The sequence below is a fragment of the Pristiophorus japonicus genome, chromosome 6, assembly GCF_044704955.1.
Source record: "Pristiophorus japonicus isolate sPriJap1 chromosome 6, sPriJap1.hap1, whole genome shotgun sequence".
NCBI classification, from domain to species: domain Eukaryota; kingdom Metazoa; phylum Chordata; class Chondrichthyes; family Pristiophoridae; genus Pristiophorus; species Pristiophorus japonicus.
This window is the reverse complement of record NC_091982.1, coordinates 247,727,038-247,799,126: the sequence shown is the minus strand read 5'-3', so window position 1 is coordinate 247,799,126 and position 72,089 is coordinate 247,727,038. Positions and strand designations below refer to the sequence as shown.

General features: G+C 43.9%; 2 protein-coding genes across 5 annotated transcripts; one reads left to right on the top strand and one right to left on the bottom strand.

The window, feature by feature from the left end:
• Positions 1-21,787: 21,787 nt before the first annotated feature.
• Positions 21,788-30,613, bottom strand: LOC139265442 (extracellular calcium-sensing receptor-like). The gene is made up of 5 exons (XM_070882450.1): positions 30,356-30,613; positions 29,014-29,847; positions 27,613-27,840; positions 22,780-22,903; positions 21,788-22,695 (listed from the first exon to the last, which is right to left on the bottom strand). Exons 1-5 carry the CDS (start codon positions 30,611-30,613, stop codon positions 21,788-21,790), a joined length of 2,352 nt encoding a protein of 783 aa, XP_070738551.1.
• A 19,002-nt stretch (positions 30,614-49,615) lies between these two features.
• LOC139266028 (membrane-spanning 4-domains subfamily A member 15-like) lies at positions 49,616-61,440 on the top strand. 4 transcript variants are annotated; one of them, XM_070883806.1, is made up of 7 exons: positions 49,616-49,874; positions 52,564-52,729; positions 55,471-55,578; positions 57,438-57,494; positions 57,662-57,769; positions 58,643-58,765; positions 61,207-61,440. In XM_070883806.1, exons 2-7 carry the CDS (start codon positions 52,571-52,573, stop codon positions 61,324-61,326), a joined length of 675 nt encoding a protein of 224 aa, XP_070739907.1. In that variant the 5' UTR covers positions 49,616-49,874; positions 52,564-52,570; the 3' UTR covers positions 61,327-61,440. The 4 variants fall into 4 exon arrangements, with proteins under 4 accessions (XP_070739907.1, XP_070739904.1, XP_070739906.1 ...); XM_070883803.1 differs by lacking the exon at positions 49,616-49,874 and adding an exon at positions 50,574-50,720; XM_070883805.1 differs by lacking the exons at positions 49,616-49,874; positions 55,471-55,578 and adding an exon at positions 50,574-50,720.
• Positions 61,441-72,089: the final 10,649 nt, after the last annotated feature.

Genomic DNA, 72,089 nt, shown 5'->3' with positions numbered 1-72,089 from the left:
ATTTTGATGTCCCAGCACTGATCCCTATGGCAGCCCAGAAGTTACAGTCTGCCAACCTGGAAATGACCCATTTATCCCGACTCTCTGTTTTCTGTTAGTTAGCCAATCTTCTACTGATGCTAATATATTACCCCTAACACCATGAGCTCTTGTGCAATAACCTTTTATGTGGCAACTTATCGAATGCCTTTTTTGAAATACAAATACACTACTCTACTGGTTCCCCTTTATCCACCCTGTTCATTACATCCTCAATGAACTCTAATAAATATGTCAAACATGATTTCCCTTTCATAAAACCATGTTAACTCTGCTTGATTGTATTATGATTTTCTAAATGCACTGCTAATACTTATTTAATAATGGATTCCAGCATTTTCCCAATGACGGATGTTAGGCTAACTGGCATATAATTTCCTGCTTTCTGCCCCCCTCCTTTCTTGAATAGTGGCGTTACATTTGCGGTTTTCCAATCTGCTGGGATCTTTACAGAGACTAGGAAATTTTGGTAGATTACAACCAATGCATCCCATCATCATAGGCAGTCCCTCGAAATCAAGGAAGGTATGCTTCCACTCTAAAAATGAGCTTAGTGCAATATAGGAATTACAGTCTCTGTCACAGGTGGGACAGATGGTGGTTGAAGGAAAGGGTGGGTGGGGAGTCTGGTTTGCCGCATGCTCCTTCCGCTGTCTGCGTTTGGTTTCTGCATGCTCTCAGCGACGAGACTCAAGGTGCTCAGTGTCCTCCCGGATGCTCTTCCTCCACTTAGTGCGGTCTTGTGCCAAGGATTCCCAGGTGCCGGTGGGGATGTTGCACATTATCAAGGAGATTTTGAGGGTGTCCTTGAAATGTTTTCTCTGCCCACCTGAGCCTCACTTGCATCCGCTATCTCTGCAGCCACTTCTTTTAAGATCCTACGATGCAGGGGATCAGGTCCAGGGCACTTGTCAGCCTTTAGTCCCAATAATTTGCCTAGTACTTTTTCTCTAGTGATAATGGTTTTTAATTTCCTCAATCCCTTTTGCCACTGATTTTCTAGTATTATTGGGATGCTTTCAGTGTCTTCTACCGTGAAGACAGATACAAATTATTTGTTCAAAGTCGCTCCCATTTCCTTGTTTCCCATTATTAATTGCCCAGTCTCATCCTTTAAGGGACTAACATTCACTTTAGCTACTCTATTCCTTTTTATATACTTGTAAAAGCATCTAGAGCAGATTGCAGCATATTTTCCTTATCTAGTGTCCTAACACTAGCTCATCGTACTATACCTGAACTTGTCGGCAATGCCTGGAAAAGCTCCATCTACATTATTATTAATATGGATCATGAAGAGCAGCTGCTTGAACAGAGATATCTTCACTGCTTTCCTCCCTCAGCCTTTACACTGAACAAATATACATCCTCGGTGATAAAAATCGGTGATTTCAAACTCCGTCCAAGCTCATCACGCTCTCTCTCCTCTGTATTCACTGCCTTCCTATCCTCCCTTAATCTCTCCCTCCTGTAAACTGGGCAACCATATTCACGGCCACCCCTCGACCTTGCCATCTCAAATGGCCTCGCTATTCTCCATGTGTCAATCACTGATTATGGCCATCTTTGATCACATGCTTGCATCCTTTTTCAGCCACATCCCCCATACCACTCTCAACCCCACCCTTTATTCTTTCTCATCCTAGTAGTTCCTCCTGGTGTGGCCCTTACCTCCATTCCCTTAAGTCCAACGGATGCAGAAGTTAACATTTATAGTGGATAACAGAGTTAGCCATTCACCGCCAGATCTGACTTGGACACTTGAAGCACTAACGGATCGTGTTCGCTTCTACCAAAACTGTTTATTATTACAGGATAAGTTGGATTCAAAGATAACCCCAGAATCTTTTCTCCACTATAAGTGATATTCTTAAACACCTCTCTTCTGCCTCCTCCACCTTCAACTCCAACAACAACTGTGAGGAGCTCTAAGACATCTTTGTTATTAAGATTGACGCCAAATGTTCACCAACGTCTGCCACTTCCATGCCTCACCAACCATCTGCTAAACCTCCCCCTGCCCTAGCCCTCGCCTTTTACACTAGCTTCTCTCCTATTTGCCCTCATGGGCACTGTAAGCTCATCTTGCCCAAGAGACTCACATCCAGCTCCCTCGACCCAATTCCCACCAAACTGCTAAGCACACAACTATCCTTCCTGGCCCCCATGTTAGCTGACATTGTTAACGGTTCTCTATCCTCAGGTACGGTCCCCTCTCGCTCAAGTCTGCCATCATCATGCCTCTCCTCAAAAAAACAAATCTTCACCCCCTCCATCCTTGCACAATATTGACCCATATCCAACCTCCCTTTCTTCTCCAAATCCCTTGAACGTACTGTCACCTCCAAAATCTATGCCCATCTTTCCCGCAACTCCATGTTTGAATCCCTCCAATCAGGTTTCCACCCCTGCCACAGTACTGAAGCCACCTTTATGAAATTCACAAACAACATGCTACGTGAATGTGACTGTGGTAAACTATCCCTCCTCATCCTTCTCAACCTATCTGCAGCCTCTGACACAGTAGACCACTCCATCCTCTTCCAACGCCTCTCCACCATCCTACAGCTGGGTGGGACCGCACTTGCCTGGTTCTATTCTTATCCATCCAGTTGTAGCAAGAGAATCAGCTGCCATGGTTTCTCTTCCCACCCCGTGCCATTACCTCTGGAGTCCCCCAGGACTCTATCCTTGGATCCCTCCTCTTTCTCATCTACATGCTGCCCCTTGGTGACATTATCTGAAAACATCAGGTTCCACATGTAGGCCGATGACACCCAGCTTTACCTCACTACCACTTCTCTTGACCACTCCAATGTCTCTAATTTGTCACATTGCTTGTCCGCTATCCAGTTCTGAAAGAGCAGAAATTTTCTCTAACTAAATATTGAAAACACCAAAGCCATTTTCCGCAGTCCAGCTCATAAGCTCCATTCCCTATCCAAAGACTCCGCTCTCTCCATGGCAACTGTATTTGGCTGAACATGACTGTTCGCAATCTTGGTGCATTACTTGACCCCGAGATGAGCTTCTGAGCTCATATTTGCACCGTTACCAAGATTGCCTACTTTCACCTCTGTAACACCGTTCATCTCCGGACATGCTTCAGCTCATGTGCTGCTGAAACCCTCATTTGTTACCTTTGTTACCTCTAGACTTGACAATTCCGGTGCACTCTGATGGACCTCTAATCTTCCACCCTGCATAAAGTTAAACTCATCCAAAATTCTGCTGCCCGTGGTCCTAACTCACACCAAGTCCCGTTCATCAATCACCCCTATACTCGCTGACCTACATTGGCTCTCGGTTAAGCAATGCCTCGATTTTAAAATTCTCATTATTCTTTTCAGATCCCTCCATAGCCTTGCCCCTCCCTATCTCTGTAACCTCCTCCAGCCCCACACCCCTCCCTATCACTGTAACGTCCTCCAGCCCCACAACCCTCTCTATCTCTGTAATCTCCTCCAGCCCCACACCCCTCCCTATCTCTGTAACGTCCTCCAGCCCCACAACCCTCTCTATCTCTGTAATCTCCTCCAGCCCTACACCCTTCCCTATCTCTGTAACCTCCTCCAGCCCCACAATCCTCCCTATCTCTGTAATCTCCTCCAGCCCTACAACCCTCCCTATCACTGTAACCTCCTCCAGCCCCACAACCCTCAGAGACATTTTCTCTTCACCAATTCTTGCCCCTTGAGTATTCCTGATAATAATTGCTCCAACATTGGTGGCCATGCCTTCAGTTGTCTGGGCTTAAGCTTTGGAATTCCCTTCCGAAACCTCTCTACCTCACTTTCCTCCTTTAAGACACTCCTTAAAACCTACCCCTTGGATCAAGTTTTTGGTCAATTGAATTAACATATGCTTATGTGGCTTGGTGTCAATTTTGTTCGATAATGCTCCTGTAAAGTGCCTTGTGACGTTTTACTACATTGAAGGCGCTATATTATTGCAAGTTGTTGTTGTTGTTGTTTGCTTGACTCACTCCCAATGATTTGAGCATCATGGGCTGAATGCAATTAGATACAGCAGCCTTATCAGATTTGAGACCGTTATTCTTTCCCGAATTTTATCTGCATCCACTTGGATGGACTCAACATTCATTATGGAATCATATCAGAAGGCCATTCGGCCCATCATGTTGTAAGGGGTTCTGGGGAGTGTTGTGCCTTGCGTGTCTCTCTCTGGGCTTCTGCCCTCACAGCTTATGCCTGGCCTGTGAGGTACCCTGAGTGCTGCAAGAGCACTCCTGGAGGGACTGTGTCCACAGCTTATAAAGGGGTTTTGAGACACGTGCATTCCCACAGCTTATGACTAGCCTGTGAGACACCTGTTGAGTGTCAAACACACCTAACCCCTTTCCTCCCCAGCCTGTGGCACACAGTTGAGCGTTTTCTAGGCGCTCCTGGCTTCCCTTACACTGTTCTGACACAAGACTCACAATCAGGAGATGTAATACAACAGAACTGAGACGAGGCAATTCCAAGAGGAACTTTCAGCTTCCAATTCATTTGACAAGGTGTATCTCAACAAACAGCAATATATCATCAAAACAATCCCACTAAACGGACACAACGAAAATGATTACACAAGTTTAACAGCAGTGCAATGCCCAACCTCCAACCTTCTTGACCTAACTGAGTTGGGAGTTCTGGGGACCAGAGATTATACTCACCACAGCCTTTACAGTCTTTCCAGGTCAAAATGCGGTTTTGGGGTTCTGTTTTTGCTATCTTCAGGATCTTGAAGTTACCTTTTCGGTTGTGATTTTCTTGGAAACTTAGTTGTTGTTGCGTCTTGTTGTTGCTGTGGATCTACCTGAGTCCAGCTCTCAGGAGAAGATCCTTGTGGGAAAAAAAAGGTTCAGTCTCCAGTAGCGAAAGGAGGCTGAACTGATGCCATCTCGGGATGGTGATTTGCTTCTTCGATCTTCGGTGTCTTCGGACACTGATCTTCCTTCTGTGTTGAAAGGCTGACTGCTTGCTGGAACATGAGAACGGAACAACTTGTCGGGGCAGAAACCCCTTCTTATATCCAGTTATCCAGCCAGACTTTCGTGCCGAAATAAATCCTTCCCATTGGTGGGCTTGTGATTTTTGAAAAATGCAGCAGTGTTGGATTTCGAGGGGGTTTTCCACTGGCCATCCCTGATGTTAACCTAATCAAGGGTTGAGTAGGTGTTAATTGGCTTGGCAGGGTGTGGGCCTCCTGTAGCCATTGTGTAGGCCCTCGGATTGTTTTGGGTTCCCTAGTTTTTTTTAAGGCCTGCATAATATCCCTCCATAGTGTAAACGTGGGGGAGACAATAGCCCGGTATCGGTGTTGAGTCAGTCCCGGGTTTTCGAGCAAGGGCACTCCCATTGGCTTGGAGTCCCTTGCTTCGGGCTGACTCTGTCCCACCATTGGCCCTCCGGTCTCCTCCCCCGTCCAATCACTGCCCTGCCGATGCCACACTGTCTTGGTTTCAATCCACATCTGGTTCTGGGTTCCCTGTTCCTTCCAGGACATTGGCCTGCTGTATTATTGCAGCACAGACAGATCCCACAGCTCTTTTCCTTCTGGGTAAAATGAGAGGTTTTCGTCCTCCCCTACATAATCCCCCATCTGACACAGTCAGACACCACTCGAGTGTGTCAAAGTTCAGGGTGGTGAGAAAACCCCTGGTCTCCCAAATTGCCCAACTTTCCCCAGTTTAACTCTAAACTTGTCCCAGTCCATATACATCGTAATCCCTGTTTAACACAGTACAGAACTCAGAATCCAACAGGTTACAATATTTACAACAGCAATATATACATGTGCCTACGATTACAGCAGTATTTGTCCATTGAGTCTCATTCTGGCTGCCCCAGACATTGTCATTTCAGTCTTAACCGCAAAACAAACAAACCTGCCTTGTAAACTCCCCAGGGGCCATGTATGGAAACACGGTAATCCCTTGGAATAAGAAGCAGCCTGAGTGTTGCGGTCAAGCTTTGTTTACACGCCTTGAGTGTTTCGCAACGGCTCTCCTCGCTGTGTAGTAGCCTTAGGAACTGATTTCTTTTCCTTTTTCTCCTGAGCTTACAGCTTGTAGCTAGCAGATATGCTACAATCAGGAATTGGCCGATCACCAAGGCGTGCGATCCCACCCGGATCCACGCAGGTTTGCCTGCCCGTACCCCCAAATCCCACCAGGCTGGGGGTTTAATCTGGGCAATCTCCCCTGCTAGAATTTCAGTTTTCTGCTCCATGGTGTAAAAATGTTTTTGAGACAAATCCACTGCCCGGAGGAGGGCTGTAAGTTTCTCAGATAGCGGAGCAATGGGATAGCCAAGGTGGGCGACATAGTGCTGTAGGTGGCTGAGGTTGTTTTGTACCGTGAGGTGAATCGTGGAAGGTTCTGGGATGGGTGTGATTCTGGTTTGTGCCACTTGAACCTCTGCCCTGGGTTTAAAGCAAAAGCTGCTGTACGGTATTGGACACCACTTTCCCGGTCCGTGTTCATACTATTGGGCACTTGTAGTGACACAATATGTTCCACCGCCTACATATACAAACTGTGGAGGCATGTGGTTAGGGGCCATTACCTCCATTGTGCAATTGATAGGCTCTGCCCCAGCAGTGCTGAATCCACAATGTGGCCTTGCAAAAGCGTTCAAGTGCTGGGGGCACAGGATTACCTGTGCTCCCCTGTTCCGACAACCCGAGAGGTCTGTACCTGTCACAGTGTGCTCCCACATTGTGACATAAGGTGGGACCTCTTGGAATCGAACATGCACCCCTCCACGAATGACTCCCACATTCTCCACTCGGTACCGGAGTGCTGGTCATGGGGACGCCCCCATCACGGGCATCCTGACCACCACACCCATGATGGTATGATTTGACTTTCCACAGTCCACCGATACCGGGTAGGCTTCCGACGCTACACGAAGTTGGCAAGGACTCAAAACATTATCATAAGGGTGCAGTGCTGCTAAGTGCTAGTTGTTGATCCAGGAGGGGACCTGTCCCTGTGTCAGATCCTCAAGGTTACTCCGTTCTTCTCCCAGCAACCAGGCCCCATAGAGCATGCACACCTCATTTTGGGTGGCTTGATCGGAGGCGTTTCTATCCTCCTAAATCAAAGCGTTTACAGCCCTGGCCTGTGCCTCCAATTGATAAATAATCTCCTTTAAATGAACCGTCATTGCCACTTCTTCGTGGAGCGCAGATCCCACTACGGTATTCTCGTCCCCCAGGATTTTGTGCAGCTGGTTCTTCAACCCATTCATCTGGAGGGCCAGCTGTATGTAATCCAAACTGTTTATGGTGGACGCCCTGGTGTTAAACCCCGTGGAAATGTCATTTAAAGTGCCACGCCTCTGCCTGCCCGGTTCGGCCCTATCCCACTGTTTATATAGGTCTGCCACACTGACATCCCCGAAATCCAATTCGTAGAACTTCTGGAACATCTCCTGCAGCAGAGCCTGGTACAACAGCTCGGTTTCCCTGGGACACCACATAGGTAGGCGGATTTCTGTCAGATTTAGCACCACTGATGCCACCGCGTAGTGTACCCACTGATAAAGTAGTTTCTTGGTGGGGACCAACAATAAACCATTCCCCGGCCCCCTGGTTCTTGTCGGGCACCCGTGTGGGATGGTGGGCTTGGCCATGGGTGGGGGCTTTCTTTCCTGAACTACTAGTTCGGTGGCATTTACTGGTACCCGGGGATTGGGGTCACACACGCCTCCCCGCTGTGATCACATTCCACTCCATCCCCGACATCCTGCCACCACCTATAGAAAGATACGGAGACCCCCGCCGAACACACGCGAGTGAATCCCCACATACACAAATAAATCCCTTGGTTGTATGCCCACCATTTCTCCCAGCACACAGTGACCCCGCCAGATGATCCCGTGATGGTTCGGTGGGTATCATTATCCAGACGTTCCCAGTCCGAGTGTCGGTCTCCCACGTCCCTCTTGAGTTTTCTGAGCCACCACCACTTGACAAGTATGTCCCCTTGGCAAGTTAGGCACACCTTCCTGCCTTCTGTCACTCTCACTCTGGAAGTGGCCGCAGTGATCTCCGGGCAGGGGATGGACGCCTCTCTGTAGGTGAAGCCCTCTTCGTTGGAGCACTTGGTGGAATTCGATCCAAACGACCCAGGCTATCTTCCCTCGTGGGAGTAGGTGACCCGGCCATCCACCGCCGGAGTCCTTTCTCCTGTGGTCACTGTCAGCGTTCTGCCCCCGGAGCATCCGAAAACCAGGGAGTCCTCGGTGTCCCCTCGGTGCCCGGTGCAGATCCTTAGCGATACCAGCATCACTAATGTCCAGTAGGGAGGTGTTGACATCTGAAAGGAAAGAAGAACATGGTCTTGCCTTGAGAGACCTCTCCAGGCCCAGCCTGTGTAACGTGCTCCAAACACAAAAATGCTGTACCCAACAGTCACTGCCTTACCTAAACACATATGCACACAACACAAAGTAACAAAACAGGGTGGGAAAATATATACACCGCCACCCGTCCCCGGGTGGCCAGGCTACAACCTGTCACTGTACAGGCATCATTGACCACTCGGCTGACCGTACCCTGGGGACCAGGATGCCCTCCGCTGAGGGGCTCGTATAGTCCCCCTTAATGGGTCTGGTGCTGCGCTCCAAGGCCCTCCTGAGCCCCAGATAATCGGTGGGAGACCCTTGCTGCCGCAACAGAGTATCCTTCCTATTGTCTTTCGCTTTCTCAGTCTGGGGCAAGGAGCTAAGTAAACAGGGGACCATGGCGCCCTGGGCCGTGGCACTCTAGCACTCCTTCTTACAGTCATTGCAGAGTCCCACGTTATGGGCTGCAATGCTATCTCCTCCACCTCTTGGGCTAACCCCAGCTAATCCACCATGGGAGATTCAGCTTCCCTTTGGACCTTGCTAGTGGTAGAGCCTTTCTCCCCAGTTCTGTTAGTGGGCTGGGAACCCCTAGCCAGTGGTGGGATAGCCTTACTGGAGCAGTGAACCATCCCTGGCTGTGGAGCTTCGGGGCCCACTGCCTCCTCTGGAGCCTCCACATCCACCGGGGCCTGTTCTTCCTGCAGTGCCTGGTTCCCTTCCCTTGCTCATCCCCTCTGGTTGTTACCCCTTTTGGGGTCAAACAACTTACACTGGTTAATGTGATACCACTTCACTCGGCGAGGCAATTGAACAGCATAGACCATAGAGTTAGCCTTGTCGACTATGCTGTATGGTCCCATATACAGTGGTTCAAATACCCCGACCCAGGCGAAGCTTCTCACCATCACCTGGTCGCCCACCTCCCAATCATGGTGAATACAGGGTTCCAGCAGCAGCCGATTGGCACAGTGCTGTTTACCCATGTTGTTGGCTGCCTACCAGTGAATCTGTTGAAGCTGTTCGAACAGATTCCTGATGAAGCGGTCCTGGTTCACCTCTCGAAGCTGCCCTTCGGTGAGAACCGGCGCCAAACATGCACTGGGGTTCTCATGATCCGGCCCGTCATCAGCTCATGGGATGAGTACCCTCTGCTCTTTGACTGACTGGCCCGGATTCCCATGAGGACCAACGGTAAGATCTCCACCCACTTGTTAGGTGAGTCTCCCGTCTCTTTGCACAGCCTTTCCTTTATGGTCCAGTTCAGGCGTTCTACGGGGCCTGAGGACTGAGGTTTGTAGGCAACATGCCATTTGGCATTTATCCCCAGCACCTTTAGGGTGGCCTGCATCACCTGGCCGGTGAAGTGGCTTCGCTGGTCGGACTCCACGATTTGAGGTAGACCCCACCGAGAGAACACCTCCCTCACCAGGATTTTTGCATTCCCCACTGCAGTAGCTGTTCGGCAAGGGAAGGCTTCCACCCACTTGGAAAACACATCTACCAGGACGAGGCAGCATTTATAACCTCGCTGGGCGGCCGGTAGGGGTCCGATGTAGTCGATCTGGAACTACTGCCATGGTCCCTCTACCCGCCTGATGTGTCCCATGGACACCTTCCTTTTCTGGGGGTCCGGGTTGTTTGCAGCGCAAACCCGACAGCCCGCACAGAAGTCGCGGACATCTTCCCGGAGGCCTGGCCACCACCCTGTCTTTTCTACCCGTTGCCAGGTAAACTCCGGCCTGGGATGTCCCTCAACTGGACCCTCATGGGCCAGCTGAAGGAATTCCCTCCGGTGTTGTGGCAGCACTACCCATTTGTCCCCTTTAAACAACATGCCTTCCCGCACAGCAATATCTGCAGCACTGTATGGGTCCTCCGCCTTTTCCCCCTTTTTGATAGCAGCCAAGGCAGCCTTCAGGATCGGATCCTGCATCTGTACTACTTTAAGGTCCGGGGCCGCAGCCGCCCCTACGCTCCCTTGTGTCCCTGGCTTGCTTCTTGCTGCTGCTATCTTGCCTGCCTCGTATGGGTCCCATAGGCGACTTGTACGAGCACCTTCCATTGCCAGCAGGTCTGCCTGCTGGTTACCTTCCCCCCGTGGCTCAGTTTTGGAGTGGGCCTTCACCTTACAGATATACACATCACCGGTTTCTCCCACTGCAGCCACGATCTTTTCGAGCAGGGGTCTGGTCACAAGGGCTTCCCATCCACAGAGGTGTACCCCCGGCGTGACCAAATCGCCAGATATTCTGTACATGAATTGCAAGTGAACATGTTGTCCGAGCAAATCGTGTATGGGGTAGGGAATTCCTCGGGGTGTGTGACCACATACATCACCGCCGAGAGTTCCGCCTGCTGGGCGTTCAAGGTGCATGGGAGTTTAAGAGCCAAAGCAATCCCTGCCTTGGGATCCCAAACTCCGCAGCCCGTAAGTCTTGTACCCACGGACACTGAACTGGAGCCATCAACGTAGATCTCGCGGCCTGTGGGGTGTATCCTTGCCCGAAATCCAAAGTTAATGTCCCATACCCACTCCACAAAGCATCTATGCGGCTGCCCTGGATAGATTAGATTTGCTGCAAGCCTGGGCTCGCAGAGGCCCTTGACTTTTAATGCCATTTGGGAGAGGAGGAGGTTCCAGCGAGTGGTCCTAGCACTGCTCACTGTCCCGTCCTTAATCCTCCCGCCCAACAGCATCTGCTTCGGGATATGATGGGTGAGGAGTGTAATGGGGGATACTCCAATAAAGATCTGAGCTCTCTTTACTGCCCAGTGAGTGGCAAGCAAGTGCCTCTCACAATTGGAGTATCCCTTTTCTACCTCCGTGAGGACCCTGGAGGAGTACACCACTGGTCTCAGCTGACCGTTTCGCCCCTGGAGCAACACTGCACTTAAGCTGTCGCCACTGGCTGCCACCTCCAGGAAGAGTTCCTCTCCCCTATCAATTGCCCCTAGGGCCGGTGCTACCTGCAAACCTCTCTTCAGACAGACAAATGCTGCCTCACAGTCCTCGTCCCACTCCCACTCGACCCCCTTGTGAGCAGAGGGGCGCCAGTGGCTGCATAGTCTTCGATGAAGCCCTTACAGTAGCCAGTGATTCCCAGGAAAGACCTGACCCCCGACACATTCGTAGGGGCAGGGAATTCCTGCACTACCTTTCTTCTAGCCTCATCAATGGCCCTTTCTCCTGCCCTTATCGTCAGGCTCAGGAATTTTACTTCCCCTAGACCTATCTGAGCTTTCTTGGGGTTAACTTTAAAACCCCCTTCCTTCAGTAAGACCAGCAGTTCGGCCAGCAGTGGACCGTGTTCCTCACTGCTGTCTGTGAACAGCAGCAGGTCGTCCATATACTGGACCAGCTGGTGTGGTTGGCTGAAGCCTTTTAAGCAGTTCGCCATGCATTGGTGAAAGATGCTGGGATTGTTATGAAAGCCCTATGGGAGGCAGCTCCATGTATACTGCTCTTCCCGGAGGGTGAAGGCAAACTTCCCTCCGTACAGGGATAGACCAGAACCCATTGGATATGTCCAACACTGTGAACATGGTTGCGGATGCAGGGATTTCACCTATCAGATTCCCAACCACCGCTACCATGGGAGCACAAGCTGGGATGTTTTTATTGAGCACCCTATAATCCACAGTAGCCCTCCAAGAATTGTCCGGTTTCCAAACCGGCCAAAGCGGGGAGTTGACATGGGTGGCTATGGGTCTCAAAACACCCTGCTCGACAAGCAAGCTTAAAGTTGTCTCCAAGTCTGCTTCTGCCTCTCGGGGAAAGCCATACTGCTTTTGCGGGCGGGACATGGGATCCCCGTCTATTCTAACCTCCACTCCTGTGACTCTCCCACAATCGTGTTTATGGGTGGTAAATGCTGCAAGATTTGCTTGCACATAGGCCCGGTACTCTGCCAGGGTGTTACCAACCAGAACCTCCAGGTCGTAACCCCCTTTTGGCTTCACGGTACACAGAGTCCCTTTTCCCTGCTTCTTATCAATAACCATGACTTCTCCCTCTGCTCTCGTGTCCACTGTGCCACATAGACAGTGATTCCTCAAGTCTACTAGGATCTGGCGAGCGATGATGAAATCAGCCCCCAAGATCCCTTTTCGCACCTGCTCCCAGTTCTTCAGGACGCACTTCCATTGTGTTTCGAGTGCTCCTAAACAAACTGCAAGCGGGACTGAGAAAAACCCAGCCTTCTCATTTCCTGTGAACCCCGTTTGATAGAGGTGAGGTTGCGGGGTCCTCCGAATGGACTATGGTGCTGGAAGCACCGGTGTCCAGAAGGTAAGTACCCAGTACACCCTCAACCTCCATCTTGACCCAGGGTCGTCCCCAGGGGTCGTATTCTAGTGGGCACAGGTATGCAGGCTGTGTCTGGGCTAGTCACGGCCTCTGTACTGGCAGGGTTGCTGGTGCTTCCCTGCCTATTGCCGTGGCTACCTTCCCAGTCCCCTCCAGCACTGTCCTCACTGCAGCTACTATCTCGTCAAGAGATGGTGAGGAGCTCCCTCCACCTCCCCCACTCTGCGCGGCTCCTGAAGGTGTTCCCCCCCCCCTCCCCATATCTCTTTGCTGGGCTCCTGCAATCCCTTTTAAAATGCCCAGCTTTCCCGCAACCGTAGCACACTCCCTCCTTATCAGAGGAGCGGCCACCCTCCTGGTGCCATTCCTTTTTGGGAATCGAGTTGGGTTTTACTTCATTTACCCGACCTTTGGAGGTTTTCTCCTCCTCCCCTCCTCCATTCCGTTGGATCAGTGCCAGTTGCCTGACCGCTGCTTCCTCGGTGAGGTTGGGGTCCCGGGAATCGAACCACAGCTCTGCCCTGGCCTTGAGCCGGGGCAAGCAGTTCGCCACCACCATCCTCAGCCAGCGGCCGGTCTGCACCGTGGAAAGATTGGCCCAGTCGAGGAGCTCTCCACAAGCTGCGTGGTATACCACCCACAGCCTGTCTGCAAACGTCCGCGGGGTTTCCCCTGCAGGCTGCCTTGTCCTTTCGACCCGTTCGAAAGGACTGCCGTCATCGAAGCCCGTAACCTCAAGGATGGCCCTCTGGACCTCAGAAAATGTGTGCTGCCCCCTCCGGCATTCTGCCGGGAGGGCCTGGTACAATTTGCTATCCAGAGAGAAGAGCAGCAGCTTGGCTGTCTCTTCCTCATCGCACCCATTAATTTCCCCTGCCTGCACCACCTCTATGAAGTGGATAGACGGGTCCCTGGTGCGAGTGAGTTTGGCCAAATGGGCCACCATGGCCCTGAGTGATTGAACTCCATGGGGAATAATAAAGTCGCTCGCCAGCGCTCCCCGACCTTGGCCACCTGCCTGTGGATGTCCGTACCTACGCTGCCTGACCGGGCACATCTGCGCTGGTCCCTCCACCTCCGGCTGTCCCACCATACCTGGTGCAGCAGACAGAGCCTGGTCGCCTGATCCCGCCCTTAACTGACCCTCGGTGGCACCCTACATCCCTGCTGCTGAACGGATTACATTGGCCCTGCCCCCAGCCCTGGGTATGCTACTACCTGCGTGCCCCGCTCCTCCTGGTACCCCACCGGACAAACCACCGGTGCCTCAGCAGGTGGTCGGGCGTCCCTTGCCTTTGGATTCTCCTCTACCCCCTCCTTTGTCCCCTGTGGACCCTCCAGGTCCTATCAGGTCGACCATCCCCTTTGGCTGGGATAGAGAGTGGGTGAGAGTTTTAATCCTCTCCTGGCATGGACCGTGATCTGCCTTTTGAAACTCACTGCTACTGGTCACCTTATAAGCTGCCTGCACGTCTTTTAATTTATTCTCCAGTTCCCTAATTTTCTGGAAGTACCGAGAGTTCCATTCCCAGAGGGACCCCTCACTACCCTTGGCCTCTGTGTCCTGACACTGAAGATAGTCCTGGCTATTTTGGAAGGTCTCCGCCAACTGCCTCTTCCTTTGCTGCTCCTCAGCTAATTCGGCCAGCAGGTTGTCCCCAACCGCAGCCCGGATAGCAGAGAGCTCCTTTGATTTCTGAAGACTCTGTTCCAAGTCCTGCACCCGCTGGCAAGCTTTCGGATGAGGCAGTTAAGCCAAATGGCCTTTTCCACCCTGCGATTGTGGTCCTTCCCTGCTGTCCACTGAGCAACAGCATCCACTGGGTGCTCTGCCCGTGTGAGGGCTTGCAGCCAAGGTTTGGTGAGGTTCACCTTGCCAAAAATATATGAGGAAATTCTCTCCTCCATTTTAGTTTCCTCTCTTATCACCTCATCTGTTATATTAACATCTCCTGTTTGCTTGTGTCCTGCCATGGTCACCATGCTCTGTAAGGGGTTCTGGGGAGTTATTGTGCCTTGGGTGTCTCTCTCTGGGCTTCTGCCCTCACAGCTTATGCCTGGCCTGTGAGGTACCCTGAATGCTGCAAGAGCACTCCTGGAGAGACTGTGTCCACAGCTTATGAAGGGGGTTTTGAGATTCGTGCATCCCCACAGCTTATGACTAGCCTGTGAGGCATCTGTGAGTGTCAAACACTCCTAACCCCTTCTTCCCTAGCCTGTGGCGCACATATAAGTGTTTTCGAGGCGCTTCTTGCTTCCCTTACACTGTTCTGATACAAGACTCACGATCAGGAGATGTAATACAACAGAACTGAGATGAGGCGATTCCAAGAGGAACTTTAAGTTTCCAATTCATTTGACAAGGTGTATCTCAACAAACAGCAATATGCCAACAAAACAATCCCCCTAAATCCCACTAAACGGACACAACGAAAATGATTACACAAGTTTAACAGCAGTGCAATGCCCAACTTCCCAGCTTCCTGACCTAACTGAGTTGGGAGTTCTGAGGACCAGAGATTATACTCACCACAGCCTTTACAGTCTTTCCAGGTCAAAATGTGGTTTTGGGGTTCTCTTTTTGCTATCTTCAGGATCTTGAAGTTACCTTTTCGTTTGTGATTTTCTTGGAAACTTGGTTGTTGTTGCGTCTTGTTGTTGCTGTGGATCTACCTGAGTCCAGCTCTCAGGGGAAGATCCTTGTGGAAAAAAAAAGGTTCAGTCTCCAGTAGCAAAAGGAGGCTGAACTGATGCCATCTCGGGATGGTGGTTTGCTTCTTCTGCCTTCGGTGTCTTCGGACACTGATCTTCCTTCTGTGTCGAAAGGCTGACTGCTTGCTGGAACATGAGAATGGAACAACTTGTCGGGGCAGAAACCCCTTCTTATATCCAGTTATCCAGCCAGACTTTCATGCTGAAATAAATCCTTCCCATTGGTGGGCTTGTGATTTTTGAAAAATGCAGCAGTGTTGGATTTCGCGGGGGTTTTCCACTGGCCATTCCTGATGTTAACCTAATCAAGGGTTGAGTAGATGTTAATTGGGTTGGCAGGGTGTGGGCCTCCTGTAGCCATTGTGTAGGCCCTCAGTTTGTTTTGGGTTCCCTAGTTTTTTTTAAGGCCTACATAATATCCCTCCATAGTGTAAACGTGGGGGAGACAATAGCCTCGTATCGGTGATGAGTCAGTCCCGAATTTTCGAGCAAGGGCACTCCCATTGGCTTGGAGTCCCATGCTTCGGGCTGACTCTGTCCCACCATTGGCCCTCCGGTGTCCTCCCCCGTCCAATCACTCCCCTGCCAATGCCACACCATCTTGGTTTCAATCCACATCTGGTTCTGGGTTCCCTGTTCCTTCCAGGACATTGGCCTGCTGTATTATTGCAGCACAGACAGATTCCATAGCTCTTTTCCTTCTGGGTAAAGTGAGGGGTTTTCGTCCTCCCCTACAATGTGATTGAAACTTGGCATAAGCTGTGGCAGAGGTGATAGGTGAACAGAAGTAAAGATAGGATGTGAGTAACTTGAGGAATAGGAGCAGGTCATTCCTTCTCCCCTGAAAAGGCCTGTACATGAACATTGTAAAAATGCAGCATTGTATGGGTGTTTGTTGATCCCCATAGTTAAGAAACAGGAGGAGGCCATTCAGCCCTTCGAGCCTGTTTCAACATTCAATTAGATCATGGCTGATCTGTGACCTAACTCTGTTTAACTGCCTTTGCTCCATATTCCTTGATACCCTTACCTAACCAAAATCTACCAACCTTGGTATTGGAAGTTTCAATTATCCCAGCATCCACAACCTTTTAGGGATCAGAATTACAAATTCCCACTACACCTTGTGGCCAGAATCTTCCTAGCCCTGCGAGTGCTGGTTTGGAGGTGGGCCCGCTGTCAAAATAGCTCTGATTGACAGCAGGTCGGGATCCCACTCTAAACCCGCCTCCGGGTGAGTTTCTCAGTTGTCAGGTCAGCATGGCGATCGCAAACCACGACACCAAGCCAGTTCAGTAACATCCTTAACAGATAGTTTAGTGGCATTTAAGAGGATTAAAAACAAGCACTTACAATTTTACCACCTTTTTTTTGGGTTTCCCATCCCTCTTGGAAATTACCAGGTATGTGGAGTCGGGTTCTCGGTGACTCTATTGCTTTGTCACGTTGACAGCTGCAGAAGTAGTATAAAAACTACCATTTCACAGCTGTTAATTTTCCAATGTCAGAAGCTGAAGCCTTCAGGATTTAGAAGGAAATGTTTTAGTTGTTTACAGATTGGAAGCATTTGCAGTGAACTGTCTATTCACTGTCACCTCCTTGGATCAACCTCTCTCACCATTGACAGATCGTTGTCACCCCACCCCACGCCAGCACTATAAAGCATCCTTGCAATGCCCAAGCTATTCCTTCCACATCCATCACCATTGTGGAGGGTTCCCTTATGTCCGACCAGTCACTACAACTCACTAAGCCACTTCCAAATGTACCCAATGTATCCAAATCTGTCCAAGAAAAAAAAAGTGTTCAAAATAAAGATTTCAATGTTTGACAACACATTAGCAGATACTCGACATGAACATTGGCTGATACCCAAGTGCCTACCCTTGCATGCTATTAGTTGGTGTGATTGGACACGGAATGATGGTGAGTGTGAGGGGTGGCTAGTGAGATGGGATGTGATAATGAAGAGCTAGAGGGATGGGTGGAGGTGCAAGGTAAGTTGGTGTGAGTAAGGATGTGCAGGAGTAGGGTAGGGAATGCAAAGTGATGGGGATGTGATGAGTGGCACAGCATCTTACGTTAAGTGTGGGTTTGTAGTAACGTTTCATGATCTACTGAGATCATTGAAAGGTTTGTGCCACTGCAGCATGGCCTTCCTATCACATCCCTGCTTGTACCCTCCTGTGCAATGTGCACTCAGGCCATGTTGATGTCCTGGGGCAGTCTCTTCCGCCTATGGGAAGGGAAGAGAACCTCCCTGCATGTTGCGACACCCTCCATAAAGATATCGAAGGAGTGATGGGGGATCCTGGGTGCAGCCATGCACCTTTGTGCAGTGCTTGTCAGTGTTTGCTGTAGCTCAATGCTGCAAATGTCCGACAGAAGAACTGTCAAAGAAAAGTTGGGAATGGCCCAATTAAGGAAACCAGCTGATTCGTCATCATCAGATGACATCATCATATCCACTTCCAGAGAATTGATTGGGAAACCCGCAGGGTGGGACAAGCACGAAATATAAAAACATATAGCAAGAGTTTCTATAGGTATAAAACAAGGAAAAGAGTGGCTAAAGTAAATGTCGGTCTCTTAGAGGACGAGACCGTGGAATAAGTAATGGGAAACATGGAAATGGCAGAAACTCTGAACAAATATTTTGTACCAGCCTTTATGGTAAAGGACACTAACAATATCCCAATAGTGGATAGCCAAGGGGCTATAGGGGGGGAAGGAACTTAACACAATCACAATCACTAAGGAGGTGGTGCTCAGTAAGATAAAGGGACTAAAGGCGAATAAATCCCCTGGACCTGATGGCTTGCATCTCAGGGTCTTAAGAGAAGTAACAGCAGGGATAGTGAATGCATTGGTTGTAATTTACCAAAATTCCCTGGATTCTGGGAGGTCCCCGCAGATTGGAAAACTGCAAATGTAACGCACCAATTTAAAAAAGGAGGCAGGCAAAAAGCAGGAAACTATAGAGCAGTTAGCCTAACATCTGTGGTTGGGAAAATGCTGGAGTCTATTATTAAAGAAGGAGTAGCAGGACATTTGGAAAAACATAATTCGGTCAGGCAGAGTCAGCATGTATTTATGAACGGGAAGTCATATTTGACAAATTTGCTGGAATTCTTTGAGGATGCAACGAATAGGGTGGATAAAGGGGAACCAGTGGATGTGATGTATTTGGACTTCCAGAAGGCATTTGACAAGGTGCCACATAAAAGGTTACTGCACAAGATAAAAGTTCACGGGGTTGGGGGTAATATATTATCATGGATAGAGGATTGGCTAACTAACAGAAAACAGAGAGTCGGGTTAAATGGTTCATTCTCAGGTTGGCAATCAGTATTAGTGGGGTGCCGCAGGGATTATTACTGGGACCCCAACTATTTACAATCTATATTAACGACTTGGAAGAAGGGACCAAGAGTAACTAAGCCAAGTTTGCTGACGATACAAAGATGGGAGGAAAAGCAATGTGTGAGGAGGAGACAAAAAAATCTGCAAAAGGACATAGTCAGGCTAAGTGAGTGGGAAAAAGTTTGGCAGATGGAGTATAATGTTGGAAAGTGTGAGGTTATGCACTTTGGCAGAAAAAAAATCAAACAGCAAGTTATTATTTAAATGGAGAATAATTGCAAAGTGCTGCAGTACAGTGGGACCTGGGGGTACTTGTGCATGAAACACAAAAAGTTAGTATGCAGATACAGCAAGTGATCAGGAAGGCCAATGGAATCTTGGCCTTTATTGCAAAGGGGATGGAGTATAAAAGCAAGGATGTCTTGCTACAGTTATACAGCGTATTGATGAATCCATATCTGGAATACTGTGTACAGTTTTGGTTTCTATATTTAAGAAAGGATATACTTGCTTTGGAGAAAGTTCAGAGTAGGTTCACTAGGTTGATTCCAGAGATGAGCAGGTTGATTTATGAGGAAAGGTTAAGTAGGTTGGGCCTCTACTCATTGAAATTCAGAAGAATACGAAGTGATTTTATTGAAACGTATAAGATTATGAGGTGGATTGACAAGGTGGATGCAAAGAGGATGTTTCCACTGATAGGGGAGACTAGAATTAAGGGGCATAATCTGAATAATGGGCCGCCCATTTAAAACTGAGATGAGGAGGAATTTCTTCTCTCAGAGGTTTGTAAATCTGTGGAATTCGCTGCCTCATAGAGCTGTGGAAGCTGGGTCATTGAATAAATTTAAGACAGAGATAGACAGTTTCTTAACCGATAAGGGACTAAGGAGTTATGGGGAGGGGGCAGGGAAGTGGAACTGAGTCCATGATTGGTTCAGCCAAGATCGTATTAAATGGTGGAATAGGCTCAAGGGGCTGCATGGCCTACTCCTGCTCCTATTTCGTATGTTCTTATGTTCTTATGACCTGAATAACTACAACAGAAAAGACTTAGAAAAGCTTTGACAGATGTTTCCACTCAAAGAGGCAAATACCGAAAGGGAAAACACTGTCCAGTGTTTGAAGTTAACGAGAGGGCATAAGTTTATCATCAAGAGAACCAAGCGAGCAGCGATGATAATTTTTTTTAACTGGAACTTGTTTCTACTGAAAACAGCAATTTGGGAAGAAGACTCAATCATTTTGAAAGTTGTAGTGGATAAATACTTTAGAGAATAAAATATGCATTTCAGACAAACATGTAGAAGTGGCAGAAGAATGGACTTAAATAGATTGTTTGATAAGCCAAGTCAAACAGTATTAGGTCAAAAAAGCTCCTTCTGAGCTGTACCGATTTATTTGAGGAAGAGAAGCGAATGTGAAGAGAGACATAGATAGAAGCAGAGGAGGACGGTCAGGCTTATGTGGTGAAATAGCAGAGAGACATCCAGAAGTAAATGAGGGAAAGACAAAGGGGGCAAAGTTGATCTGCCACCAAAGTGTAAAATGGGCAACAGCGAAATGGCAGAGCTCCCAGTGCCCCCATTATCTTAATAGTTGAAGTTAATGGAATATATAACCGGGTGGAATGTATAAGGGGGTGAGGGGATACAATATTGCCCCTTTTACACTATGAGCAAATGTTGAAAATACCACTCCCCGCAATTCCATGTCACTCCATGTCTGTGAGATGCGGTCACAGTTATCCCAGCAAAATTAGACAAACAGTAATAAATTAGCTTGTTTTTGTTGGTCACAGAGGGATGTATGACACAGCTCTCAGCTGTCCTTTCCAATAATTCAAGGGGGATTTCATCATTCCTAAGTAGGCTAAGGGGGGCTCAGTTTAATGATATAGCTGAAGGACGGTATCACTAATAAAGCAGCACTCCCTCCTTACTACAATGACTTGCAAAGTTAGGATCTGTGTCATGGCATTAGTGGGGCTTAAACCCGAATTACTGAGAATTAGAGGCCACAGAGCTACCAGGTTCAACACTTACTGTAAAGGAAAATAGGAAATAAGGAACCACAGTAGATGTAGAGTTAAACAGTAACAGCATTTTCATAATTGTAGCAAACCGTAGTATGGTAACTGTGAAGTAAATTGCTATTAATGCATTCCTTCCAAATGCAACCTTGTTTGACATAAACTCCCCAATATCCTTAAATCAAAGGCCTCAGGGAAATGCCAATTTCTTGAAGTTTTTACATCCTTTAAATGTACTGTCTTTGTTTATTGTTTCAACATAGGCAGAACGATATTTGCCTGTCTGAGCTTTTCATGACAACCTATGAGGAATGCCACCATAGACTAATGAGCTAAGTTCTCATTAATTTCCTTGATTACATAAATAAATCAGGATCATTTTATCATTAAACATTCCCAAATTCTAAACTAGCAAGCCAAGGGAGAAATTACCCTGTGTGTAGAGATAAACTGAAACTAGTACTTGCTCTGGAGAAAATAAAGTGGAGTTGAGGTCGAAGATCAGCCATGATCTTAATGAATGGCGGAGCTGGCTCAAGGGTCCGTATGGCCCACTCCTGGTCCTAATTCTTATGATTTTATGTTGTTGGAAGTATCTGCTTCTTCGAGGTGCACAGCATAGTTTAGTCCTATACAGCCCAATTTCGCGTGTCGACCTGTCTGTTATACCCAACTCTGAGTGTGCACACATGTATAATTGATAATGGACTTTAAAGAATGGTACAAACTTGAATCCATCTGCCTTCGTTTCTTAGAAAAAATATATATTTTACATCACCAGTGAATCCAAGCTAGGTTTAATAAGCAGGAATTATGCATGTCGCTATAAGAACTATGCAGCTCGAACATAGCATATGTACAACTGTTAAGATGTTCATATGGGACATAATACAGGTACTAACAATTTCATATGGAACAGGTACACATTGTAATAGCTAAGATCGAACATAGTAGTTAAAGATACCAAGAAGATCAGAGTTACTGTGAAGGCTCTTTGCCCATCAAGTGTTTCTTGGTGTTATTCTGCGGTTTCAGTAAGATAATATAACATTTCGGAGCAAAAATACAAACAAGCAAACCAAAGCTTGATGCCCAGATAGCAAACACCTCTACAGCCACAGTGTACTTTCCAGGAGAGCTTACATAAGCTGGAATAAAAGTTATCCAAACGGCGCAGAAGATCAGCATACTGAACGTTATATATTTTGCGTCATTGAAATTATCTGGAAGTTTCCGGGCAAGGAAAGCGAGCAGGAAACAGACAGTGGACAGAAGACCAATATAGCTCGACACAAAATAAAAGGCTTTCAAAGATCCCACGTCACATTCCAAAATAATGATGTCTCTATAATAGGTCATGTTTTTCACTGGATAGGGAGGTGATACAGTTAGCCAGATTGTACAAATTAAACCTTGAATAAATGTAAGGATGAGCACGCCTAACCGTTGCTGTGTGGGTCCAAACCAGTTCATCACGCTGTTGTTAGGGAGAGTTGCTTTAAAGGCTATCACAACAAGAATGGTTTTCCCCAAAATGCAGGAAATACAGAGAACAAAAACAATACCGAACGCAGTGCGGCGCAACATGCAGGACCACCCGTTTGGTTCCCCAATGAAGGTGAGTGAGCACAGGAAGCAAAGCTTTAGTGCGAAGAGGAGGAGGAAACTCAGCTCGGAATTGTTAGCTTTAACAATCGGAGTTTCTCGATACCGGAAGAAAACAGCAGCTGTGGCCAGTGTAAAACACACTCCCATTAAAGCAAGCGTCACTAACACATATCCCAGAATCTCTCCAAATGAAAGAAATTCTATCTTCTTGCCAACACATCGATCTTTTTGTGGATTGGACCAGTATTCCAAAGGACACGTCACACAATCTTCGGAATCTGAAAAGATATAAGGTTCCAGTTTTTAATACGAAAAGCACTCGTGAGCACAGAATTGCACAAGCTATAGCTGTCTTTACATACCTGTGGTATTGCTAATCTCGCCATCGGCGCACTCTGCACAGTCAAAGCAACATATGGGCTGCCCTTTCCTGCTTACTTTTCTTGTTCCAGGTGGACAGGGTTCAGAGCAAATTGCACGTGGAATCTAATCAAAGGAAAACATATTTTGTTTTCCATCTCATAGAATCGTAGAATGTTCACAACAACAAAAATAACTTGTATTTATATAGCGCCTTTAACATAGTAAAACATCCCAACGCGGTTCACAGGAGCATTATAAGCAAAAATTTGACACCGAGCAACACAAAGAGAAATTAGGGCAGGTGATTAAACGTTTGGTCAGAGAGGTAGGGATTACGGTGCATCTTAATGGAGGAAAGAGAAGTAGAGAGGCGGAGAAGTTTAGGCAGGGAATTCCAGAGCTTAGGGCCTTAGCAACGAATGGTTGAGTGATTATAGTCAGGGATGCTCGAGGCCAAAATTAGAGGTTGTGGGGTTGAACGAAATTACAGAGATAGGGAGTGGCGATGCCATGGAGAGATTTGAAAACAGGAACGAGAATTTTAAAATCGGGACATTGCTTAATTGGGACCCAACGTAGGTCAGCGAGCAGAAGGAGGATGGGTGAACGAGACTTACTGCGATTTATGACATGGGCAGCCATGTTTGGACATAAGAATATAAGAATTAGGAGCAGGAGTAGGTCATTCGGCCTCTCATGCCTGTTCCACCATTCAATAAGATCATGGCTGATCTTCTACCTCACCTCCACTTTCCTGCATCCACCCCAGATCCTTTGATTCCGTTAATGTCCAAAAATCTATCGAACTCTGTCTTGAATATACTCAAAGATTGAACACCACAGCCCTCTTGGGTAGAGAATTCCAAAGATTCACCACCCTCTGAATGAAGAAATTTCTCCCTATCTTCATCCTGAATGGCTAACCTCTTATTCTGAGATTGTGACCCCTGGTTCTAGTATCGTCAGCCAGAAGAAATATCCTCTGTGCATCTACCCGGTCAATCCTGCAAGAATTTGTAACCTTTATTCTTCTAAACTCGAGAGCATATAGGTATGTGTACTCAATCTCTCCTCATAGGACAATCCCCCCATTGTTCAGTAGACCACCTCCCGCCTCCCCCCCCCCCCCCCCTGAACCAGTCTGGTGAACATTCGTTGCACTCCCTCTATTGCAAGTATTTCCTTCCTTATGTAAGGAAATCAAAACTGTACACAGAAACTGGGGCGTTACTTAACCGGAAACCAATGTAGGTCAGCGAGCACAGGGGTGATGGGTGAGTGGGACTTGGTGCAAGTTAAGACACGGGCAGCTGAGTTTTGGATCACCTCTAGTTTACGTGTGGCAGAATGTGGGAGGCCAGCCAGGAGTACATTGGAATAGTCAAGTCTAGAGGTAACAAAGGCATGGATTAGGGTTTCAACAGCAGATGAGCAGAGGCAAGGGCAGAGATGGGCGATGTTATAGAGCGGGAAATAGGTGGTCTTAATTATGCTGTGGTATGTGGTCAAAAGCTCATTTCAGGATCAAATATAACACCAAGGTTGCAAACAGTCTGGTTCAACTTCAGACAGAAGTTGGAGAGAGGGATGGAATCAATGGTCCGGGAACAGAGTTTGTGGCGAGGACCTAAAACAATGCCTTCAGTCTTCTCAATATTCAATTGGAGAACATTTCTGCTCATCCAGGACTGGATGGCAGACAAACAGTCTGACAAGTTAGGGACCATGGAGGTGTTAAGAGAAGTGGTATTGAGGCAGAGCTGGGGGTCATCAGTGTACATGTGGAAAATGATGCCGTGTTTTTGGATGATGTCACCAAGGGGCAACACGTAGGTGAGAAATAGGAGGGGGCCAAGGATAGATCCTTGGTGACATAGAGGTAATGATGTGGGTACAGGAAGAGAAGCCATTGCAGGTTATTCTTTGGCTATGATTAGATAAATAAGAATGGAACCAGGCAAGTGCAGTGCCACCAAGCTGGGTGATGGCTGAGAGGCATTGGAGAAGGATGGGGTAGTCAACTGCGTTAAAGGCTGCAGGCAAGTCTAGAATGTTGAGGAGGGTTAGTTTACCTTTGTCACTGTCATAAAGGATGTCATTTGTGACTTTGATGAGAGCCGTTTCGGTACAGTGGCAGTGGCGGAAACCTGATTGGAGGATTTCAAACAGGAAGTTGTGGGAAAGATAGGCGCAGATTTAGGAGGCAGCAACACATTCAAGGATGTTGGAGAGGAAAGGGAGGATGGCGATGTGGTGGTAGTTTGCAAGGACAGAGGGGTCAAGGGTTGCTTTTTGGAGGAGAGGGGTGATGACAGCAGATTTGAAAGAGAGGGAGATAGTACCTGAGGAGAACAAGCCGTTAATTATGTCAGCTAACATGGGAGCCAGAAAAGGAAATTGGATTCGGAAGATACTGCACAGAAGGAGGCCATTTGGCCCATCGTGCCTGTGCTGGTCACGAAAGTAAAAGCCCATGGGATCCAGGGCAAAGTGGCAAGTTGGATCCAAAATTGGTTCAGAGGCAGGAAGCAACGAGTAATGGTTGATGGGTGTTTTTTAACTGGCAGGATGTTTCCAGTGGCATTCTGCAGTGCTCAGTAATAGGACCCTTGTTTTTTGTGGTATTTATCAATGATCTAGACTCGAATATAGAAGATATGATTAAGACGTTTGCAGTTGATACTAACATCAGCTGTGTGGTTGATAATGAAGAAGAAAGCTGCAGACTGCAGGAAGATATCAATCAACTGGTCAAGTGGGCAGAACAGTGGCAAATGGAATTTAATCCGGAGAAGTGTGAGATAATGCATTTTTTGGAGGTCTAACAAGGAAAGGGAATATGCATTAAATGGTAGGATACCGAGAAGTGTTGAGGAACAAAGGGACCTTGGAGTGCAGGTCCACAGATCCCTGAAGGCAGCAGGCCAGGAAGAAAGGTGGTTAAGAAGGCATATGGAATACTTGCCTTTGTTAGTCGAGGCATGGAATACAAGAGCAAGGAGGTTATGCTTGAACTGTATAAAACACTGGTTAGGCCACAGCTGGAGTACTGCATCTATTTAAGGTCAGCGCATTACAGGAAGGACGTGATTGCACTGGAGAGAGTACAGAGTAGATTTCCGAGGATGTTGCCGGGAGTGGAGGATCTTAGTATGAGGATAGATTGGATAGGCTGGGTTTGTTTTCCTTGGAACAGAGGAGGCTGTGGAGAGAACTCATTTATGTGCATAAAATGATGAGGGGCCTAGATATTTCCCTTAGCAGAGGGGTCAACAACCAGGGGGCATAAATTTAAAGTAATTGGTAGAAGGTGTAGAGGGGAGTTGAGGGGAAATATCTTCATGCAGAGGGTTGTGGGGGTCTGGAACTCACTGCCTGAAAGGGTGGTAGAGACAGAAACACTCATCACATTTAAAAAGTACTTGGATGTGCACTTGAAGTGCCATAACCTCGAGCCGGAAAGTGGGATTAGGCTGGATAGCCTCTTGTTGGCCGGCGTGGACACGATGGGCCGAAATGGCCTCCTTCCGTGCTGTAAACTATTATGATTCTATGATTTGGTCGAGCTTTTCAATTAGTTCCACTCCCCTGCTCTATATAATATTTCTACGTTTTTCCGTCATCAGGATTTGTATCAAAGAATTGCAAACGTCAACTAACACTTGTCAATTTCACGCAGATTTTGAAACTAAAAGACATTTAAGTATGTTCAAGTACTTACATCACTGGAATTGTGAAATTATATTGTTTTCTAATGGGTTAACTCTGGGCGAACTATGGACCATGTCCCTTTGCCTATTATAACTTAGATAATGCTGTAGAGTGATGATATTTATAGGTAATATATCAAGCATAATTTGAATAAAAACTGCTTTTGTGAACTGCGCAATTAATCTAAATATCCTAATTATGTGGAAAAGGAAAAATAATACGCTGCTTTCTGCTAAATTATTTAATTATCAACATTTGTGACCATTCAGCGACATCCAATACTCCAATACTGAGAGACGAGGAAAAGATGAGAAATTGGTGGCTGTGAGCATAGTTTGGAAACTCGTTCCTTCATCGTCGCTGGGTCAAGATCCTGGAATTTCCTCCCTAGCAGCACTGTGGGAGCACCTTCTCCGCGCGGACTGCAACTATTCAAGAAGGCGGCTTACCACCACCTTCTCGAGGGCTATTAGGGATGGGCACTAAATGCCAGCCTCGCCAGCGGTGCCCAAATCCAAGAATTAATTTTTTTAAAGATCCTTAGAATTCAGTGCTAATTTGTAGAAAATAGAACGCAATTTGTGGGGGAGGTGGAGGTGCAATTCTACGCTTATTGGTGCAACTTGCCTCTCACTTCACATTCACTGTCGCTGCAGATTTTTTTCCAAGCTAATTATGATAATTTCATCTGTTAGCTCTGAGTGATTAACTGAAGATCATTATTGTATACGGGCCACTTGAACGAACTAATCCCATGATAGTCATCATCCAACTACATCCAGATTGAATCTTGTTGAGACGAATTAATAACAACAATAACAATAACAAAACGGAAAAGAATCTCGGCGAAACAGCAGTATTTTCAAGACCATCAAAAAGTTATGATGGAAAGAAAAGAGAGATAAAAAAAGGAGAGCAGGCTGCCCTGTGAATTGGTCTAGAAAGCCGGTCAATTGTATTAAACTATGGCAATTAGGGATGGGCAATAAATACCGACCTTGCCAATCACGCCCACATCTAAAGAAATAATAAAAACGCACACACGCAATTGTTTGGAATTTTGCGGTTCTGAAGCTCAGTGCTTTTTCACGGTTTTTCAACGACAATCTTCAGGAACATACCTTACTTCCACCGCTGCTCCATACGATATCCCCGATATTCAGGACAAACTCTTGTCCCAAAGGCGCGGAACCATCATAATAGCCAATGTTTACAATTTCTACAGTTCCCTTCACATTCCTTTGCAAATTTATTAATTCGTATGTTGGGACTGGATCACCATTTTCATCAAAATACACGATCTCCCCAGTCTCAGTGGTGAAATGGACTGTGTGTAGGTAATGGAGGAGCTACAGAAGAACATTGCATGTAAGTCTTCACCTGTCAAAAGCATAAGGTGCACATAGATATATACATTCAAATTCATGTATATTAACTGATAACCGAAATGCTGGAAAAGTACCACAGGACAGTCAAAGAATTAAATAATCTTTGAGCGACGACCATTGGTTTCATTCACATGTTTCTGAACATGGGTCATAGCTTAAAATAACAATGATAGCTGTGGCTCAGTGTCAGCACGTTTGGGTCTGAGTCAGAATGTTGTGGGTTAACGTCCCTCTCCAGAAATTGGATTATATCATCCAGGCTGACATTTCAGAACAGTACTGTAGGAGTGCTGCACAGTCCGGTGCGCCGTCTTTCATGTGAGACCTTCAAATCAGAAGTAAAATACCCCACAGCAGTATTAGAAAGAGCAGGAGAGCTCTTCCCTTGTCCAGACCAACACCTATCCCTCAACCAATACCCAATAGAGATGATCTGATCATTTGTCACTGCGCTGTTTATGCGACATGGCTGTGTACAAATTGATTACCTTACAACAGTGACTGCCCTTCAAAAGTATGTCATTGGCTGGAAGCGTGTTGGAAGGTCCTGAAGTCGTGAAAGGCGCTACTAAATCCGTTTCTTTTTTTCTTTACTTGTCCCACTACCACCCCTTTTACCCTGCACCCTCATCCCTTTTGTCATTTAATCTCTCCTGCCTTGCATCCTATCACAGACCTTCCTCTTTGTTCTCCCCACCACCTCTTTTCACTGCCTCTGTACTTGACTAAAACCTGTTACATCTGTAACATTTTCTAGACCTGAAACGTTTCTCTTTCCACAGACGCTGCCTGACCTGCTGAGTATTTCCAGAGTTTCCTGTTTTATTTTTACAATAATGCGTCTTTTTTTATATCAGCCTTACTGTTGCAGGAATTTATTGGCTTGAAATTCACTTCTAGTATTCTCTTTTTTTTCATGTTTTGAGTATTGGCGTGTTATTCTTTTTATCTCATTCGCTGAAGATATGGTCTGATCCTTAAAATATAATTGGTTGCTAAAGTACAGCGTGAACAAGGTGTCACGGATGAAAATTGAATAATTAACGCGTCAAACCACGGTGATGCCTGTCCACATTGTAGGTGCTTTCTATCTGGGAAGGGTTGCGCTAAAATAAAAAGTACATGTTTTCCTACCTGCCACGGCTCAAAATCTTCAATCTGAGCACATGTGTCATTGATAAAGGGCCCATTGCCTTCTTCACACAACAGCAGATCGTGCAGTGCGTGAGCGACAGCATAGACCGCTTTGTACACGTGGTAGGAACTTCCATCCATTATTGCTGGAAGATATGCGTTTTCTATCCCATCCAACTGTTCCTGCCCTGTGCATTGCTGCACCTGAAATGCAGAATTTCTTGGGTGTGTCATATTATCCGTCCTTAAAGAGCACGCGAATAGAGTTTCCCAAAACTCCTTCACCAAAATGCTGTCAGGAAACCTGGAAGGATGAACTTTGAGAAGATGCTCTCTGAGGCGGACTATCTCTGTCCTGCGGGTTGCGGGGCCAATTGTCCCAACCAGAAGACTTGCTCTTTCTTCAGGCGGGAGTAGATCTTCTGTAACCCAGCCTTCACTTCCAATCCACTGGATGCCGGTTACATTTTGACGCTTAATTTCCTTAAGCAAAATTCGCATCTCTCCGGGATGAAAAAACCCAACCACGACCCTTGTGGTCGCCTGTTTGATCACCTGCACGACTCTGCTTATTTTCTCCGCAGGATCAGTCCTGTAAAATGACTCAGAGTACGCAATGCAAACCCCAAATTTCTGAGCCTGTTCAATGAACTCACGCATTCCAAAATTACCGTAATCGGTGTTACTTCTCACTGTTCCAATCCAAGTCCAGCCGAAGGTTTTCATCAGTCTAGCGAGAAGTTTGGACTGATAGTTGTCGCTTGGTATAGTTCGAAAAAACGTCGGGTATTCTCGCTTATCGCTGAGGCAGGCGCAAGTAGAGAAGTAACTAACCTGTATAGAAAAGTATAAATATATGGAAACTTGCCTTCAGCGTTCTTTGAATTGGCTATACACAAGGAATTTATTGCAAGCTTTTCATTTCGAATCATTAGATGTTTGTATATAATTAGAATATTAAAGCATTCAACCATTAATTGGGATTAATAGGACAATTTTCAATATTTTGCATAAAAAGTGACAAATTGTGGGCTAAAATTCCCATTGATCGGTATTGTAGTTGCATCAAACTAGTTCCAATAGATTTCAAACATGCGAATGCGCTAGTGGAATTGTAAATATGTTCCAATATAACTTATTTATTACGATTTTTTTGTCGCTACACATTGCGACCAGAGCAATTCATGCCCTGGATCGAGTAACTCAGTCTTGACACGGCATCCAACCTGGGACTTTTTTCGTGTTTTTGGTTGGCTTCCATTCGCGGCAATGCACTAAAAATTGACCGAAGAAAGCCAAACATCGTCTTAATGAAAATGCAGTTAAATACTTGGCACGTTACCATCGGAATTCCGAAAGACCCAATTGTCCTTGCAGCTACGATGGAGGACGTGGATATGTCACAACCAACAATGGCAGCGACCTTGGAGGACCCTCTACATTCTGGGTAATCGATTAGTTCTTCTTGTCCATTGACCAAAGCGAGCGCCGCTTTTGATGCAATCGCGGAGGAGGAGCAGTCATCGAGGATCTTATATCCCAAAGTTATTTTTGGTAGAAGAGCTTTATTCTGGTTTATTTCTTCAATAGCAAAAATCATGGTCTGCACCAAGCGAAAGGTTGACAAGAGAAAACTGCGGGACATATAAAAAGATCCGATACATAATTCAATCAGATATTACACAATATAACTAGAACACATTTTTTTCGTTTTGTAGATACACCGAAACCCAGGAAAAAAATATTCAGACAGTAACGACCATCAGCTGGATTTTTCTCTTTCTAATCAGAAATATGATCGGAAGCCCCATTCAAAGGAATATTCTCATCGAATGGCGAAACAGGAGCCCTGTACTAAATAGCTATAGCTAAATATATATGTAGTAATTGAAAGTGGCTGCAGTTACATGTATTCACATTATAATTTCAATTATCTTGACTGTTCAATTAATATTCGCCAACGTTGCTATTTAGTTACTCGATTAAGTGGTTATATTAAACATTAACCCTAAACTGCTACAACTGTACAGGTTTTGATGAGACCACACCTGGAGTACCTGGAGTTTTGGTCTGCGTATTTAAGGAAGGATATACTTACATTGGAGACTTTTCAGAGAAGGTTCACTAGGTTGATTCCGGAGATGAGGGGGTTGATTTATGAGGATAGGTTGAGTAGGTTGGGCCTATACACATTGGGGTTCAGAAGAATGAAAGGTGATCTTATTGAAACTTATAAGATGATGAGGGGGCTCGACAAGGTGGATGCAGAGAGGATATTTCCACTCATAGGGGAAACTAAAACTAGGGGACATAGTCTTAGAATAAGGGGCCGCCCATTTAAAACTGAGATGAGGAGAAATGTCTTCTCTCAGAGGGTTGTAAATCTGTGGAATTCTCTGCCCCAAAGAGCTATGGAAGCTGGATCATTGAATATATTTAAGGTGGAGATAGAATGATTTTTGAGCGATAAGGGAGTAAAGGGTTATGGGGAGTGGGCAGGGAAGTGGAGCTGAGTCCATGATCAGATCAGCTATGATCTTATTGAATGGTGGAGCAGGCTTGAGGGGCTAAATGGCATACTCCTGCTCCTACTTCTTATGTTCTTATGAGTGATGATATTACATTTTAATACATGTTGTCACAAGAAAAGATGGATCAGGTTGGTCACAACAAATGCATCAAATATCCATGCACGCCATAAACTTTCTACTTTTTCACACTCACTTCGATAAGACACAACCCGGATATTGCGGTGAGTAATGTGAAGGCTATCAGTGCTCATAGTTATTATGCAATAAATTGGACAACAACTAGCGGTGTCCGCACATGCGCAGTTAAACAAGCAAATCAAGAAGTTGCTGCCCCATTGCCCTGCTCGTCCAGAAGCTTCTCTATAAAAGAACCTCAGAGGGAGATTCTACATTCAAATATACCTAAGGGCAGGAAGTTCGGGTATCTATTCACTATACAACAACAATGACTTGTATTTATATAACGCTTTTAACATAGTGAAATGTCCCAAGGCACTTCACGGAATTATTATGAGATTTTAAAAATGTGATACCGAGTTGCATAAGGAGAAAGTAGGGCAGGTTTGGTCAAAGAGGTAGCTTTCAATGAGCATCTTGAAAGAGGAAAGAGAGGTAGAATGGTGGAGAGGTATAGGTAGGGAATTCCGGAGCTTAGAGCCCAGGTAGCTGAAGGCACAGCCACCAATGGTTGTGCGATTATAATCAGCAATGCTAAAGAGGGCAGAATTAGAGGTGATGTGCGGCTGGAGGAGATTACAGTGATAGTGAAGGGCGATGCCATTGAAGGAATTGAAAACAAGGATGATAATTTTGAAATTGAGGTGTTGCTTAATCGTAAGCCAATGTAGGTCGGTGAGCACAGGGGTGATGGGTGAACAGGACTTGGTGTGAGTTGGGTCATGGACAGCTGAATTCTGGATCACCTCTAGTTTACATAGGGTAGAATGTGGGAGGCCAGCCAGGAATGCATTGGCATAATCAAGTCTAAAGGTAACAAAGGCACAGATGAGGGTTTCAGCAGCAGATGAGCTGAGGCAGGGGCGCAGACGGGCGATGTTAAGGAGGAGGAAATAGATAGCCTTAGTTATGCTGTGGATATGTGATCGATAGCTCATTTCAGGGTGAAATATGAGACCAAGGTTTCGAACAGTGTGGTTCAACCTCAGACAGAAGTTGGGGAGAGGGATGGAGTCAACGGATAGGGAACAGAGTTTGTGGCGAGAACTGAAAACAATGGCTTCAGTTTTCCCAATATTTAATTGGAGAACATTTCTGCTCATCCGGAACTGGATGTCAGACAAGCAGTCTGACAATTTGGAGACCGTGAAGGCATCGCGACAAGTGGTAGTATGGTAGAGCTGGGTGTCATCAACATATATGTGGAAACTGACGCTGTGATACCCACTAAACACGCCAGGAAAAGTTTGCCCATTCAAATGAAAGTGAGTTGTTCGCTGCACAATAAGTCTTAATTACTGCCAAACAACCGCTCCTGAACTGAAAATGTACTTTTACAAATGGAGAGTTTCATTCCGTCAGGTTTTAATTATTGTTGGAGAATTTAAAAATATATATTTGTTTTGCTTTTTCTTTCACTCTTTAATCTTTCTCTCTTAATCCATTTTTATGTTGCAACTTTTTATTTCGCTTTCTGTACAAGATTTTAAGAATTAAATATTCCAACTTAACTTCATGCTTTGGACTCTGCGAGTCTCAGCAAGAATTCTTCAATCTGATTGGTTGAAGAGCCTGGCTGTTTGCTTGCGCTGCTCACACGGATCCCAGATTCCCTGCAAAGGATACTGCTTGATTTGCCGTAAATTGCCGTGAAAAAGCCCACCGAATTTCTGTGGCCAGCTGTAAACTCAATGAAGGGTGAGTGCTGTTGCTTCGCTGCTGATCGCAAAATCTAGGCCGCTAATTGAAGTACAATAGTAGTTCATCTGGCTCTACATACACTGCAGCTGAATCTGTGCCTTATACGAAAATAAAACGATTTTGTAACCAATTATCGAGCAACCTTTACATTAGGAAGAAGGAAATGACGGAATTATCAACCCAAAGTTAAGATCTTAGTGGTGGTATCTTTGCAGACACCCGCATGTGTTTTTAGTTCCAATCTAATTCATTGAATTCGCTGCCTGTACAACACCTAGTCGTCTAAGGTGTTCAGAACAGCAGATATTTCTCCTCAGTTGCACTCTGGACTCCACGATTCAGAATGTTTCACGCTATTCAGCAAATATTAGGTTTCATAGCAACTGTACCAGAGTGTCGGACATGCTTTAGTACATCTTTGCCGATCAGTGTTCAGATTATATTAATAGATAGTAACATAACATTGCTTTACTAGTTCCAATATCAGCGCTGCCACTCAACATCCAATCCCAGTGTGATATGTATTTAACGTACCCTCGACGCATTACATTTACTATTAGGCTTTCCATTAGAAATTCGTCTTCAATACGCCGCGACTTTTATCGAGGACTGGCAATATAAAGGCTTTACAAGAATTAAATATTCTACTCTCGATTAATTCTACGTTTTACTTCGATGTACAATGTTAAATTTAATAATTGAAGGATGATCATTCTGAGGAAATTATACTCCGATTCAACCCACCAGATGATAATTAACCATCGATTCCAGAAGATTATATATCGGACTGGTGAAGGAGTGAAGTTTTTGGTTTTGCACAGCAAATGAAGGGACAGTTGTTCACGGAAAGAGGTCGACTCACCCTGTGCATTCTGTCTCTGTTGGAGTAAAGGTAAATGTAGGAACGTCCTGATTCGCATCTACATGCACGGTAAATATTCCACCCAGGATGATATCCCCATCTTCAGATAAATCGGGTAAATTATCTTTTGCTCGACGCTTACAGGCGATATCCTGCGTTTCACGAGCAGACGTAGCAGCTAGCAAAACGAAAATCAAAAACCGAGTCATTGTTTATTGCAAGGGATCTTTCACTAGATAAGGAAAAATCTTAGATTTATATATTGCCTTACATGGCCTGAGGACGTCCCAACGCGGTTTACAGACAATTAATTACTTTAGAAGTGTAACCACTGTAGGAAATCTCTAACTATGAAATGGTGCACATTGGGACAAATCTATTAATTCAGTTGTGTCACACTATCGGCTGGTCGAATCTACAGAGAATAGAATTCACATCTCATAAAAATAGGTAAACTTTGAAATCCCAGCAGAGAGTAACAATTTTCCGATGAAACAACTACCAGTGCCCAGAGAATGTAACAAGTTTTGATCCTGCTAATGATCACCATCAGGTATGATTTTTAGATATCAGAATATCGCAGCACCCGTTTTATCTCCAGCAACTGAAAACATAGAAACATAGAAACATAGAAAATAGGTGCAGGAGTAGGCCATTAGGCCCTTCTAGCCTACACCGCCATTCAATGAGTTCATGGCTGAACATGCAACTTCAGTACCCTCTTCCTGCTTTCTCGCCATAACCCTTGATCCCCCTAGTAGTAAGGACGTCATCTAACTCCTTTTTGAATATATTTAGTGATTTGGCCTCGACAACTTTCTGTGGTAGAGAATTCCACAGGTTCACCACTCTCTGGGTGAAGAAGTTTCTCCTCAGCTCGGTCCTAAATGACTTACCCCTTATCCTTAGACTGTGACCCCTGGTTCTGGACTTGCCCAACATTGGGAACATTCTTCCTGCATCTAACCTGTCTAAACCCATCAGAATTTTAAACGTTTCTATGAGGTCCCCTCTCATTCTTCTGAACTCCAGTGAATACAAGCCCAGTTAATCCAGTCTTTCTTGACAGGTCAGTCCCACCATCCCGGGAATCAGTCTGGTGAACCTTCGCTGCACTCCCTCAATAGCAAGAATGTCCTTCCTCAAGTTAGGAGACCAAAACTGTACACAATACTCCAGGTGTCGCCTCACCAAGGCCACGTACAACTGTAGCAACACCTCCCTGCCTCTGTACTCAAATCCCCTCGCTATGAAGGCCAACATGCCATTTGCTTTCTTAACTGCCTGCTGTACGTGCATGCCAACCTTCAATGATGATGTACCATGACACCCAGGTCTCGTTGCACCTCTCCTTTTCCTAATCTGTCACCATTCAGATAATAGTCTGTCTCTCTGTTTTTACCACCAAAGTGGATAACCTCACATTTATCCACATTATACTTCATCTGCCATGCATTTGCCCACTCACCTAACCTATCTAAGTCACTCTGCAGCCTCATAGCATCCTCCTCGCAGCTCACACTGCCACCCAACTTAGTGTCATCCGCATATTTGGAGATACTACATTTAATCCCCTCGTCTAAATCATTAATGTACAATGTAAACAGCTGGGGCCCCAGCACAGAACCTTGCGGTTCCCCATTAGTCACTGCCTGCCATTCTGAAAAGTACCCATTTACTCCTACTCTTTGCTTCCTGTCTGACAACCAGTACTCAATCCACGTCAGCACACTACTCCCAATCCCATGTACTTTAACTTTGCACATTAATCTCTTGTGTGGGACCTTGTTGAAAGCCTCTGAAAGTCAAAATATACCACATCAAATGGTTCTCCCTTGTCCACTCTACTGGAAACATCTTCAAAAAATTCCAGAAGATTTGTCAAGCATGATTTCCCTTTCACAAATCCATGCTGACTTGGACCTATCATGTCACCTCTTTCCAAATGCGCTGCTATGACATCCTTAATAATTGATTGCATCATTTTACCCACTACTGAGGTCAGGCTGACTGGTCCATAATTCCCTGTTTTCTCTCTCCCTCCTTTTTTAAAAAGTGGGGTTACATTGGCTACCCTCCACTCGATAGGAACTCATCCAGAATCAATGGAATGTTGGAAAATGACTGTCAATGCATCCGCTATTTCCAAGGGCACCTCCTTAAGTACTCTGGGATGCAGTCCATCAGGCCCTGGGGATTTATCGGCCTTCAATCCTATCAATTTCCCCAACACAATTTCCTGACTAATAAAGATTTCCCTCAGTTCTTCCTCCTTACTAGACCCTCTGACCCCTTTTCTATCCGGAAGGTTGTTTGTGTCCTCCTTAGTGAATACCGAACCAAAGTACTTGTTCAATTGGTCTGCCATTTCTTTGTTCCCCGTTATGACTTCCCCTGATTCTGACAGCAGGGGACCTACGTTTTTCTTTACTAACCTTTTTCTCTTTACATACCTATAGAAACTTTTGCAATCCGTCTTAATGTTCCCTGCAAGCTTCTTCTCGTACTCCATTTTCCCTGCCCTAATCAAACCCTTTGTCCTCCTCTGCTGAGTTCTAAATTTCTCCCAGTCCCCGGGTTCGCTGCTATTTCTGGCCAATTTGTATGCCACTTCCTTGGCTTTAATACTATCCCTGATTTCCCTTGATAGCTACAGTTGAGCCACCTTCCCTTTTTTATTTTTACGCCAGACAGGAATGTACAATTGTTGTAGTTCATCCATGCGGTCTCTAAATGTCTGCCATTGCCCATCCACAGTTAACCCCTTAAGTATCATTCGCCAATCTATCCCAGCCAATTCATGCCTCATACCTTCAAAGTTACCCTTTTTTAAGTTCTGCACCATGGTCTCTGAATTAACTGTTTCATTCTCCATCCTAATGCAGAATTCCACCATATTATGGTCACTCTTCCCCAAGGGGCCTCGCACAACGAGATTGCTAATTAATCCTCTCTCATTACACAACACCCAGTCTAAGATGGCCTCCCCTCTAGTTGGTTCCTCGACATATTGGTCTAGAAAACCATCCCTCATGCACTCCAGGAAATCCTCCTCCACCGTATTGCTTCCAGTTTGGTTAGCCCAATCTATGTGCATATTAAAGTCACCCATTATAACTGCTGCACCTTTATTGCATGCACCCCTAATTTCCTGTTTGATGCCCTCCCCAACATCACAACTACTGTTTGGAGGTCTGTACACAAATCCCACTAACGTTTTTTGCCCTTTGGTGTTCTGCAGTTCTACCCATATAGATTCCACATCATCCAAGCTAATGTCTTTCCTAACTATTGAATTAATCTCCTCTTTAACCCCACCTCATTTTCCTTTTATTCTATCCTTCCTGAATGTTGAATACCCCTGGATGTTGAGTTCCCAGCCCTGATCATCCTGGAGCCACGTCTCCCTATTTCCCAATTACATCATATTTGTTAACATCTATCTGCACAGTTAATTCATCCATCTTATTACGGATACTCCTAATTCAAATCTAAATCGTAATTAAAAAGCAAAGTTAGGGAAACATTTCAACAATGGAGAGGTTGAAGATTAACTTAATTAAAATCTGCCACTGATTGAGGCCACATCTTGTTCTCTCAGACACGGCAGGAAACTGAGGCCAGGCATCTACATCAACATTTAATACATTTCCTGGACTGCTAATATATGTGTAACAATCTCATTGTTTACTTGTTTTGCACTTTAAATCAAATCTCCGTACAATATATATATACCTGCGCAGAATCTGGTTCAATACATGATCATTCGTGGATATCTTTCTGTGGCATTTCACATACACAGATGATAAAACATCACCCTCTGACTCGATAAGTTGGGAATATATTGATGATCATCTATTTATCGAACATTACTGCCGGTAATCTACAATTATATTTTATATATACGACAACTTAGCACCACGATGAATAGCGGGACTGACAGTCTGCACCTATTGCCGTGTATATGATACTGTTATAAGACAGAACGGTACTGCAAAAGCGGTATCAACGTTCTCTTTATTTAAACGGTATCAAAGTAGGGAACATAATGAGTGCTTCGCCAAGGGGAAATCCGACTGTGAACTTGAAAAAACAGGTTTGATGTATTTCTATAGTAAGTGGGGAGACATGTGGCAGTGCATAGAGCAACAGCAAAGGGCACCCAGAGAACTGTAACTATGATGAACTAAAGGTGGAGGGGAATGCTCGATTAAGGATGAAGGAAGACATATGGGTATGGACGGTGGCATCATCAGAACAGATGTGATGGAGAACCTTGGAGAATGAAATAGTGTCCTTCCTGGAAGCAGGGTGGGGGAAGTGTAGTTAAGGTAGCTTTGGGAGTCAGTGAGCTTATACTGAATATTGCTAGTCTATTGCCAGAAACAGAGAGAGAGAAGTCGAGGAAGGGAAGGGAAAAGTCAAACATAAGAACATAAAAATTAAGAGCTGGAATAGGCCATTTGGCCCTTTGAGTCTGCTCTGCCATTCAGCAAGATCATGGCTGATCTTCTCCCTCAACGCCACCTTCTCTTGAAGGCATTACAACTTAATGCCCCTCGTTCCCCAAAATTTATCGACCTCTGTCTTGAATATGTTCAACGATCGAGCATCCACAGCTCTCTGGGATAGAGAATTCCAAACATTCACAACCCTTTGAGTGAAGAAATTTATCCTCCTCTCAGTCCTAAATGGTCGACCCTTTATTTTGAGACTGTGACCCCGTGTTCTAGATTCTCCAGCCAGAGGAAACACCTTCTCAGCGTTAACTTTATCAAGCCCATTAAGAATTTTATATGTTTCAATTCGATCACTTCTCATTCTTCTAAACTCTAGGGAATATAGGCCTAGTCTACTCAATCTCTCCTCAGAGGAAAATTGCTTCATCCCAAGAACCAATCTGGTGAACCTATGTTGCACTCCCTCGAAGGCAAGTAGGCCTTTCCTTCGGTAAGAAGACCAGAACTGTACACAGTACTCCACGTGTGGCCTCACCAATGCCCTATATAATTGCAGTAAGCTGTCTAATCCCATTCTAACAAAAGCTAACATACGATTTGATTTCCTAATTGCTTGCTGTACCTGCATGTTAACTTTCTGTGATTCATGTACAAGGACATCCACGTCCCTCTGAATGCAAACATTTCCCAGTCTCTCACCATTCAAAAAATATTCAGTTTATTTGTTTTTCCGATAAAAGTGGATAATTTCACAATTCCCATATTGTATTCCATTTGCCATATTCTTGCCCACCTGTCTATATCTCTCTGCAGCCTCTCCTCACGTTTCCCACCTAACTTTGTTTCATCAGCAAACTTGGATACGTTACACTCAGTCCCTTCACCTAAGTCATTAATATAGACTATAAATAGCTGAGGCCCAAGCACTGATCCTTACGGTACCCCGGTAGTTACAGCCTGCCAATCCAAAAAAGTCCTATTTATTTCTACTCTGTTTTCTGTCCATTAACCAATATTCAAGCCATGCTAATATATTACCCCCAATCCCACGAGTCCTAATTTTGTGTAATAACCTCTTGTGTGGCAACTTATCAAATACTTTTTGAAAATCCAAATACACTACATCCACTGGTTCCCCCTTATCCATCCTACTAGTTACATCTTGAAAAAGCTCTTAACAGATTTGTCAAACCCAATTTCCCTTTCATAAAACCATGCTGACTCTGCCTAATCATATTACGATTTTCTAAGTGTTCTGGTACTACGTCTCCAACAGATTCTAACATTTTGCCTACTACAGATGTCAGGCTAACTGGCTATTGTTCTCTGTTTTTTCTCTTCCTCCTTTCTTAAATAGCGGGATTGTATTTGCTACTTTCCAATCCTCGGGGACTTATCTAGAATCTAAGGAATTCTGGAAGATTAATACCAATGCGTCCACTATTTCTGCAGCTACCTATTTTAAAACCCTAGGACGCAGGTCATCAGATCCAGGGGGATTTTCACCACTTAGTCCGATTAATTTCTTCAGTACTATATATTTACATATACTGATTTTTTAAAAGTTCCTCATTCTCTATAGACCCTTATTTCCAGAACGATTTTTGTGTCTTCTACCGTGAAGACAGATACAAAGTATTTGTTTAATGTCTCTGCCCATTATAATTTCTCATGTCTCTGCCTCTAATGGGCCTATGTTTATTTTCACTAATCTCTTTGTATTTACATACACATAGAAACATTTACAATTTGTTTTTATGATGGTCTCTTGCTAATTTACTCTCATTCATTTTTCTCTTTCCTTATCAATTTCTTGGTCCTCCTTTGCTGAATTCTAAAATCCTCCAAATCCTCAGGCTCACTACTATTTTTGGCAACATTATAAGTCTGTTCCTTTGATCTAATGCTATCTTTAACTTCTCTCATTAGCCACAGTTGGACTACTTTTCCCGTGGGATTTTTGTGCCTTAAAAGGAATGTATATTTGTTGTAAATTATGCTTTAATTCTTTAAATGCTAGCCATTGTTTGTCTACCATCAAACCTTTTAATGTTGATTTCCAATCTACCTTGGGAGATGGACCATGTGAAGGTGAGAGAAGGGTGGAGTTGGAAGCAAATTGAATGATATTATCTACTTCAAGGTGAGAGCAGGTATCAACACTGACATAGTCATCAATGTACCAGAACAAGATGTGAGGGAGGGGACCTGAGTAGAAGTGGAACAAAGAATGTTCCACATATCCCACGAAAATGTTGGCATAGCTAGGACCCATGCAGATTTTCTTAGCAACATCTTTTATTTGGAGGAAGTGAGTGGAGTCAAAGGAGAAGTTGTTCAGTTTGAAAATATTTTCACACCCTGAGCTTTAGGTCGCTTTTCATTTTAATTATCTGCTCCACTCCCACTCTGACCTTTCTGACCTGGACCTCCCACACTGTTCCAATGAAGCTCAATGTAAGCTTGAGGGACAGCACCTTTACAGCCTTCCGAACTCCACAATGAATTCAACAATTTCAGATCGTAACCTCTGCCCCTAATTTTTCAGATGGGAACTGTTGATGTTTTTGCCATTCCCATTTACTCCTCCAGGCCCATCTTTTTACTTTACTTGTCTAGTTGCCATCTCCTTTTGCCTCACATTATCATCCCTTTTAACATTCAATCTCTCCTATTTTCACCCTATCACAGACTTTCCCATTTGTTTTACATAGGAATACATAGGATATATAGCACAGAAACAGGCCAATCAGCCCAACCAGTCCATGCCGGCATTTATGCTCCACTCGAACCTCCTCCTGTCTTTCCTCATCTAAATTATCAGCATAACCCTCTATTCCCTTCTCCTTCATATGTTTGTCTAGCCTCTCCTTAAACATATCAATCCTATTCATTTCAACCACACCCTGTTGTAATGAGTTCCAAATACCACTTTTTGGGTAAAGATGTTTCTTCATAATTCCCTGTTAGATTTCTTATATTGATGGTGTCTTGTTATGTTCTTCCCCACAAGTGGAAACATTTTCTCTATATCCACTCTATCAAAACCTTTCATAATTTTAAATACCTCTATCAGATCACCCCTCACCCTTTCAAGAGAAAAGAAAGCCAGCCTGTTCATCCTTTCCTGATATATATACACTCGCATTTCTGGTATCATCCTTGTAAATCTTCTCTGTGCCCTCTCCAGTGCCTCTCTGTCCTTTTAATAATATGGCAACCAGAACTGGACACAATACCCTAAGTGTGGTGTAACCAAAGTTGGATACAGGTTTAGCATAACTTTCCTACTTTTCAATTCTACACCGTTAGAACCCTATTGCTTGGATTGCTTTATTATGGTCTTGCTGTGTCGCAACTTTTCGTGATTTGTGTATTTGTACTCTAAATCCCATTGTTCCTCTACCCATGCAAGACTCACACCCTCCAAGTAATAAGTGACCTCCTTATTCTCCCTACCAAAATTTAATAACTCACATTTATCTGTGTTGAACTTTATTTGTCAATTATATGCCCCTCCTGTAATTTGTTACAGTCCTCCTCAGTATTGACTATCTACCCAATTTGGTGTCATCCGCAAATTTAGAAATTGTGTTGTTGATTCCAACGTCTAAATCATTAATATAAATTGTGAACAACAGTGGTTCCAACATTGATCCTTGTAGAATACCACTACCCACCTTCTGCCACTGTGAATAGTTACCTTTTAACCATACTCTCTTCTTTCTGTCTTGAAGGCAGCTAGCTCTCCTTTCTGCTACTTGTTCCCTGACTCTGCATTCTCTGATCTTGTTCATCAGGCTATTATGGGGTACCTTATCGAAGGCCTTTTCAAAATCTAGATAAATAGCATTTATCTGCAGTACCATTGTTTACTTTCTGTTACCTCTTCAAAACATTCAATGAAGTTTGTCAAGCAAAACTTCCCCTTTTGAAATCCATGCTAACTATTCATTATTATATTTTTGGTTTCTAGATGTTTTTCTTTTTCTCCTTTAGTAAGGATTCCATTATTTTTCCCACCACTGATGTTAAGCTGACTCATCTATAATTCCCTGGACATGTTCTATCCCTCTTCTTAAATATAGGTATTACACTAGCTATCTGCCAGTCCTCTGGCACTACACCTTTTTCTCACGAATTATTAAATATGTGTAGTAATTCCTCTTCTATCTCTTCCCTAGATTCTTTTAAAATGCATGGAAGCAATCCATCCAGACCAGGGGTTTTATTTTCTGAGTTTGATTACTTTATTTAATATATCCCCTATTTTAATTTTAAATGCACTTATCTCATTACTAATCTCATCATCCAATGTCATGTCCACCTGTTCTATCACCCTGGTAAATACCGAAGCAAAACAATGATTTATTATTTCTGCCATCTCTCTATCATTACCTGTGTGATTATCCTGCCTATCCCTTACTGGCCCTATTCCCATCCCAACCTTCCTTTTTTACTGATGTGCCGGTATTTTTACTATTTTGTTTTATGTTCCTTGATAATTTAATTTCATAGTTTCTCTTTCCCTTTCTAATTGTTTTTTTGACATACATACAGCTACTCCAATCCAAAAAACAAATGTTCACCACTACTCTCTGTTACCTGTCACTTAATTACCAATTTCTTATCCATTCTGCCACTGTCCATTTTATCCCATGGGCTTAACTTTGCTGGAAAGCCTATTATGAGGCACTTTTTTGAATGCCTTTTGGAAATCCATGTACACACATGTCACACATCAACCACATTGCCCTCATCAACCCTCTCTGTTACCTTATCAAAAAACGCGATCAAGTTGGTTAAACACGATTTGCCTTTAACAAATCCGTGCTGACTTTCCTTAATTAATCCACACCTGTCCAAGTTGTTAATTTTGTCCCTGATTATTGTTTCTGAAAGCTGTCTCACTACCAATGTTGAACTGACTGGCCTATAGCTGCTGGGTTTTTCATTACACCCTTTGTTGAATTTGTTGCAATTCTCTAGTCTTCTGGTATCACCCCTGCTTCAAAGGGGATTGGAAAATCATGGCCAGTATCTTTGCAATTTCTTCCTTCACTTCCCTCAGCATCCTAGGATGCATCCCATCCGATCTTGGTAATATATCTACTTTAAGAACCGCAAGTCTTTCTAGTACCTCCTCTTTATCAATTCTTATCCCATCCAGTATCTCCTCTACCTCTTCCTTTACTATATCTATGGCAGCACCTTCTTCCTTGGTGAAAACTGATACAAAATGCTCATTTAGTATCTCAGCCATATCCTCTGCCTCCATACAAACTCTCCTTTTGGGACCCTAATCGGCCCCATCCCTCTTCTTACCAACCTTTTGCTATTTAGATGCCTATAGAAGACTTTTGAATTACCTTTTATTTTAGCTGTCATTCTATTTTCATACCCTCTCTTTGCCCCTCTTATTTTCTTTTTCACTACTCCTCTGAACTTTCCATATTCAGCCTGATTCTCAGATGTATTCTCGACCTGACATCTGTCATACACACTCTTTTTCTGCTTGATCTTACTTTCTCTTTCGTCATCCAGGGAGCTCTGACTTTAATTGCCCTACCTTTCCCCTTAATGGGAATGTACCTCGACTGTGCCCAAACTATTTCCTTTTCAAAAGTATCCCATTGTTCCACGATAGTTTTGCCTGCCAATCTTTGATCCCAATTTACCTGGGCCAGGTCCGTTTTCATCCCACTGAAATTTGCCTTCCTCCAATTATGTATTTTTACTCGAGATTGCTCCCTGTCCTTTTTGATAGCTAATCTAAACCTTATGATACTATGATCACTGTTCCCTAAATATCCACCTACTGACACTTGCTCCACTTAACCTATCTCTTTCCCAATAATCAGATCCAGTAATGCCTCCTTCCTCGTTGTGCCAGAAAACATACTGATCAAATAATCACTTCATAAATTCTCCTTCCTCATTGCCATTTGTGCTGTTTTATTCCAGTCTATATTAGGATAGTTGAAGTCCCCTTATTATCACTACAAATGTGCTCCTCCATAATTTTCCCACTATTTGGTGGTCTATAGAATACACCTATTATTTTAATGGCACCTCTATTGTTTCTTAACATTAACCAAATAGATTATGTCCTTGACCACTCCAGGATATTCTCTCTCTCTAGCACTGCAAAATTCTCCTTAACCAATACTGCCACACCACCTCCTATCTATCCTGAACACCCTATATCCAGGAATATTTAATATTAATCTTTCTCCTTGTCCTCACAGGTAGTGCGTACATCGTACCTGTTGGACAGGTCCAATGTCTGCAGGACCTCCTTCTCAACCTCTCCTAAATTTCCACGATACAGCTCCCTAAATGTTACAAACTCCCTTTCCTGAACCTGTGCTTTTCTCGGGGATATGACTGCATTCTGGATAAATCTCTCTCGAAATTCCTCCACCTCCCTTATGTCTCCAACTCACATTCCAGCTCAATGATGCAGAGCCGGAGAGATTCGAGATGGAGACATCTCCTGCAGACATGTTTGCTCAAGACAGTCTCATTGTCTACAAACTCCCACATACTGCAGTCCAGACACACAACCTGCTCTTGTTCTTTCCTCATCCCCCCCTTTCGCTGTCGCTGCACTTGCTTAAAACCTGCTATATTTCCAATTTTTTTCAGTTATTACAAAAGATCATTGACCTGAATTATTAACTCAGAATCTATTTGGCTTGAGTTAAGGGGCAGAACAGGGTGGTGGGTGTCTAATATGGTAGAAATGATGAGCAAATCTGTGAACAAATGTCAGACATATTTGGAAAAAAAACAATTGAGTAGTGATGATGGTGGCTTCAATTTTCCTAATACAGACTGGGATAATGTAAACAGAAGGAGGGAGAGAAATTCCTGAAATGTGCACTGAAAAACTTTCTAGATCAGTTTCCAGTCCAAATTGAAGCCAAGGGGATAAAAGGGGCAGTAGTACCATGGATAGAAAACAGTTTTGGTGAATGGCTGTTTTTTTGTACTGGGAAAGAGTTAAACAGTGGAGTAACCCTAGGTTCAGTTCTAGAACCACTACTTCTTTTGATATACATTAATGACTTAGACTTGGGGATACAGGGCATAATTTCAAAAAGCTGGAAATGTAGTAAACAATGCGGAAGATAGTAATAGACTTCAAGAGAATATAGGCAGGCTGGTTGAATGGGCAGACACATCACAGAGGAAATTCAATGCAGAAAAGTGTGAGATGATACATTTTGGTAGGAAGACTGAGGCGAGAGATACATGCTAAATTGTACAACTTTAAACGGAGTGTAATAAGTGAGAGATCTGGGCGGGGTGGTTGTGTACACATCTTTGAAGGTGAGAGGACAGGATAAGTTAATAAAGCATATGGGATCCTGGGCTTTTTAAACTTGAGATATATACAAAAGCCTGGAAATTATGCCAAACATATAAAACACTAGTTTGGCCCCAGCTGGAATATTTTGTCCAATTCTAAACACCCCACTTTTGGAAAGACGTGAAAGGCTTGGCACAGATTGGTTCCAGGGTTGCGAATTATAGTTATCTCTATGGACTGGAGAATCTGCGTTGTTCTCCTTAGAGCAGAGAAGGGTATGAGGAGGTTTCATAGAGGTGTTTAAAATCATGAAGGGTTTCAATAGAGTAAATAAAGAGAAACTATTTCCAATGGCTAAATGGTTGATAACGAGAGAGCACAGGTGATTGACAAATGAACCAGAGGCATCATGAAGAAAAACATTGTCACACAATGTATGGTTAGTATTTGGAATGCACTGCCTGGTAGGGTTGTGGATACAGATTCAATAGTAGCCTTCAAAAGGGAATTGGCTAAATAATTCAAGGAGAAGAAATTGCAGGGATATGGGGTGAGTTCTCCCGGTGTCTTAGCTAACATATATCCATCAGCCCTAACAGCACTAAAACAGATTATCTGACCACACATTATTCTTCGTGGGATCTTGCTGTGTGGAATTTTGCTGCCATTCACAGCATTGCAACAGTGAGTACACTTCAACATTACTTCAATAGCTAGCAAGCATTCCTAAGGCCATGAAAGGCAGGTTATTTCTTTATTTCTTCCTTTCTTTTTTAATTTCTAATGAGATAACACAGGCAAATTGTGGACCACGTTCCTTCATTGTTGCTGTGAAGTGATGATGCATGTAATATATCAAACATCATTTTCAGCAACAGTTAATTTTGTGCATTATTGGTTTATCAATTGCACAATTGATTATCTAAATGTTCTGGAAAATAAATTACTATTCAATTCTTCAGTTGTCATGATTTGTGACCTTTCGGCGACCTCCAATGTCCCAATGCTGAGAGACTGTGGCCTAGAAAGAATGATCCAATTTGAAGTTTGTTTAAAAATAGTTGAGAAATGGGTGGCTGTGATCATAGCTTGGAATCAGTCGAATTCAGTGCTATTTTGTAGAAAATGTGGAGGGGGGAGGCTTGCAGGTGGAAATTGTAGGCCTGTCGGTGTAACATACCATACGTTCGGCGATCTTCCTCGCTGAAATGCTCACCTCACATTCAAAAAGCTTCCCGCTGGAGTGGTACTAAACTACAGAACCAGTGAGACCCTGTTCAACGTTTGTCATCTCCAGGCCAGATCCAAGACTTCCCATTATCTGTGCGAGCTACAGTACGCAGATGACATTCAGAGACTGAACTGCAAGTCATAGTCAACATTTTCACTGAGGTGTACAAAAGCATGGGCTTTACACTAAACATCCATAAGTCAAAGGTCCTCTACTAACCTGACCCCATCACACAGCACTGCCCCCCCAGTCATCAATTTACAATCTATATTAACAACTTTGAAGAAGCGACTGAGTGTAACGTAGCCAAGTTTGCTGACGATACAAAGGTGGGAGAAAAAGCAATGTGCGAGCAGGACACAAAAAATCTGAAAAAGGACATAGACAGGCTAAGTGAGTGGGCAAAAATTTGGCAGATGAAGTATAATGTTGGAAAGTGTGAGGTCATGCACTTTGGCAGAAAAAAATCAAAGAGCAAGTTATTATTTAAATGGAGAAAGACTGCAAAATGCTGCAGTACAGCAAGACCTGGGGATACTTGTGCATGAAACACAAAAGGATAGTATGCAGGTACAGCAAGTGATCAGGAAGGCCAATGGTATCTTGGCCTTTATTGCAAAGGGGATGGAGTATAAAAGCAGGGAAATCTTGCTACAGTTGTACAGTGTATTGGTGAGGCCACAACTGGAATACTGCATACAGTTTTGTTTTCTATGGAGGCCGTTCAGAGGAGGTTCACTAGGTTGATTCTGGAGATGAGGGGGTTAACTTATGAGGAAAGGTTGAGGAGGTTGGGCCTCTACTCATTGAAATTCAGAAGAATGGGAGGTGATCTTATCAAAATGTATAAGATTATAAGGGGGCTTGACAAGGTGGATGCAGAGAGGATGTTTTCACTAATAGGGGAGACTAGAACTAGGTGGCATAATCTTAGAATAAGGGGTCGCCCATTCAAAACTGAGATGAGGAGAAATTTCTTCATTCAGAAGGTTGTAAATCTGTGGAATTCGCTGCCTCAGAGAGCTGGGGAAGCTGGGACATTGAATAAGTTTGACAGAGATAGACAGCTTCTTAACTGATAAGGGATTAAGGTGTTATGGGGAGTGGGCAGGGAAGTGGGCCTAATTCCATGATCGGATCAGCCATGATCGTATTTAATGGCGGAGCAGGCTCGAGGGGCCATCTGGCCTACTCCTGCTCCTATTTCTTATGTTCCAATGTTTTTATCAAGATCACAGCGCAGCCCTGGACAAAATGGACCACTTTCCATACCTTGGGAACCTACTACCAGCAAGGGCAGACATCGATGACGAGGTTCAACACTGCCTCCAGTGCGCCAGCACAGCCTTCGGTCACCTGAGAAAGAGAGTTTTTGAAGATCGGGCCCTCAAATCTGGTACCAAGCTCATGGTCTAGAGAGCTGCAGTGATACCCGCCCTCTTGTATGGCTCAGAGACCTGGACCATATACAGTAGACACCTCAAATCGCTGGAGAAGTACCACCAATGTTGTCTCCGCAAGATCCTGCAAATCCCTTGGGAGGACAGACGTACCGACATTCGTGTCCTCGATCAGGCCAACATCCCCAACATCGAAGCACTGACCACACTCGACCAGCTCCATTGGTGGGCCACATTGTTTGCATGCCTGACACAAGTGTCCCAAAGCAAGCGCTCTACTCGAAACTCCTACACAGCAAGCGAGCCCCAGGTGGGCAGAGGAAATGTTTCAAGGACACCATCAAAGCCTCCTTGATAAAATGCAACATCCCCACCGACAACTAGGAATCCTTGGCCAAAGACTGCCCTAAGTGGAGGAAGTGCATCCGGGAGGGCGCTGAGCACCTCGAGTCTCGTTGCCGAGAGCATGCAGAAACCAAGCGCAGGCAGCGGATAGCGCGTGCGGCAAACCTGTCCCACCCACCCTTTCCTACACCTGTGACAGAGACTGTAATTCCTGTATTGGACTGGTCAGTCACCTAAGAACTCGCTTTTAGAGTGGAAACAAGTCTTCCTCGATTTCGAGGGACTGCCTATGATGATGAACGTGAGGTGCCCAGAATTGGACACCATACTCCAGTTGAGGCTGAACTAGTGTTTTATAAAGATTTCACCATCTTCTGCTCCCCAGTCTTGAAGATGGTGACTTGTTTTGCTGGAACACTTCCTGCTTCATCTGGATGGCCATATTTGACGTCTTCTGCCAGACAATCATTTCTGCCTTGGCTATTGGTCCAGAATGGGAAGTGCTGGCGCCTCATTGGATGACGAAAAGGAGGAGCAGCCGTTCTCGATGATTTCCTCACTCAGTCCGATGACACACAGGACAACACCCTGCATATATTTATCCTTCAAGCAACATCACTAAACCAGATGATCTGATCGTTACTCCATTGCTGTCTGTTGCAGCTTGCACGTTGGCTACTGGCTTTTCTACATTGCAGCAGTGAGGACACTTCAAAAGGATTTCGTTGACAGTAAAGTGATTTGGGACGTCCTGAAAAGCATTATAGAAATACAAGTTTCTTCTTTAGTTCTACATAAATCTGGAAGGCTTCCGCTGAGGTTGAACCTGGTACATTACGGTAATGCCCATTTATTTTACTAAATTCAGTCCTTTGGATCTGAAGACAAACAACTTTGGTTACCCGTCTGATGCATTGACAGGAGAATAAACTGGAAATGAAACGGCGTTGTGTCGAAAATATTTTAGTTCTGATTTTTTTATATTATTGATTGGCATATTCGACATAGTTGGGGAAATGAAGCAATAGACAGTTGCTTCTAGTTCCTCAAAGTAGCAACCAATTTGGAAGTTCCTTCTAGTTGCAGTATTGTTTGTAGTTTTGCGATTCCACTGAGCCATTTAACTTCTATGCTATTTCAAACGTGTTACAGTGCGCGTACATTTAGAAAGACGCATTCCACGCTGGACATTATAGCATCACCATTGGGAAGACCCATTATCCGGCTGCCATTAAGGAGGGTGATCAGGCGCAACTAACTGAAATCAGGCGCGTAAGGAGGCCATGGAAACATCTCTCGATCTCGGAAAACTTTGAGGAACTAGAAGCAACTGTCTATTGCTTCATTTCCCCAACTATGTCGAATATGTCAATCAATTATTTAAAAAATCAGAACTAAAATATTTTCGACGCAACACCGGGTCAAATTTGGGGAACTTCATGTAGATTTGTTGATCTGGGGGAGAGATGGTGACCGGTGCACACTTGTGGGCGGCGTAACTCTCACTGGCGGCGCTTCTGCCGTGTTCGGGACCAGCAGAAAATCCAGGCAAGAATATTGTCCCGGCTTTTTGCGATAGTAATGACGGTGGAACTGTTAGCGTTTGCCATCATTACCCTTCCGAAACTTTCCGTAAATTCTGGATTTAGCCCACCCGCAGATAAAAGCGGAAGTCCTGAGTTGCGGTGAGTCATCATTGTTCTGCCACAGGCTATGTTGTTGACCCACCCAGAGCCGGCAATCACTGAAATCGCTTGAGCTGATGAAAAATTAAGATTTTCCGCTCTAATATCGCTGCTAAAAGCTTCATATATAATTAAGCCTTGTTCAATGATAATAACTACTGTCGGACAACCGTTCTGGCCCTGAAAAACTAATTGTATATTTGTAGAATGTCGAATTTCTCCATTATGATAAAATTAGTAGATTTTGAAAATAATAAAAATATGTATTTTTTTAAATTTGTTTATGATATTTCAGCTTCTAAATAAACCGGATATGTATGATCCAATCTTTAATTTGTTCTCTGTAATTTTTTTGAAAAGTAATTGTTAAAAGTTTCTTGTTATTTCCTGGTTTACTGTCGGTGAAATCATAATTGTAATTGGCTGCTTAGCCAGCTCGATTACATCAGTGCTGCTATATGCTGGTGATCCCCTATATACAGCGTTAATCAAATCAATGGCAAGAAAGCTGAAGTTGTTAGCACACAGAGATGGCGAGTGCTTTGTAGCCAGCTTTCTTCGAGGTCAGCCGCTGACAGCAAATTCCGGGCCAATGTTTTTATCTGACTTTAGGGCTGGACTTTCCACTTGACATGGCTGGACTAACGCCCATATATCGCCCAAAAATGGCAGGCTACAGCCATTTCGCTTAAAAAGTAGAAAGTTGGGCTGGAACATTGCCCATTTTTTGGGTACTAGCAATCTAAGTGGAAAGTCTAGCCCTATAAACCCATTAAAATCAACACACAAATCTAAGCGTTTTATATTATTTCTTGCTCTTTAAAGTAATATTAGCCCATGAGTTGAAATATTAAGTTTAAGTTACAAATTTGCAGCATTTCATGGGTTATTCCTGCATTGAAAGAAAACAATTAAACATTCCCCATCACTTTAGTCTGTGCATTGATAACACTTCCCGATGCCGAATTTCTCACAGTTCCTGTGCTGGGAGAGTCGAGCATTAAAGAAAGGGCGACAGCATTTTGTATTTTACACCTTCCATGAGAGGGAGGTGATCATTCTGAAAATACAATGAGATCTGATCAGTTCTATTGGCTTGGTGCACTCTCCATTTGCCTGAGGGGTGGAAGTTGTGTGGCGGTTCGCATCTTCCACCCTAACTTCAGCATATCAGTGGAGACCTCGGCCTGGCGGCATAAATGAGAATTAGGCTAGGGTTTCTACCCGATCTTCTTTATTTACCGTGAACGTAAAGGACGGCATTATTTTTCACACAAAGAGTAGTGGAAATCTGGAACCGCCTCCCCAAAAGGCAGTGGATCCTTGGGTAGATTAACGTCAAGGACAAATCATTTTTGGCAGTTAACAAATGTGTATGTTCCAAAAGACATTCATTTCTCAAAATGGTTAATGAGAATTTTCAATACTCAGATTGATAGATTTTTGTTAGATAACGGTACCTAGGGTTAAGGAGCAAAGATGAGTAAACTGAATTGAGGTACAGATCAGCCTTGATCTAAGTGGTATAATGTGCTGGAGTGGCTGAATGGCTTACTCCAGTCTCTATGTTCACATATTCCTATGACCCAGGAAAACCGTGTGTAACTGTCTCGGCAGGCTACCAGCTGGTCATTTTTAAATGGCGCAACATTGGCGTAACTACTTTTGAGGTGATACTCGTTGGGCTTTACCACTTGGATGTTGAGCATCACCTGAACAGAGCATTCCAAATCTGGTGGCGAGCTTCGCTCAGCAACAACACGACCCGTTGGATTTTCTATCCATTCATGTCAACACAAACGAGTTCATTTTAAAATAATTTAATATGCTTGTATTTTAATAGAAATAAGATGGCTGTATCATTCAACAAGAACGAGTTCATTGTGACAACGTGTCCCGTTGCACACGCAGGCAGCATGTACCCAGCACCATGCGTCCCGAACAGCCAATTACAGCAAGTCCCTCGGTACATACAAAGGTTTCGCAAGGGAGAACAAAAAGCCTTGGGGGTAAGAATTAGTTATATCCAGAGCTTCAAATAAATACTATAGAGACACAAAAATAGCCTGTTGAAATTTCACTGAAGCACCAATGAATTGCAACCGTATCCTCGAAATATTTGTGGCGGGGGAGTGGGACGAGCTGAATTGCTCTTGCAGAGAGCTGGCACGGTGTCTATTGGCCGAATGGCCCCCTTCTGTGCTGTAACCATTCTAAGATTCTATATATTAATCAAAAGTTTAAAAAAATTCAACTAACCGATGACAGATAGTGTGATAGACAGATAGAATTGATGGTTCGATGGGCTGAATGGCCTTCTTACTGTAACCATTTTATGATTATATGTAAGTTAATTTGCGTCTTCATTCAGTGATAAAAGTCTGATATAGTGGCCCTGAATTTCCGCCGTCGGCTTCCTGCGGATGGATGCCTTCGACCAGCAAAAAATCTACAAACTTACCCGATGGTCATGGAAATTCGGACACTTACGTGCTACGTGTAGGCCTGAAAACCGTATGTGCCCATAGGATCACGTGGGCCGGCCAAACCAATGAAACAAGGGGATCCCCATTCATACATATGAGGATTCCGTATGTATGGAATGCGCAGAAGTATGAATGGGAATATCCCAAAAATATACGTACACTTTAAAATAAATACATATTTAAAATTAATCAAAGTTGCATTTATTTAAATATTTAAAACAATAATTTAATTTTTTGAAAAATAAATTTACATATTCTAAAGGAGCTAAAATAAACTTACCTTATTTCACAGGTTTTTAAATGTATAAATTATTTACCAGGCATAAGAATTTCATGGATTTTCGCTGGGCAGAAGTTGGGCAAATAGCCCAACTCTCCACTCATGGAAGCCCTTTTCCTGGGGATGCATGCGATCTGTCAAGAAGATTCCTATTATTGACAGATTTCAAGTTCTGGGTTTTACCACATGCACTTTGCTTGCCTAAACCCGAAACTTGCGCAGCCCCTTTGGGTGCGTGTGCACCTTGTACGCACCCATAATGGCTGCTAATTACAGCCCAATGTGTAAAATTGGACATAAGCTAATATTGCTGAAATATGGAACTACAGTGAATATATATGTGGGGCATTCAATGTTTTTTTTATTCGTTGATGCTGGCAAGGCCAACATTTATTGCCCATCCCTAATTGCCGCAGAATACCCAGCCTCTGACCCGCTCTTGTAGCCACAATATTTATGTGGCTGATCCAGTTATATTACTGGTCAATGAAAACCCCCAGGATGTTGATGGTGGGGGATTCGGTGAAGTAATGCTGTTGAATGTCACGGGGTGGTGGTTAGACTCTCGCTTGTTGGAGATGGTCATTGCCTGGCATGTGTGTGACGCGATGTTTTCTACAGAAAGGAGTCCCAGCGTGTTCAGTCTTTCCCTTTTTTTATTCATTCATGAGATGTGGGCATCACTGGCAAGGCCAGCATTCAGTGCCTGTCCCTAATTGCCCTTGAGAAGGTGCTAATGAGCCGCCTTCTTGAACCATTGCAGTCCGTACTCCCACAGAGCTGTTGGGGAGGGAGTTCTAGGTTGTTGACCCAGTGACGATGATGGAATGGCAATATGTTTCCAAGTCAGGATAGTGTGTGATTTGGAGGTGGTGGTGTTCCCATGCGCCTGCTGCCCTTGTCCTTCTCATAGTAGAGGTCGCAAGTTTGGGAGGCGCTGCTGAAGAAGCCTCGACGAGTTGCTGCAGTGCATACTGTTAATTAGAACCTCTCAGTTCTGGCATCATCTTTGTAAATCTTTTATGCACCTTCTCCAATGCCTCGATGTCCATTTTTCAGTATGGAGACCAGAACTGTGTGTAATTGTGCTCTAACCAAGGTTCTGTACCAAAATGAATATATATGTACATCTATCATGGAGTGAGACTGGGAATAAAAAATGCAGTTCCATTTTTCTGAACTTTCTATGTGTGGCAAGATAACCCTCTCTTAGGAGATATTTCTGAACATTAGTTTGTGTTTTCTTGTAAATTACGGTCATTTTATATACTTGACATGTTTCTTTTGCGTCCTCCTCTCTAGGAAGAGTTGAATGTTTGTCTGGGTGAGATGGACTGACACTAATCTCACTCCAGCATCTCTTTCAAGAAGCCATTATTCATGTGTGTGCCTTGACAGTCAATACACATTGCTGGGTCAAATTCCTGGAGCTCCCTCCTTAACAGCACTGAGAGAGTACCTTCACTACATGGACTGCAGTGGTTCAAGAAGGCAGTTCACCACTACCTTCGCAAGGTCAATTAGAGATGGCCAATAAATGGTGGCCTTGCCAGCGATGCCCACATACCAGGAATGAATAAAAACAAATCTTACTTCCAGCATGATTCATTGAACAGTGATGAAAATTTCAATCCCTTTTCCTTCCTCATTAACTCTGCCAATCCAACTCCCAACTCTGACTTTCCAACCATTGTTTCAGCTAAAGCAACTCGCATTGCGCAGATGACCTCAAACATCTTGTTGATTTGCATATGCAAAGGTCCACACACCTGTTTCAGACATGGGCACTGGACGCCTATTGTTTTGCATATGCTAATATTGCAGGCAGCGCGCTTCCAGCTCGTAATGAGCATGTGCTTCCTGCCCACCCTATTGGAGGAAAGGCACTGGTTAGCACCCCAATGCGGCTGCCGTGCCATCAGAGTTTTAACCTCTAGATGTGAATATCTGGTCGCCAATAATGTTTGAACTCTTTCTGCTTTAGGTCGTGCAGATTATGTTAGGAATAATCCAGGTGACATTTGGTGTCCCCTTCGGCTACGCTAATGCAGTGATCAGATTCACCGGAATACCTTGGTGGACAGGATTGTTGGTCAGTTCAGAGTTCAGTTAAATAGTATTGAATCAATTAATGCATTCAACTATTTTAAGATGCTACATATTTGCACAAAAATAGAAACTGTTGATCCTGTTTGTTGCTCCGAGCTTCCTAATACCACCTTAATTTAATATTTATTTTGTGGGATTTTTTATTCATTCCTGGGATGTGGGTGTCGCTGGCAAGGCCAGCATTTATTAAGTTTTCTCTGCAATCACTATGAATTTATCTGTTGACACAGTCCCTTCAACAATGGAAAGGATATTTGAACTTAGTTCGGTGAAGGTAAATTTAATGAATCTATAACATACAGTGAGATAGTTAGTTAAAAATCTTCCCATCTATGTGAGAAGATTGCCTCTCATGCTAGGTTTCAGCTGAATCTTGGGCGTAATTTTCATTTTCATGGCTGGGTGAAAATGGCCAATAGGTTGCATATTTTAACCCCCCACCACCCCACCACCCCACCCCCATTTTTTCCCCATTAATATCAGCTGGAACTTGACAGATCGCAAGTTCCGGGTTTTCACACATGAGCATCACATGCGCAAAATCAGAACTTGTGGGGCACTTATGACCACTTGTGTACGCAGTCATTGGCCCCAGAAAATTGAGGCCGTTGTCTTTTTCATGCTCTCTCTTTTTCTCTTCCTCCCCATTTCCTTCTGTCCTCTTGCAACGCTTAACCTTTCTCTTTCTCTCTCCTAATTCTGTCCTTCTTTTTTTCTATTTATCTCTTTCTCTCCTCATTCTTTCTCATTCTCCCACTTTCCTTCGTTCTGTGGCTCAGTGGATAGCATTTCCAGCTCCGAGTCAGAATGTTATGGGTTCAAGTCCCCACTCCAGGAACTCAAGCACATCATCATCATAGGCAATCCCTCGGAGTCAAGGAAGACTTGCTTCCACTCTTAAAATAAGTCCAATACGAGAACCACAGCCTGTCACAGGTGGGACAGATAGTCGTTGAGGGTAAGGATGGGTGGGACAGGTTTGCCGCATGCTCTTTCCACTGCCTGCACTTGATTTTTGCATGCTCTCGGCGATGAGACTTGAGGTGCTCAGCGCCCTCCCCGATGCACTTCCTCCACTTAGGGCAGTCTTTGGCCAGGGACTCTCAGATGTCATTGGGAAGTTGCACGTTATCAGGGAGGCTTTGAGGGTGTCCTTGTAATGTTTCCTCTGCCTATCTTTGGCTCATTTGCCGTGAAGAAGTTCCGAGTAGAAAGCTTGCTTTGGTAGTCTCGCATCTGGCATGCGAACAATGTGACCTGCCCAGTGGAGCTGATCAAGTGTGGTCAGTGCTTCAATGCTGGGGATGTTAGCCTGGTCAAAGATGCTAAAATTGGTGCATCTGTCCTGCCAGGGGATTTGTAGGATCTTGCAGAGACATTGTTGGTGGTATTTCTCCAGAGATTTGAGGTGTCTACTGAACATGGTCCATGTCTCTGAGCCAAATAGGAGGGCGTGTATTACTACAGCCCTGTAGACCATGAGCTTAGTGGCAGATTTGAGGGCCTAGTCTTCAAACACTCTTTTCCTCAGGCGGAGCACAAAATCTCAGTTGACACTCCCAGCTGTGTGTACGCAGACAGAGGCCCCGGAAAATAGGGCCAACATATATTTGCTTGAAATCCCAACAAGAGAACAAAGTTATGAATGGATTGACAATGTCGGTGCACAAATTTCCATGAGGAAATCGTAACCCTAATCATTAAACTCCATGGCATTGAATATCTTATCTAGCCTGATTTGACTAATATTCCAGCAATGCCACAAATGCCTGTGCTTGAATTATAGCCTGTGTAGTTGATATTAACTGCCAACACTTGACTTTTTTTAAACACATTTCCTAGTATATAATTTCTGGAGCCCTGTCTGTTTCGTTGGAGAAAAACCTCACGAAATCCCTGGTAGGTATCAATTTGAAGTCGAATCCTCTCTAATTCTCTAAGTACTAATGTAAATTAACAACATTGAGTTACAGATTTGCTTAATTAACCACTTTACACTGTGGCATTTTACTGTACCCCATAAGAAAATGGAGCTAATGTTCCTTGCATATTTTGTTATCTTCCAGTTAATAGGAGGCTTAGTGATGAATATCCTGAGTACCATTGCTGCAGGAATTGGCGTGATTGTGTTCACTATCGTTTTGCTAATGGTCGATAGAAACTCGATAAATTTGGTAAGTTGGCGAATATTGTCATGAATCAAATTTGTAGCATCTCCAGAATATTGAGAGGGTTGGCACTTTATACACCCATTCTTTAAAAGTATATGCAGGAGAAATTGAGTAGCACCCCGTTTGGGCCGATAACATTTGCCATAGCAGAATAGTATCGCTGGGCGCTAGACAAGTGAAGCTGATGCGAATGTCCGGTTGAGCACTCCAGAAAGGAAGTGGAGCACTAAGTTAAGTGCTAGCACTTTCCTTGTAGCGCTAAAGCCGGCACAAGGGGCGGTAGCGGTAGCGGTGCACAATCTCCAGCGCAGCGCTGCCGGGATCTGAGGCTCAAAGGGAAGGGCCATCGCTGCAGGCTCTGCGAGAAATCAAATCCCTTGCTCGCAATCCACGATGATCAGCTGCAAGCACTCTAACAGAATTCAGGCTGATCAAGAGCGGTGCAGCAAAATGTTGAAAGAATAACCCAAGGGGTGAAAACAATTTTTATTGACACTAGCGGTCTTACCTTTAACTACCCAAATGGCCAGCCTCCATTGCATCATCTCCTGCAGCTGCCAATGTCAATGCCTAGCAATGCTGCAGGGGGCAGAACCAAAGTTTGTATCCAGCATGTTACTGGGTCACTGCGCAGTTGTATGACGTCATGATCTCCGGGGCGCAGGAGATAGTGGCACGCGGGATTACTGCTACCGGAAAACCTCCAGGGAAATTTCACGGGCGTCGGTACTCTCGCCATTCCCGGACGCAGAGCCGGCAGTGCCCCATTATCACTCCCGCAGGCGCAAACGGAGGGGACAAACGAGGCAAATTTCTAACCCTATATATTTAACTATACAAGAAAATATTCCACTGAGTTACATATTACGTTTGCAGGAAACATCCCAAGCTTTCGTTTCCTGTATTTTGGTGTTCACCATATTTGAGTTTATCATATCGATTGCAACGTCCGTGTTCAATTGCTGTGGATTACAATGCTGTGAACTGGATGAGGAACTGGTAAGATCCCGATATAAATATATATATAAAAAACTTAGGTATTACTTACCAATATGTGGCAGAAGTGAAGATGCTAGGGGGATCAAAGAGAGAGAGAGAGAAAGAGAGACAGAGAGAGAAAGAAGGAAAGAAAGAATTTAAATGAGCAAGGTGCTTCGAACTTAGTTTACACCTGTGGCATAATAGGATTTCTAAAGTGTAACATTGACCCTGAAATTGCGGTGTCCTCGACAGCGTACCCTCAGAGTACGCCATCGTATTGCCTTTGAAAATGTGGATTTCTGCATGTGCTTGCACATGCCGTAATCTGGACCATGCGATTTGTCAAAGTACACCTCGACAGATCAGTGAAATCGCCTGAAGAATGAGTAGTGCTGGTAAAAGCAGGAATAGGGCTCGCTTTGATCAGCGTAAGGGTATATATAAGGCTTAAATAAAACATTTAAAAATCCAAAATGATGTACATGCAATTTAATTAAGTTTGTGCAACAATTGGCCCAGATTAATATGTTTAAAATTATTTATCAAAAAATCTATGTTTTTAATTGAAGTTGATGCAATGAAGAGACTTATGAATACAATTCCCATTCAGAACAGTTCTAATTAGAATTCTGTAAACTGTATAATTATTTGGGGATTCCATTGCATATCATTAGGGGAACCCCTTCGTAAATTGCAATGCAATCCTCGATTGTCATTGGAGGACCATGCTCACGTGATCCCACGGACGCTTCCGAATCGCCTGTGACCCTGGGATCAGTGATCCTTTATGCTGCCATCCGCCTGGAGGCCCAAGATTGGAACTCTTCAAATCCTGGAGGCAGACAGAAAGCAGGAAACTATAGAGCAGTTAGCCTAACATCTGTCGTTGGGAAAATGCTGGAATCCATTATTAAGGAAACAATAGCTGGACATTTGGAAAAGCATTATTCAATCAAACAGAGTCAGCATGGTTTTATGAAAGGGAAATCATATTTGCCAAATTTTCTGGAGTTCTTTCAGCATGTAATGAGCTGGGTGGATAAGGGGGAACCTCTGGATGTGGTGTATTTGGATTTCCAGAAGGCATTCGATAAGGTGCCACGTAAGAGATTAATGCACAAGATAAAAGTTCACGGGGTTGGGGTAATATCTTAGCATAGATAACGGATTAGCTAACTAACAGAAAACAGAGAGTCGGGATAAATGGATCATTTATTGATTGGCAAACAGTAATTAGTGGGGTGCCGCAGGGATCGGTGCTGGGGCCTTAACTATTTACAATCTATATTAATGACTTGGATGAAGGGACCGAGTGTAATGTAGCCACGTTTGCTGATGATACAAAGATGGTGGGAAAGCAAATTGTGAGGAGGACACAAAATATCTGCAAAGGGATATAGACAGGCTAAGTGAGTGGGCAAACATTTGACAGATGTAATATAATGTGGGAAAATGTGAGGTTATCCACTTTGGCAGAAAAAATAGAACAGCAAATTATTATTTAAATGGAGAAGAATTGCAAAGTGCTACAGTACAGCGGGACCTGGGGGTCCTTGTGCATGAAACACAAAAGGTTAGTATGCAGGTACAGCAAGTGATCAGGAAGGCCAATGGAATCTTTGCCTTTATTGCAAAGGGGGATGGACTATAAAAGCAGGGAAGTCTTGCTACAGTTCTACTGGGTATTGGTGAGGCCACACCTAGAATACTGCGTACAGTTTTGGTTTCCATATTTAAGAAAGGATATACTTGCTTTGGAGGCAGTTCAGAGAAGGTTCACTAGGTTGATTCCGGAGATGAGAGGGTTGACTTATGAGGAAAGGTTGAGAAGGTTGGGCCTCTTACTCATTGGATTTCAGAAGGATGAAAGGTGATCTTTTTGAAACATATAAGATTATGAGGATGCTTGACAAAGTGGAAGCAGAGAGATTGTTTCCACTGATAGGGAGAGTAGAACCAGGGGGCATAATCTTAGAATAAGGGGTCGCCCATTTAAAACTGAGATGAGGAGGAATTTCTTCTCTCAGAAGATTATAAATCTGTGGAATTCGCTGCCTCAGAGAGCTGTGGAAGCTGGCTCATTGAATACATTTAAGGCAGAGATAGACAGTTTCTCAACTGATAAGGGAATAAGGGATAATGGGGAGTGGGCAGGTAAGTGGACCTGAGTCTCTGATCGGATCTGCCATGATCGTATTAAATGACGGAGCAGGCTCAAGGCGGCATATGGCCTCCTCCTGTTCCTATTTCTTATGTTATTATCTTCTTATTTGGGCCAAAACCAATTTCTTTGGTGCTAAATGTGCCTGGCCATCATCTTATTGTTGCCTGTGATTATTTGTGCAAATATGGGTTGGTACAAGTTCCCCCTCCTTTTGACGTGGAAAGGGTATAATAATGGACGAGAGGTGATCGCTTGCTTGGTTTATTTATTTTGATTTCATTCGATTTCTTTGCAGAATTCATTTGCGATTCAATCTGCAGCTGCTCAGAACAACCTAGCCCAGGAACCTATGGTTGCGAACTACGAAACCCTCTTGGCTGACCGTTCCGATTACCAAACACTGTATTTTAAGTGATTTGTCTCATTTCAGGCCGGGAGGATCAGGATACGCAAATCAGGATTTGAGAATGCCTTGATATCTTTCCAATATATATGCTTCAACTCAGAATAATTAAACGGCTTGCTTCTATTGCTGTTTTCTTGAAATCCACGCAAAGTCGATGAAATGGTTATATTTTCCCTGTCATATAACTTGCTGGTTTTAATCACAAGATTTGCTCGGCCTTTGTATAAAATCAAAGCGGTGATATTCCCCGGGGTTTCTTACGCCGAAGTTACGGCGGTTGAAACCCGTGTGGAAATTCAACCCCAAGCCAAGCAACCTCGCAAACTCTTCTGCATCGTATCAACGTGCGGAGCTCCGTACCAGTTTGTTCAGACCGTAGTCCCACTATCTGGCATGATCCTAACATTGGCCCCAGGCGCATCCACGACAATGCGGTCTGATTTTGCTTCCGCTCAAAGATGAGATTATCAAACCTGATAAGGATTTGCATCAGTAAATAGCAAACAATAATTTAAAATCTATAATCTGAAGGGGGTGACTCGTTGTGGAGATAGAGGTAGACAGAGAGCCCACAATCCTCCAGCACCTCCCCCAACTTCCACATTCTACATAAGTGAGTATCGTGCATTGAGAAATTGAGGCACTTGGTGGTTACTTACCTCATTTTTAAGCAGGAAATTGCAAAACAATCAAAATTGAGAAATGCTAAAATATGCTTACACCACTCAGCTTGACGGTTTCCAAATTAGGCCTTGAAAAGTAATTTCCTATACTATCTTCAATTATTCTGCATATTGCTGGTTATATCCTTTAGCTCTTTAACACATCGAAACATTTGTAGAATTATAGAAGCATATAAATTTACGACAAGGAAGGTGGCCATTCGGCACATCATGTCTGTGCCGGATGAAAAAGAGCTATCCAGCCTAATCCCACTTTCCAGCTTTTGGTCCATAGCCCTGTAGGTTACAGCACTTACGAACATAAGAAATAGGAGGAGTCAGCCATTTGGCCTCTCGAGCCTGCTCCACCATTCAATAAGTTCATGGCTGATCTGATCATGGACTCAGCTCCACTTCCCTGCTCACTCCCCATAACCCTTTACTCCCCTAGCACTCAAAAATTTGTCTATTTCCGTCTTAAATATATTCAATGACCCAGCCACCACAGCTCTCTGGGACAGAGAATTCTATAGATTTACAATCTACAGAGAAGAAATTTCCCCTCATCTCAGTTTTAAATGGGCAGCCCCTTATTTTGCCCCCTAGTTTTGGTTTCCCCTATGAGTGGAAATATCCTCTCTGCATCCACCTTGTCGAGCCCCCTCATTATCATAAGTTTCAATAAGATCACCTCTCATTCTTCTGAACTACAATATGTGTAGGCCCAACCTACTCAACCTATCCTCATAAGTCAACCCCCTCATCTCCGGAATGAACCTAGTGAACCTTCTCTGAACAGCCTCCAATGCAAGTATACCCTTAAATATGGAGACCAAAACTGTATGCAGTACTCCAGGTGTGGCCTCACCTATCCCCTGTACCGTTGTAGCAGGACTTCTCTGCTTTTATATTCTATCCTCCTTGCAATAAAGGTCAACATTCCATTTGCCTTCCTGATTACTTGCTGTACCTGCATACTAACTTTTTGTGCTTTATGCACAAGAATCCGCAGGTCCTGCTGTACTGCAGCACTTTGTAATTTTTCTCCATTTAAATAATAATTTACTTTTCTATTTTTTCTGCCAAAGTGGATAACCTCACATTTTCATAAGAACATAAGACATAGGAGCAGGAGTAGGCGATATGGCCCTCGAGCCTGCTCCGCCATTTAATACGATCATGGCTGATCCGATCATGGACTCAGGTCCACTTCCCTGCCTGCTCCCCATAACCCCTTATTCCCTTATCGGTTAATAAACAGTCTATGTCTATCTTAAATTTATTCAATGACCCATCTTCCCCCACAACTCTCTGAGGCAGAAAATTCCACAGATTCATAATCCTCCCACATTATATTCAATCTGCCAAATGTTTGCCCACTCAATTAGCCTGTGTATATCGCTTTGCAGATTTTTTTGTGTTCTCCTCACAATTTGCATTCCCTCCCACCTTTGTATCATCTGAAAACTTGGCTACATTATACTCAGTCCCTTCCTCAAAGTCATTAATATAGATTGTAAATAGTTGAAGACCCAGCACTGATCCCTGTGGCACCACACTAGTCACCATTTGCCAACCGGAAAATTACCCATTTATCCCGACTCTCTGTTTTCTGTGAGTTAGCCAATCCTCTATCCATGCTAATATATTACCCCCAACCTCGTGAGCTTTTATTCTGTGCAGTAATCTCTTAGATAGCACCTTATCGAATGCCTTTTGGAAATCCAAATACACCACATCCACTGGTTCTCCCTTATCCACCCTGCTTATTACATCCTCAAAGAACTCCACCAAATTTGTCAAACATGATTTCCCTTTCATAAAACCATGCTGACTATGCTTGATTGATCATGCTTTTCTAAATGTCCCGCTACTGCTTCCTTAACAATGGACTCCAGCATTTTTCCAACGACAGATGTAAAGCTAATTGGTCTATAGATTCCTGCTTTTCATCTGCTTCCTTTTTTAATAGAGGTGTTACATTTGTGGTTTTCCAATCTGCTGGGACCACAATCTTTTCCTTTTTATGTACCTGTAGAAACTCTTACTATCTGTTTTTATATTTCTTGCTAGTTTACTTTCATAGTCTATCTTCCCTCTCTTAATCATTTTTTTTAGTTGTTCTCTGCTGGCTTTTAAAAATTTCCCAATCCTCTGGCCTCCCTCTAGACTTGGCCACATTGTATGTCTTTGTTTTCAATTTGATACCCTCCCTTATTTCCTTAATTAGCCACGGATGGTTACCCTTCTCTTATAGTCTTTCTTTTTCACTGGGATATATTTTTGTTGAGAGAAATATCTCCTTAAATGTCTGCCACTGCTCATCAACCATCCCATTCTTTAGTCTATTTTCCCAGTCCACTTTAGCCAACACTGCCCTCATATCTTTGTAGTCTCCTTTATTTAAGCTGAAGACCCTGGTTTGAGAATCAATTTTCTCACCCTGCAATTAAATTTGAAATTCAACCACATTATGATCACTCATTCCTAGATGAACTTTTACTATGAGATCATTTATTAATCCTGCCTCATTACACAGTACTAATCTGCGATAGCCTGCTCCCTGGTTGGTTCCGCAACGTACTGTTCAAGGAAACTAGCCCAGATACACACAAAACTCCTCCTCAAGGCTACCCTGGCCAATTTGCTTTGTCCAATCAATATGAAGGTTAAAATCACCCATGATTATTGCTGTTTTTTATTACAAGCCTCCATTATTTCTTGATTTATACTCCGTCCAACAGTGTAGCTACTGTTAGGGGGCCTATAGACTATGCCCACCAGCGACTTGTTCCCTTTATTATTCCTTATCTCCACCAAAACTGATTCAACATCTTGATCCTCTGAGCCAATATTGTTTCTCACTAACGCACTGATCCCATCCTTTATCCCACCTCCTTTTCCTTTCTGTCTGTCCTTCCGAATTGTCAAATACCCCTGAATATTTAGTCCCCAGTCCTTGTCACCTTACAACTACGTCTCTGTAATGGCTATCAGATCATACCCATTTGTATCTATCTGTGCAATGAACTCATCTATTTTGTTACGAATGCTACGTGCATTTAGACAAGGAGCTTTTAAATTTGTTTTTTTTAATCCTTTTTTCCTGCTTGTTTCCTCTGCCCTTCAAGCTCACTTTCTAAATTTTTGCTTTTTAATTCCAGCTTTACTCACCTCCCTACTGAATCTATTCTCAGGTTCCCATCCCTCTGCCAAGCTAGTTTAAACTCTCCCCAACAGCACTAGCAAAACTCCCCGTGAGGATATTGGTCCCGACTCTGTTGAGGTGAAGCCCGTCCGACTTGTACAGGTCCCACCTCCCCCAGAAGTGGTCCCAATGCTTCAGGAATCTAAAGCCCTCCCTCCTGCACCATCTCTCCAGCCATGCATTCATCAGCTCTGTCCTCCTATTTCTGTACTCACTAGCTTGTGGCACCAGGAGTAATGCAGAGATTATTAACTTTGAGGTCCTGCTTTATAATCTCTCTCCTAGCTCCCTAAAATCTGCCTGCAGGACCTCATCCCTCTTTCTACCTATGTCTACAAGTGCATATCTGAGTACTTTTTAAATGCAGTGACGGTTTCTGCCCCTTTCAGGCAGTGAGTTCCAGACCCCCACCACCCTCTGGGTGAATTTATTTTTTCCTCATTTCCCCTCTAATCCTTCTACCAACTACTTTACATCTAGGTCCCCTGGTTATTGACCCCTCTGACAAGGGAAATGGCTCCTTCCTACCCACTCTATCCAGACCCCTCAATTAAATCTCTCCACAGCCTCCTCTGTTCCAAAGTAAACAACCCTAGCCTATCCAATGTTCCCGCTTAGCTAAAATTCTCCAGTCCTGGAAACATCCTGGTAGGTGGAAGTTGATGTGTAGATGAACCAAGGAACAGGTGTAATCAGCTGTAAAGCAAATTCTCGATTTAAAGATCACAGAAACATGAGTGCGTGTGTTACACGAGTAATTCCGCCATGCCCAAAATTAATCATTGTTTTGTGCCCAGCTATGTTTCACTGCATCTGATCATATCATGGCTCTATATCATGGCTTGTTCCACAGCCTAAATATCCATACATGTGCATTATTTGTTATTATGCTGGTTTAAAATAGGTGTAAAATTAAGCCCAGAATTCTGGGTGCAGCAGGAAACAAAGTAATTTTTTTCTGGAGTTTAGTGCAATTTTATGGAGGGTGTCTTTGTTGTTGTCAGAGACTGACACCCTATTTTCTGTTTCTTTTGCATTTTTATGTTATCAATGAGGCACATTAAAATTGAAACATTTCTACCATTGCATGTTCTTAGAATCATAGAATCACAGAATGACACAGCACATAAGGAGGCCATTTGGCCCATCGTGCCTGCGCTGGCTCTTTGAAAGAGATATTCAATTTGTCCCACTACAATTCTCTCACCCCATAGCCCAGCAAGCATTCCCCCTTGGTGTGTTTATCTAATTTCTTTTTGAAAGATATTATTGAATCAATTTCCACCTTTCTTTCAGACAGTGCATTCCAGATCGTAACAAATCGCTGTGTTTTTTTTTCCTCATGTCGCTTCTGGTTCTTTTGCTAATTATCTTAAATCTGTGTCCTCTGGTTATCAGCACTTCTGCCACTAGACACAGTGTACCTTTATTTACTCTATCAAACCCCTTCATGATTTTAAACACCTCTATTAAATATCCTCTTAACCTTCTCTATTTTAAGGAGGACAACCCCAGTTTCATTGGTCTCTCCACGTAACTGCAGTCGTTAACCCCTGGTACCATTTTAGTAAATATCCACTGCACCCTCTCTAAGGCCTTGACATCCTTCCTAAAGTGTGGTGCCCAGAATTGGCCACAATACTCCAGCTGGGGCCTAACCAGTGTTTTATCAAGGTTTAGCATAACTTCCTTGTGTTTGTACGATATTCTTCGATTTATAAAGCCAAGGATCACGTTTGCCTTTTTAACAGCCTTCTCAACTTGCCCTGCCACCTTCAAAGACATTTTTACATGCATCCCCAGGTCTCTTTGTTCGTACACCCCCTTTAAAGTTGCACCATTTACTTCATATTTCCTCTCCTGATTCTTCCTACCAAAATGAATAATTTCACATTTTCTGCATTAAATGTCATCTGCATGTATCTGCCCATTTCACCAGTCTGTCTTATGACCTCCTGAAGTCTGTTACTATTCTCCTCACGACATTTCTAAATTTCGTGTCATCTGCAAACTTTGAAATTGTGCCCTGTATACCAACCCCTGGGGGACAGCACTGCACACTTCCCTCCAGTCTGAAAAAGAACTGTTCACCACTACTTTCTATCCCTTCACCAATTACATATCCACGCAGCCACTGCCCGTTAATCCTATGGGCTTCAATTTTGCTAACAAATCTATTATGTGGCCATTTGAAAATCTATATACACTTCAAGATTATAGTCAATTAGCTTATCATTTTGTTTATTAACATTATATATGTATATAATATATAGATACATATCTATATATATATTTGTGTATAGATATATATATATATAGATATATATATTTGTGTATATATATATACATATATATGTATATTTGCGTACATATATATATATATAGATATAGATATAGATATATAGATATTTGTGTGCGTATATATACATATATATATATATATATATATAGACATAGATATATAGAAAAATATATATAAAATCATAATTAGCTTATAATGCAAAGTAACCAGATTAGCAAAAAGGCAGATGTGAAAAATACTGAGCAGCTTGACTAACAAAGCACAAACATTTTTATCACAGTCGAATATAGGTGAACGATATGTGATAGAGTATTCAAACAGGCTCATTTAGACAGGCTTTGAAAATTCACAGACCCCCAAGTCAAAGCTACTACGTGCCGTTCAGCATGTTGCATTAACTTATCAACTTGACATTTTAGGACCTTGGGTAGCGAGCTAATTAAAAGGTCAAAAGACTATTAATTGAGCCAATAAGGTCAAAGAAGGCGAGTTCTTTTCTGTAAATTGAACCCAGTATAAATACAGCCATTTTGACCATGAATAGAATGTCTCAGGTGACAGCAGCAAGATGGACCCACTGGACAGCAGTTTTGGAAGCTCCTAATCTCCCTATCGTCCGGGCCAGCCCGGTTAATCTTGCAACTATGCTCCCGATGTCAGAATCGAGGGAGCAAGAGGGGGGAGAATGTGAAGAGCAGACTGCGTGGAGATTTTACAAGAAACAGAAGAAGCAGCCTTAGCAGCAGAGGAGCCTCTGCACAACCCAGACCTCATCCTGTTTACAGATGGTTCCTCCTTTGTTGACAATGGTACCAGAAAAGCAGGATGGGCAGTTACAACCTTATATGAGGTAGTGGCAAAAGGATGTTTACCCTCAGGAACGTCAGCACAACAGGCCGAGTTACGGGCCCTGTCAGAAGCATGTCGAATAGCAGAAAGACAGACAGCTAATGTCTACACAGATTCGCGTTATGCTTTTGGAGTCGCTCACGACTTTGGTATGTTATGGCGGAAAAGAGGATTCCTCACTGCTGCTGGTACACCTATCCGAAATGGAAAAGAAGTCCGAGACTTACTGGAGGCCATACAATTACCTCATGAAGTGTCCATCCTGAAGTGTAAGGCCCATACCAAGGAAAATACCACAGAAGCACAGGGAAATGCCCTAGCCGACCAGGCAGCTAAAGATGCTGCTCACAAGGCATTCCTCCAGAAGAACCAACACAGATGTGCAGATTGAAAGCACTCAGGACTCTGACACGAGACCTTCAAACAATGCAAGGCGAATGCTGCTGAGAGGAAAAATGGACATGGATTGAGGCAGGAATTAAGCTATGCGAAGATGGTGTCTGGAGACAAAGAGTTACCGACAAGCCAGTTGCGCCACAAGCGCCTTTGCCTTTTTTAGCCCAACAGATCCACTCGTGGGGACACTTGGCCTCACAACAGATGATGGCACGGTTCCAGTAAAGCTGGTGGGGTTGTGGATTTAAAAAACATACCCAGCTGGTAACAGACCGCTGTGTGGTCTGCCAGAAAAATAATTCTGGACCCATCACGGTAATGCCCCAACTGAGGCCCCCTGCCCCTGTTGGACCATTCCAGCATCTGCAGGTTGATTATATATCTCTTCATTCATGCCAAGGATACACTAACATTCTTGTCATGGTCGACAGATTCTCTAGATGGGTAGAAACTGTCCCAACTAAAAGAGCCACAGCCAATCACACTGCAAAGGTCTTGTGTAAGGATTACATTCCCCGATGGGGAGTCCCGAGTAGCATTGACTCAGATCAGGGAACACATTTCACAGGTGCTGTCTGCCAAGAAGTCTGTAGGTTACTGAACATTACGTGGGATTTACACTGTCCCTATCATCCACAATCATCAGGACAAGTAGAACGAATGAATCGAACTCTGAAACAACAGCTTGCCAAATATCACCAAGAAGGAACACCATGGCCCCAGCCACTACCAATAGTGCTATGTAGCATTAGGGCAACCCCGAACAGAACTACAGGTCTAAGCCCATTTGAAATTATAACAGGAAGACCCATGTCGCTGCCAGGAACTATCGATTTACGGAAAGCTGATGTTCTCTTAATGAGTGACAATTTGTCATCATACTGTCAGAACTTAACCAATGCTATTAGTTCTGTTTCCCGACAGGTATCGGCAGCTTGGGTAATCCACCCGAAGGAGGACATGACATCATCCCGGGAGTCTGGGTGTATGTGAAAAAGTTGCATAAAGAACCTTTGGGTGTCAAGTGGGAGGGACCTTATCAAGTGTTATTGACCACCCAGGCAGCTGTTAAAGTCCACGGAAAGAAAGCCTGGATCCACGCTTCACACATTAAACAAGCACCCGTAACTGAAGCTGAAATCTAATAAGGACAATTACTTTTTGTGAAAATGTATAAATTTACTGTATTATTGATTGTAGGTATTCTAGGCATAGGCCTACTTCTTACTAGCCAACCTTCTGCACCAAAGGGAAATAGTAGAGTAGCAAGGGAATTACATGTAAATACCTTTTTATATATGTCATACATTTATGCCAAACAAGGTAACATTTCTAGTTGTTGGGTGTGTGCGCATATTCCTATTCACTCAAAGGGAGGGATTCCCTTGAAGCCAGTTCTCTTTGAATATCTCGGAAATGGCTGAGTGGATAATTAATCAAAATAAAACAGGCAATGCGTTTCAGGATCCGGAAAACTGGGCACGTAAATGGAAGTCAGCAGGTTACAATCTGACTACCTTTGAAGGGGGAATTGCTCTGTCTGATTAGAAACATTAAAGGAGGACAAAATATGGGGTGCAGTAACTGCTCCCAGAATTATAATATAATCAAGCCATGGAACCGTCCAAACTGGGCCGATGTGGAAATTTTTAACGTAACGGGGATTCTGAATAAAACAGATGGAAAAGCCTGGACAGGCCCTGGAGTGTTGCTGACAAAGAAACAGCTAACATTCATTGCATATAATGGCACCTATTGGGTGTGTGGCCACAAGGCCTACCCTTGGCTGCCCCAGAATTGGATGGGATCCTGCTATTTAGCCTACATTGTGCCTTATATGTATCATATAAAGTCACTGTCGGAACATTTACACCGTCCTAAGAGAGCTATCACAGAAACAGAAAGGTTCTTTGCCATTCTAATCCCTGGGTATGGGACCGCCAAACTGGCAAGGGAATCCATTAATATGGCATCCATTGTGGAATGGGTAGCCAATGATACCTCAGAGGCCCTAGTTAAAATCAATGCAGAAATGGTAGCAATCCGCACAGTAGCCCTACAGAATAGACTAGCCTTTGATTACATCCTGACTGAAAAGGGAGGTACTTGCGCCCTACTCGGAACTGAGTGTTGCACATATATCCCAGATAGCTCCGAAGAAATTACCCACTTAGCGGAGCATATCCAAAAGGAGATAGAAAAATTTAAGCAACCCTCATCATTCACTTTGTGGAGCGGAGCCACTGAATGGCTAGGTTCAATAGGAACTTCATTGGTGGAAGGTTTAATTCTATTTGTTATAATTGTTTTACTTTTATATTGCTTGTTTATGTTGATTAAATGTTGTTGCGACCAGGCTGCTGTCCCACATGTGAGACATCTTGCAGGTCCCAGCAGACCATCTGTATGTGGCACAGGGGTATGTTATGCTTAAGGGAAGGTTGTTTACTGGTTGAATTAAGATATTGATTTGGATTAAATTGGAATAAGGTTAATTAACCTACTTAAACCAGACTTCCATTGTGGCCACGATGGAACTCGGGTTGGTGTAAATTTGTGTGGAAGCTACTAGTCCGAACATGTGGCGAAACACATCAACAAATTTTAGAAGGAAACTCTATTAACATGTATGAAATTATTTTGTAGAATGTTTAACCAGTGATACCTGAAGTTTTATGATTCAGTTTGTGAAAGAATCAAAGGGGGGATTGATAGAGTATTCAAACAGGCTCATTTAGACAGGCTTTGAAAATTCACAGACCCCCAAGTCAAAGCTACTACGTGCCGTTTGGCATGTTGCATTAACTCATCAATCAACTTGACATTTTAGGACCTTGGGTAGGAGCTAATTAAAAGGTCAAAAGACTATTAATTGAGCCAATAATGTCAAAGAAGGCGAGTTCTTTTCTGTAAATTGAACCCGGTATAAATACAGCCATTTTGACCATGTGTCTCAGTAAGACAAAGGAACTGGCAATCAGCCAGCAGCTTGTTGCTCTCTGCCAGAAATAAAGAAGTTAAAACTACCATCGGAGTTTGTATTTCATTGGAAATTAAGAGATCTAACAATATGAAAAGGCATAAAGTCACAGACCTTGAAAAGACAGGAGTTGTAACGTCTTGAGAAAAAACAGACACAACTGGGGATGGGATACTAGACTGATAAGGGAGTTTCACTCGACACTTAAGAAGAAGCCTATGTGCCACAATAACATTTCTTGAAACAGGTGTCTTTCAGTGGAAAGTAACAGAAGAGGAGGGACAGTGTGAGATCAGAATAGAATGGAGAGAGACTATCAGGGGAGAAAGGAAGGTTGAGTGATAGGTCCAAGATAATGCCTTAGATTTGAATTGA

What these genes read in the sequence shown, in the direction of transcription:
- LOC139265442 (XM_070882450.1), bottom strand. Translation starts at nt 30,613, where the DNA reads ATGATTTTTGCTATTGAAGAAATAAACCAGAATAAAGCTCTTCTACCA. An exon ending in GGTCTTTCGGAATTCCGATG is followed by an intron (nt 29,848 to 30,355) that starts GTAACGTGCCAA and finishes TTTTCTATACAG; the next exon opens with GTTAGTTACTTCTCTACTTG. An exon ending in GGAGCAGCGGTGGAAGTAAG is followed by an intron (nt 22,904 to 27,612) that starts GTATGTTCCTGA and finishes TCCTTTGATTAG; the next exon opens with ATTCCACGTGCAATTTGCTC.
- LOC139266028 (XM_070883803.1), top strand. Translation starts at nt 50,617, where the DNA reads ATGACGGTGGAACTGTTAGCGTTTGCCATCATTACCCTTCCGAAACTT. An exon ending in GAGAACAAAAAGCCTTGGGG is followed by an intron (nt 52,730 to 55,470) that starts GTAAGAATTAGT and finishes TTTCTGCTTTAG; the next exon opens with GTCGTGCAGATTATGTTAGG. An exon ending in GTGAACTGGATGAGGAACTG is followed by an intron (nt 58,766 to 61,206) that starts GTAAGATCCCGA and finishes ATTTCTTTGCAG; the next exon opens with AATTCATTTGCGATTCAATC.